The 69,608-nt window shown below is 40.5% G+C and overlaps 1 protein-coding gene across 4 annotated transcripts; it reads left to right on the top strand.

The window, feature by feature from the left end:
- Positions 1 to 10,387: 10,387 nt before the first annotated feature.
- On the top strand, positions 10,388 to 68,486 carry LOC106483688 (amine oxidase [flavin-containing] B). 4 transcript variants are annotated; one of them, XM_067297903.1, is made up of 15 exons: positions 10,388 to 10,487; positions 30,426 to 30,520; positions 31,456 to 31,593; positions 46,362 to 46,466; positions 47,518 to 47,609; positions 50,557 to 50,698; positions 52,028 to 52,177; positions 52,851 to 53,010; positions 54,463 to 54,559; positions 55,364 to 55,417; positions 59,363 to 59,420; positions 60,398 to 60,495; positions 61,644 to 61,755; positions 63,397 to 63,459; positions 63,869 to 64,157. In XM_067297903.1, exons 1-15 carry the CDS (start codon positions 10,442 to 10,444, stop codon positions 64,022 to 64,024), a joined length of 1,566 nt encoding a protein of 521 aa, XP_067154004.1. In that variant the 5' UTR covers positions 10,388 to 10,441; the 3' UTR covers positions 64,025 to 64,157. The 4 variants fall into 4 exon arrangements, with proteins under 4 accessions (XP_067154004.1, XP_067153998.1, XP_013797140.1 ...); XM_067297897.1 differs by lacking the exon at positions 10,388 to 10,487 and having other exon boundaries at positions 30,259 to 30,520; positions 64,073 to 68,486; XM_013941686.2 differs by lacking the exon at positions 10,388 to 10,487 and having other exon boundaries at positions 30,259 to 30,520.
- Positions 68,487 to 69,608: the final 1,122 nt, after the last annotated feature.

Genomic DNA, 69,608 nt, shown 5'->3' with positions numbered 1-69,608 from the left:
TTTTATGACTGTGAAATTATAAGCCCTGACTGATATAATTGCTTCTTGCAGTTATACCAAGGATATAACATAAAAGTCACATCTGTTTGCTAAAAGAACTCTCAGATGAGGTACTTCTTGTATCTCTGTCCTGTTCCAGAAACCTGTGTGTTTCAGATAAAAGTCTGTCTAATCTCAGTGGACTGCTTGCACCCACTAATGCCCTTTTCATCTAAAATCACAAATGAAGAACAAATCTGTTTTTCAAAACCAGGAGTTTTAGAATGGCAATAAAAATCCTAGCACATGCTCTCATAAAAGAGTCCCTGATGCCAAGATGAATCTTCCTACTGGCTCAAACAGTCCCTGGAACAAGACCACAGAATGTGTTGGTGATTAGCAAATGCTACAAACAGAACATGTGGCAAATATTGCAGATGGTCAGAAACTAGCCCCTCACACCACAATCTGTTTGCAATGTTAAAAAATCCAGACAAACAAACTTAGTTTGTGATCCATGTAGAAAATGGCATAGACATAGCAGATGAACCAATCCACTGCTGAACTAGCTATATGCACAATATAAACAAGAACAGTAAGCAGTACTACTGTATTCAGAAAGAAGAAATGATAGCAGCTTCCTTGACCACTATGCTTTCACTGCATATACATGCAAAAATCAGAAATAAAGACTGAGAAAATTGAAGCTCACTCAAATATAGTAAAGAATACCAACAATGGGGAATCAGAAGAAAATATAAGGCAAAACAAGACAGATCAAAAGGATCTGTTAGGGAAGCAGACAACTCTTCAAAAAGAATAAAAACTCAAATCATAGTCTGACCCCAAGGCATCATTTAGAGTTCCAGTACTACATTTAAAATAAGAATGTCTGTCTGAACAGACAAAGCAGACAGAAGTAGCCTTGCTGAGGTATCCTACAACATCACAGGAGCTGGCTTCAAGCACTTGCATATGAGTGGAGCCTGGCACATCACCATCAGATACCAACCTTTCCCTAGAAGGGTGTGAGAAAGCAATGACCCCTGCATACAGAAGCAATCACTGAAAGGCACATGATAGTTCAGGACCAAGATTAAATTGCAGCAGAAGACATAGCTTGTTTTTTTTCTGTCATCAGCTGTGGAATTGCCAGAGGATGAAGCATCACCACATATCTGCTCCCAAGCAAGCAGATGGTAAGGTCAGGTATTTGAACATGACAAGCTTCACCCCCCACAAAATGAAAACATACTGTGACAAATCTAGATGGCATCTATTCTATAAGATATTTCAATTCAAGGCTCTAGTTCTTAACAATAGAACTGGGATCAGGTGAGGTCTTTTGGGAAAATAGTTAAAATTGCTCTCCATCCCTGTAACTCCCTTCACTGCAGTCAGCAGCAACAAGAAACTAGATCTCCTTGGGCTGAGGAATGGGACTGAGGCAAAGTACCCTGGTGATGTTCAGCTGGTTGTTTATCTCTGTAAAGTACCAGCATTTGAAATTATCCCACCTAGTTCTGACTTCCTGCAAAATCTAACCACTGTGAAATGCAGCCCACAATAACAGTAATGACAGGCTGGTTACCTCACAAAACCAAAATACTGACCATGAGAAATGTGAGACCAAAAAATACTAATATTTCAACATTATTGTTCAGTGTTTGTATTCCACAGTAGTTAGCATTCAGAAATACCTTAGTTCAAAATATTTTGATTTTATTGAAACTACGAAAGAAGATTTGCTTTGGAGATCTGATTATAAACACAAAATAAGTGCAGCAGGCTCATTTTGAAGAAAACAAGGAGATTTATGCCTAATTGTGGCTGCACTGTAGAGAAATGTTAATAAAATGAAACTCCTTTGCAAGTTAGGGTTATTAAAATAACAAAGTGTTTCAGAAAAAGCAGGCTATAAAATGGATGACAACAGTGTAAAGACAAGCCTAAAGTTAGATAGACACAAGATAACAGGAAGGTAACAGTCAAAAGCCCTGAATAATTTTAAATTCTGATTGTGCTGATTTTAAATTACTGTACAGCTAGTAAGTGGATGCATAACTATTTTTTTATTTTCTAGAGGAGGTTTATCTTTTATGAAAATGTGTTAAAGGAAGCATACGAGGTAAAGTTCATGAGGAATCAGACCTGGAAATTTTAGAATAATTAAAGACTTTGGACAAAGCTTAGCCCTGAAAAGAATGAAAATTGTGTATGCAGCAGAAAGAAAAATAAGTAACATCAGTGGGGAAAATCTGCCAAAAGTCTCACAGAACAGGATCAAGTGCTGACCCTGAGGGATTTAGCACAGAAGATTTAGATTAAACTCAGCGCTTTGCAATGTTGGGATTTTGAATGTTTGGAAAATACAAAATGCAAAGGGCAATTATAGGATAAAAATTTGATTCTGGTCCAGGATACAGCTAATGCTGACTGTCTGTGGCTATGGGTGCTTAAAACCCTTGCTACAATATTAATAATTAGCAAGGCTTTCACTGAATTGACCAGCATGTAGCTAGTGGGTCTTCATGTACTTCCACTACCCTCACTGAAGAACTCTCTTAGTAGCTCTTTGCTTCCCACATGGATCCTTGAAGTGGGACTTACTTCACTAGTTTTAATCATTTGAAAGTTTATCTAGTCTAAGCCAATCAGCTAGGCGTCCTTGGTGGTCAATGGAGACAGACAGATATCTCGGGAGGAAGACTTGTCCCATCTCTCTTGATTAATTACCTTAGTATAGTATAAATCAGTCTCTAGGCCTACCGCTCTCTTCCACCGTCCATAAAAGGTGCTTGTCAGACAGTGCAGATGGCCAACATAAGACAAAAAGAATCCCACCTGTAAAAACTGTAACCCCTTTACCTTCTCCTTCTTAAATTTAGGTTTTTCACTAGCAAGCATATGTCCCAATCCATTAATTATTTTCAGGGCTCTTCACTGAACCCACTCCAAATTACACAGGGTCTTTTGGGACTTAGAAGTGTACACAGAAGTGCAGACAACATTCCCCTGCTTGTCACAGCAGCATTACCATACAGAGGTAACATAATAACCTTCTCAGTCATAATAAAATCCTCATTGATACATGATAGCCTCTTGTTCATTATTTCAACTTTTTCCATAAGTTGGCACTGTAGGAGCTTCCAGAATATCTTCCTGTATGTTTTTTTTTTTTTTTTTCCAGCAGAAGAGGGTCATGAGTTTTGTTATTGATGCTGAACTATTTCACCACTGCTAGCAGTAAGGGAATGAGACACTAGAGTAAACACTGGGGAGAAGCCATATTAGAGAATGAGGAACAGAAGAATGCAAATGTAGGAACTACTTCTGACTCTAGTTCTAGTGAAATATATTAGCAACAAATTAACGATGGTTGGCAGTGACCAGGCTGAAAGGGAGCTATCCTTCAAGTGGTGGATGGAAATGGTATGCTGTGACTTTGATAGTTGCTAAGCAGCAGGACCAGCATGATATAAAAATCAAAGGTCATCTGCCACTATTCACTAAAAAAACATTTGACATGAGTGAGAGCCATAAACTGTCTCTTCAGGAATTTTTCAGGCTAGGTTATCAGAAAAGTACAGGGGATTCATTTCTGTTAAAAGGAGAAAAGTGGTTTAATTCCTCATGTGCTCTGAGTTACGCCAATGCATATTACACAGAGCAGTGTCTGTGCAGAGGTATGAGAAGGAATTTCATTTCACTGCTGCCATCTGTTTTGAATCTTTAGCCTTTGCTCATCAAGTTCAAGAAAAAAAATGAGCTCAGCCACTGTAAACAGGGGTCAGAAAAAAGATAGGCCTTAAATAGCAAAGACTGTTGGTTTTCAGTTCAGGACATATGTCTTCTGGCTACTGCTTACAACACATTGATTGTTTTGGAACAGTATCCTTCAAGCACAAAATTAAGTCTGGCTCCGTCTGAAGTAGGAAGATAATCGTTTGGACTGCTCTCTACCATTCTAGCTCCTGCACTGCCTAGTGGTCTCTTCTGTGGCTCTTTTGTGGCTACTGATAAACTAGAGGAGTATGGAACACCTCATGCAGATTCGTTCTCCAGCCTGGGCAATGGGGAAACCAGCACTCCATCTTGCCAGTTTAGCTGCTGCTGTTGAGATTTTTTTTTTCATTTTTGTTACTTTCTAAAAGACTTTAACTTGTCCTTTATGTCTATTTCATGCACTGCTTTTCCTTCTTCTGTCATTATTCTTTTCTGGGTGGGTCGCATGTGAACATGCCTGTTAGGGCTTATGCATGATGGGAATTGGCATTGCCTGAGAATGAACGCAGAATGTCTTTCGAAAGCGATAGGAGTCCATGTCATAGACTTCATGCCAGTAGCAGGCACCTCTGCAAGATGTGCCTGCTGGTACCAATAGCAGACGTCACCACAAACCTTACAGTGTATTTCTCTTAAAGGACAGTTTTGCAAAAGATAAAAGCGATAGGAAATTGTAGCAGCTTGGACTGTAACTAACAATCAGACAGTAATTAGCATAGTGCTGGGATGAGCTTGATGTTGGGAGAATAATTTATGCTAAAGTTTAAGGATTTCTCTTTTTTTTTTTTTTTGTTGGAGATACTAGTATATATACATATATATGTATAAATACCATTATTGCTATTAAACCTTGCATCAGAACAATGCTTACATCAGTCATAGATTTGTAAAAACAGACTCATTAGGCCAAAGAGAAGGAAAGAAATCTAGTGGTTATGAAGTAGAACTATTTGGAATCATATAAGATACCATATTTACTTTTCTTCACTCCTTCTCAGGCTTTCATTATACAAGCACTCTTGATGAATGGGTTCTCAGTGAGGCTGAATGACGAGGAATGGGTTTAACTGCTTATTGTGTTAGAATCTATAGGATCCCCCTACACTGAATGGGAGGCTGTGCTTATACACAGTTACAAACACCTCCTGCCAGGAGGCTTAAGTCTGAATAGAGAAAGAGATAACAAGAAGGAAATCAAAAATGTTTTGCATTATGACACTATGATCTAGAAACTTGTGCACTCATATTGAATGACTATGATACCTATCGGAACCTAATTTTGTTGGCCTTTCTACTGACTAACCTGAAAATAGGCAAAGAAGTTCTGAGTCAGTGTCACAGCCCTTGCAGCCCTCACAGCCCTGGCCTCTCCTCCCCAGCCAGTCCTAGTCCCCATTTCAGGCCAGCATGGGGCCGTCAGTCCCTGCCCCCTGATGCTGCAGCAGTGCCAGGCTCCACCCCTGCCCCTGCCTGGCCATAGCACCCAAATCCTTTTTCTGTTCTTGTACTAAGCCTCTATGCTCTATAGAGTAGTATATTTACATTCACTCATTGCTTTTACTAATGGGCTTAATCTCATAGGCTTTATATTTAATGATCAGTTTTCCATTGAATGGAATCTGCCTGATAAAATTTTCAATTTTTGCTTATTAGCTCTAGATTCATGTCAAACTGTTGTATGTTGGATTAAAAATCTTGGCTATTAACATTTAGCCTCTCCCGTTAACATTTTCTGTTAATCAAGATACATTTTGGTCATGGTTGACGCCACCTTAGGGCAAAGGGACAGACTAGACGTCCTCCTGAGACTTCTTGAAGCAGCTTTTATTTATTGGAAAGCCTGGCATGGAGCTTATGCTCATTTAATTGTACAGTACTTCAAAAGCACTGATATGTGCTTACATAATTGCTTCTTTGATTGTTTTAGTGACATTTGAAATCATATAAATTGTATGTTTAAAAATGTATTTAAACATGCATATTTTCTGTAACATCACTACTCAACAGAAACAAAGATGCTGCTGGGGGAACTGTATTACCTGCTTTCAGACTATAGAAAGCTAGCAAGCACTGTTCACTGCACCTCTGAAGGGAAATGTCTCTGCCTCTATGTCTGAGACATTCTCTGCCTCAAACTGATAATAAAGTAAAAGCACCACATTCACTAAGTGCCTGAAAGCACCCAGTCACAGTGTATGCTCGTGACTGATGGAAGACGCAATCTCAGTCTTTACATGCAGTCTGTTTGTTAGTGTCTCTTCACAGAGCTTTCCTGTATGTGACTGGGGTTTCCTAAGGCTATGTCTAGACTTGCCTGTGCTCCTGAGCCTGATCCTCTGACCTTCAAAGAGCCTAAAACCTGTCAGGCATCTGTGCCTTGGTCCCAGTTATGATGATCTGGGACCTGCTGTGGTGTGCCTGGGTGTCCATCTAGCCTGTGTGCCTGAGCATCTTTCCACTATGGTATGGCTGGGTGGCAGTGGTGGGGAAGAGTGGGAGGCATGATGAACGCCCAAGGCTTGCTGACATATAGCTGACACGGCGAGGGTTTGCATCCAGAGCCAGGAATTTAGAGGAATTCTTGCCTCTGATCATATCACTGTAGCTGAGGCATCCTAGCAATGCAGGTGCTAATATAGCTTGCTGACAAAGGAGGAATCCATTCTGCTGCTTTGATTAAAGGCTATGTCAGTATCTATTACATGCCAGTGAGAAATTTCAGCAGTGAAAACTGGCTCTTCCTAAAGCTGATACTTTCCAGCTGAATATGAGGATGAGAGACTAACACATAACAAAAAACAGAAAGCTGACTTTTTAAAAACACTGCTATACAAGGAGCAGAAGCTGAGAGGATGTGCAATTTAAAATGCTGCACTGTGTTTTTACCACCCATTGACTAGACAGTCATGAATTACATGCCTAAATTCCTTAGTCTTTATAAATTTGGAGAGCTTTGGCTTTGACCCCTACTTCAGCAACTTTCCATTAATTTCTCAGTATTTACTCCAGCGATATCTATACATTTTCTGTCAGACAATACAGCTATTTATGCCATCTCATTACCAGAGTGTCCAAGTGACCAACAAGATTTGTGAAAACCATGTACTTTGTCTAGGTCTCAGATGAATTCCCTTCCATGCTGGGAAAATGTGGAGGCACAAAATTGCTCTGTTTTCTCAGAAAGTTTGCCTTACCCATAACATCGTGCATTCAAAGGTTAATGCACCAAAATCCAGGCAGAAGACTCCTTTGTCTATTTAATTAGTTAGAACCACAGTGGATGAGAGAAGCAATGGGAGCATAAAAACCAGAAGTAGAATCCTAATATGATCTTTTTGAAAATCTTTATGCCATGAAAGAGGCTTTATCAGGATTATGCATACCATTCTGGTCATACTTGTTGAAAACAAATACATTTGGACTAAGATGAAAAGAGCTATTAGGATCAGTGAATGGGACTCCCGGAATGTGAGGAAACTAGAGGGCTTGATTATTATCAACCTAGGTAGGAAACCAGAAGGGAGTTTAAATCATAATGGTGTAAACATATTGGAAGCAGAAGAGATTGAAGCAGAAATGAAAAAATGAAGTTTTGAAATGGACTTACTGTGGGAGAGAGGAGGAAAAAAGCATTGACCTGGCTTTAGAAATGATTGGCTGGTGCTAAAATAGAGAGAGATTCATTCATTAGAAGGCTTATATAATATGTCCTTGACAGCAGAAAACCCAACTTAACGACCCAGATGTTTGCTTTGGTGTACTTCAAAATTCGTATTCTTCCAGAATGTAGCACATCTAGCTGATTCATGGAGATATAACTTCACAATTAAGAATTTGCTTGCTATAACTAGTGGATGTTTTTAAATGCTTGCTACTGCCCAATGTTTGTTCACACTGGTGAAAGGTAAAAGGTGATGAACAGCGAAAGGGAAAAGGGCAATGCAGGGAAAAACTGGCTCCTAAATTAGTTAGGAATCTCCTGAATGGCCAGTACATAGGGATAAACATAGAGGAAGGATGATGTAACAGAACTTCCAGTCTGCATGTAGAAGATGACACTTAGGTCCTCCAACATGCTCAGGCTTTGCTTCTACATCATCCCATTTTTTTAAAGTCTACACTGGTAAAAAGTGTACCTGAGATGATAGCTCAACCCCTAGCACTCTGAAATTGCTTGACCCTCTGGCATGCCTTCTCCCAATCCAAAAAAACCCAACAACCCAAAACCACATGATCATGGAAAAATTACATTCCCATGAAAGTTAAGTGTGCATGATTTCTGGCTATCACTGCTGTAATTGTTAATCTGACAGTTAAAAAGTAATAAAGAGAACACGTAAATCAAAGGAAAATTTCCTGCTTCAGACCCTGAGAACTCTGTTGAGCTAGATATTGGTCTTTCTCTAGTTTTCTGAAAATGTAACCTTTCCTTTATCCCACACTTGCCCTTATCCTGGAATCATGGGTTTTAACTGTCTAGTTCTTCAGTTTTCTGAGGCTTTCATCCTGAAGGAACCATATGGCTGGAATTCATCTGTTAATTTACACACAGTTTGGAGAAAGAACAGGTAGGATACAAGGAGAGGAGCTAGCTAGGTGTAAAGGATCGGAGAAGCAGTAAAAAATAAGGACAGGAGATGTATAGAGAGAACATCTCTGGGGAAAGAGAGAAGAAGCAGAGATGAAGAGGGAAGTGAGGTGGGAGCATATGAAAAATATATAAGGGAACATGGAATGCTTATTAGACAGTATTCTTGTAAGAGGATGGATATTTCATTCTGAGGTGTCATAAAGGCACTGTAGCCTTGACATTGGACATTACACTTACTGCCCTTGATCAATCTGTTTTTAGGGGGAAAAGATCTTAGCCATATGGACACATCCCTTTTACCTCAATGGGTTTCCTCAACTCATTCAGGCCAAGCATAAATTGAAAGCTTTTAATTTGGAAACCTCTATTCCAGATCACTGTTGAGCACATTTACTGCCTTCCACATTTACACGTAAAATCTCACAGACAACTAATCAAAGAGAATGGAACAGAAAACTCTCAATGCACCACATAGATTAGGTCTAGGTAATAGAGCTCTGCAGAGCTGGAAATCAAGGGGAATCATCTCACAGCACCTTTCTGAATTAGGTACATGCCTGTCTTCCCACTGCCTGTAACACTTGTCAGTTACTCCCCAGTTCTCCTAAAACACCACATCAAGGCTTCATCGATAAATACCGGGACAACTGGGACAGAGAAGTTGGGTCCACATGTGATTATTAGCTTTGCAGCTAGCTGATCTAGACCTATCTTTTTTTTTCTCCTTCCTGACCCCTACATTTTCCTCCCTCACTTTCTTCTTAAAAAGGCAGGGACTGCACCTGCTACAGTCAATATTTGTGCCTCCTGTCACAGGTGCCTCTGCCTCAGTACACCACCAGCTGTCACATGAGTTGTTATGCAAGAGGAAGAAAGACTCCTGCCCAGACTCCTATGGCTTGTTTCTTCCAATGTATGGCTCCAGGAAATGGGGAACAACATGAACTGAAAAAGTGCCTTTGGTTTAAAGGAGTCTTGCAGCTGGGTCCCTTCTGCCTCCAGCTGAGGGTGGAAGATCAGGGTATGACTGACATGGCTGCTGTTTTCCATACAGATATATGGCTGAAGAATGATGTGTGCAGATGGGGACCATCTCCAAAGCCTCTTCTTCCAGAGTTTCACTCCTACGGCAAACTAGAAACCTGAGTGATGGAAAACCCTGGTGGGTCTGTAGGGGACCAGCCTAAAGGCTCAAAGTGAATTCAATGACTCTGTTGTTTCTGGATGAGCAAGTCTTTTCCCCTCCAGGTGAGTTTCCTGAGGGTCTGGGCAGACAACCCTACACGTGGAGGCCAGTCTGGAGGAGCAGAGTGGATGTGTAGGGCTTTGGCGAGGTTCTGGGTTACACAGGACAAACCGAGTTTGGCACAAGGCAAAGTTTATTTTGAGAAGCCTTCTTAGAAGGCCCTAACTGGAAGGAGATCTTTTAATATTGCAGATCTTTTAGAGTCTGTTAACTCCGGCCTAGGCAGCCGCAGCTCCCACCTGGCGCCCTCGGTGTAGTCCTCAGTGGGTGAGGAGGCAGCCTCCAACATTTCCACAGCTTTCGGAGGATGGAGGACAGCAAGCCTTTGAGTGCTCTGCTTTGGGGCCTATGCTCCTCTAAGCCAGGGGCTTGTTCTTTGCCCAAAGCCTGCAACAGGCAGAGGAGAAAAAAAGTGGGCTTTTTTTCCTTAATAATGGCATATGTGGGTAGAAAGGCAGAACACGAGTGCCATGTCTCCTGAGGAAAGTGTTAGCTCCACAAGTCATCCTTGGCAGTCCGCAGGGCCCCCCCGGGCACAAGGGCTCTCTACCCGGGGCAGGGGGCAGCCGGGCAGTGCCGCCGATCGCCCCACCCCCGCCTCCAAAATGGCGCCACCACCCCCGCGGCTCCCGGCCCGCCACCACCTGCCGCCATGCCCCGCCACCACCTGCCGCCATGCCCCGCCCCCCAGCGGCGCCCATTGGCGGCGGCAGCGCGGGGCCCGCCCAGGGGCGGGGCCTGCCGGCGCGGCGCTGTCCGCCCGCCAGAGCGGCGCTGGGGCCGGAGCCGCCGCCAGAGCCGCGGGAGGGAGGCAGCGGCCGCGCGGGGGGGGCAGCGCCATGGCCGAGAGATACGACGTGGTCGTGGTCGGCGGCGGCATCTCAGGTAGGTCCGGGCAGCGGGAGGGGGGCGGCAGCGGTGCCGGGCTCCCCGTCGGGGGCGGCTCTGGGCGCAGACAGCGCGCGTCGCGGTGGCGGCGCCGGCGCCGGTGTCTCCCGTCACCCGCAGGTAGCTCGGCTCGGCGCGGCGCGGTCTCGGTCTGACCCGAGCCCCCGCCGGGTCAGCAGAGCTGCCGGAGCCGCGTTTCCATAGCTAGGCCGAGTGTCACAGCGAGCAGCACCTTTGTTCTTTTTTTTTTTTCTCTCCCCCTTTTGGTTCTTCCACTCTTCAGCCCCTGCATCCTTTGAACGTGTATAATTCCCACGGGGGCCGTGGGAAGTTTCAGGCGGACAAGGGCTATAGGCCTTATTTCTATGCTGAGTCCGGCAGGGTTATGCCAAGGCCATGGGTTGCAAATGGGTATTTTAAATCTCTGGACGTGTTCTGTTTAGGGTGAGTAGAAGCATAAAGGGAAAAATGCCAGAAGTGAGCTAGATAATTTAATAAGTTCCTAGTTCCTTATCCAACACATATGCATAGAAGAACATGACTTGTTTTGCTGAAATCAACTGCAGGCCTGAAAGCTTTGTTGCACTCCATGGCAAACTACTGTTTTTCATCTAATCCTGTCTAAAAGCCCACAGTGGATTGCCCCGAAGGAATCTGTCCCTCATATGTTTTGTTTGAGGCACATGTGCCCAAATAAACTTTTTTTTCTCTGTGTGTGTGTGTGTGTGTGTGTGTGTGTGTGTGTGTGTGAGACTTTGACATGCCAAATAGTTGAGTTTTGGCCTCTGTTGGAAGTTATGCAGTATGATAGCTCTTGTGATAAAGGTTATTCTCAGAAGTGCGTAATGAGTATGCATATGTCCACAGAGGCACATAGTGTCTCTTGCCAAACTGCAAACAAATTACTCAAAATGTATTACAAAACATGTGATGGTATTGTATTCATCCATTGTTATGTGGCTTTTAGTTTCCACTACTTATTCATATATAATCCTAGATTTCTGTTTAAACGCTCTGTTAGTGTGCAGCATGCAAGTTGGATGATATGCGATATGCCGTGAACAGAGTAATATGTTAGTTTCAGTGGCCTTTCCCACATACTTCTTAGGTGATTTAGAGTGTATTATTTCCATAGACAACTCATGCCTTTAGACTCATTGGCAACATTTTCTAAGGATGGTTTCCTGATGGCAGATTGCAGAGTACATATTATAAATTATGAAATGTTTCGAGTATTTTATGCTTTTAGTAAAAATTAATCATTACCATTTTGTAAAGCACAGTTGATTCTGAGCACAGTATTGTGGCTAATTTTTAACTTGTACCTTGTTTCACGATGAAAGTCAATTACAGAAAATTAATCAACAATAATTTTCTACTCCTGCTTTCTAAATGAAAATGTCGTGTTTTTGTACAGCAGCAGTGCTACAAGTTCCATCTGTTTAATTAGTTGGGAGTCAAAGAGGTCAGCATAACAGCTTTTAATATAGCCTTGTTTTTCATTGTTGCCATGGGAGTATTTTCATGTCATGTCTGCACAGCGTCCATATGTTTTTCTGAAAGAGCACTCACAACAGAAGCAGAGAAGCAGCACTATATAGTATTCAGCTGTGGGCTTCGCTCTTTGCTACCTGCAGACAGAAGTAAGTGGTAAGGGGTTGTAAGGAACCAATTTCCTATTTATTTTCTTTTACATCAAATCTTCTCCAAAGCACTCTGTGTTTTCATGGCCTAGCAACTTTACTCCTGCCCTCACATAGAGGTTAGAAAAATAATGCACAAAAAAATTCCTGATGTCTTAACTCCTCTCTCCAGTCACTTCCCTTTAGCTAATGTATACCACCCATGGTTCACCTTTGTCTTCTATCCTTACACTTATTTGTAAATCATTCGCCTTGAAGTCAAGTGATAAAACTATGTTTTTGTGTCTCCTTGCTCTTACTGAAAGCTCTGTCAGGCATGCCAAACTGTTCTCCTGTGAGATCTGTTCTCCTGTTCACTGGAAAATGAAATGACTGTGATATTTAAAATGGGTCACTCCTTGGAAACCAGCTTTGTTTTTGCTCCAGATTTGATGTTCATTCCTTAAGAAAGTCACTGTTCCTGAGCTGCCCCAGGAGCAGCCAACTAGGTTTTTAATGTTACTGCCTTGAGGTAAGGAAGGCATCAGTAGGCACACTGATGTAAAACAGCAGAATGCTCTCATAATCTTCAAAGTATACTTGAGTTAGCACTCATAGGCATCGGCAAAGAAGCTGAACATGGAAGAAACAAAGAGTTGCTGTGCTGAAGTAGAGACGTGAATAAGCATCTTGCAGAGATGAGATTTAGCTCTCTTTTTGCTACTTATTTATTTAGGTTAATAGAAACTGTCCATTTGCAGTACTCTAAACACCTTTGGCAGCGGTTCTGTCCATCTTTTATCATTTTATTTAATTAATAGGATCTAAAATTTAGAGAGTAAAAAGCCTGATAAAGAAGTCATAGTATGGAGGGGTTCAGAACCATGGTAGTCCCTGTTGCTCTTTGAAGGTGAAGACAATTTTATCCTAAGACATCACTTCTTTTGTTGAATCATTTTCAGAGTCCTTTATTGCAGGTTTGCTGAAAAGCAAAGAATAAGACTAAAGAACTGTGTCTATGTGTTGTGTAATGAAAAATCTGCTCTAAGTTAGTCTTCAGTAATTTCTTCCAAGTCTAAAAAATGGTCTGTGGCTTCTCATCTGAGGATTTTGGGTCATCTCTAAATACAGATAATAAGACAGTGAAGATATTCGTGAAACAGGAGGATTTATTAAGAAGTAGATTCTCTTCTATGGGTAGAACTTCTGCTGAAGTCCTTGAAGTTATTGTGAATGGTATAGATTAAAAAAAAATTTTTAGAAGAAAATTTCCCGACTTAAAAATGCATATTTGAAAACACTTAGCAACAGCCTATATGTATAGTATGCCTGGTACTAAAGAGGATTTAGATCAGAATGCAAAATAGTTTCTCACAGAGTTGAAACTGCATAGGGACGGGTTCTTCTGTTTGTTCAGAATCATTTGTTTTTCCTTGAAGGGCTCCTTTTGCTCGGAGATGGAAAAAATTGTGAGAAAGGTATGGAGTGGGTCATCAGACTTGCTTATCATCTTTATTTATGAGATGCTGGTGACAAGAATTTTCTTAAAATAAAATCTTGGAATCTGTTCAGAAGTTTCTTTTAAAAACTTCCTGTGTATGTTTTCAAAACTGCTTTCCTATCCCTACTTTTGCCATGGAGACCTCTTTCCCTTATTTGTTTTAAAAGAAGTTATCAGATTTTAAGCTAATGTTGTGGTTGTCCTATTTAAGAAAATTTGCTTAAATTACTGGTGCACAGATTTTGTCATCAAATTCAGATTAACTGATTTTTTTCCTGAAAGGCTAAGTCTTTTTTAAATTATGTTAAATATTATTTCAAGTACACTTAGTGTTTTTCTGCTCACAAGTAACCTGACATGTTCCTGTAAGTTTAGAACCAAAACTCACTCTAAGGCAAAATTTTTCTGCTGAAATGTTAGGTTTATAAAATATTCACATACCTGTCCTAGCCTTAGCTCTCACTGTATCTGTGAATCAGTTACAATTTATTTTGAAAAACAGGTTAGGTGTTTTGGAGGTTATTATCTGAAGATGTTCAGTCCATTTTAAAAGACTGAAGCAGAGGGCAAAATTGTTTTCAAAACAGAACTAGTTCATGTTACAAGAGAAGTAAACATGAGTTGAATAACCCTCACTATTTACTTATCAGTCTCTTCTGTTTGCTGCTTAGTAATAATTACAGTGTTGTAATACTCCTCCTTTAAAAAGACAGTTTGCCAAATGAGACACTGTTTTTGGAGAACAGTCCCAATCCAGCAGTCCTATATGAGATGCCATTTGAAGAAACCACCAGCAAGGATGGAATAGCTATGGATGAACCGAACCCATCTGCAGGAGTATTGTGATCCTCTCAGAGTGTGACTGATGATCTCTGGTCTGGTATCCACTCATGCAAAGAGAATCCAGGACGTTTCCAACACCATTTGATGTAATGAATCTCTGTGTTCACATTTTCTTTGTCCTCTCTGTCTCTACCATCAGAATGTATTTTTCAACTTCTGTATTCAACTGTTTTCATGGCAATTGCAAAGGCATATGAAGTGGTTAGGTGAAGCCTGCCATTTGACTCCTAAATTTTTCACAAAAATGTTGGCAATAGGCAGCAAACAGGACAGAAGGCAGCTGAATAATGCTGTAGGATAGTTTTGTAGTCTAGGCAGCAGAGGAAGTAGTTATAGGTCACTGACCTGTTCCTTCTAGTTGATGTGATAAGAAGCTTTTCACTCTACCTGCAGGAGACATCCCACCTCAAGGCTCAGAGAGATGCATTGTTAAAGAAAGGAAAGGAACTTCCGTTAACTTGTTTAACCATTAGGAAGGCGTGGTATCAGGGGAAGTTCTTTGTGTCTGTTCAGAAAAATGTGAAAAGTACCTTGGAAGGGGAAAAAGGGTAAGTTGGGATAGCAAATCTTTGTACAAGGGATTCCTAGGTAGCTATTATGGCAATAGCTTCTGGAAGACCCAAATCTATGTGTAGTAGTTGTTAGTGTTATGAACTGCAAAGTACATAGGTGTTTCTTATCTCTGCTGTTGAATTACATGCTTGGGACAAACAAGATTAGACACAAAAGAGGATGAAAGTTCTTTGTAAGAAAGTTCAGTGCATTGCTTACATGGGCCACCATCTGCAACAGTACTTTTAATTCAGTAGATTTGTCAGAGTCTATTTTAGCACTAGACTAGAATCTAATTGCACCAGAGATGGCAGGATGTCTTCATCTGCATTAGTTTATTATTTCAGATCAGGTGTGCACCTTGAGCAAATCTCCTGACTGAGCCTACTTATTGCTCTGTGATCCCAGTCACTAATGAGATGCTCAGCCTATAGGATCAGGCAAGACCTAGTCTAAAGTAAAGCCCCTTTCATGCATATAGTATGGATGCTGGGTATTCAGACTCCAGCTGTTCTGCTCTGCAGATCTTCCCCTCTTGTTCTGCACTATTTGCTAACATAGACGCTGCAGATTTACTTTCCTGGGATACTTTTAGTTTTGTAGAGTGCAGACAGTAACATGGAAGAGTAAGCATTTGAATTTTGTGCTTGTCTTCTACTACAGTGCTGTCAAAAATAATTTACTTTACCATCCTGACCACACATGCACTTCCATCTCTAGCCTCTATGCTCTTTGCCCTCTTCTTGCCTAGTTTCCTTCTTTCTTTTTTTCTTTTTCTTGTAATGTCAATAGATTGCCAAAAGATCAAGTTCTGTGTACTTCTGAATTCTGATTTGCCCATTTTTACTTCTTGGCTTCATCAAGGACAGAAGTAATTATAGACACACAATCCAGCATGTTTTCCCCCTAGTGAGTGACCATAGCATCAGCCTTCAGTAACTATCAAAAGTTAATCATCACAGTGATAGGAGCCCGGGTCAAATTGTGGTCCCCACCATTCTCGAGGCTGTGAGAAGCAACCCATTGCTCGGGCTCCATATGGGGCTTGTTCAGGCCATCTAACATGATTTCAGCAATATGCAAGGTCTGAAGGGCAGCTGGTGAGTGGAGATGGTCTTACCAAATGGTGGAGAACTGTGACAAAAAGCCAAGTAGGCATGTTTGCAATGCCTAGGTAGAGAGAGGGCCTGAGCAATACAGGTTTACATAGCCCTGGTAGTCCCAGAAGTAAACTTCTAGTGCTGCTTATAGTATCATAAACCAGCAGAGTTTACTTTATATTTACATATCTTACCCAGCAGCTAATGACAATGAATTAGATTTTATGCATAATTTAGTCAAATGAGAAGGTTTTTCTACTTCAGAAGATACTATTCTGTATATAAACAATCTGGGTGATTTTGGTGTGCACTTCCTACTGGCACAGTTTGCTTCTCTATAGTGAATGTGACAGCAGTAGTTAAATAGTTTTTTTTTTTTACTTACAGATAAGAAGCAATATTGTTTCATTGCCCGTTCACACAAGAGTAGTTTGCCTTTGTGCTGTGCCTCCATTCCGTAGCAGTTACTTCAGAGTGCATTGATACAGTGGTGAAGTTTATATTGGCTATAAAAGTTTACTAAGCAATGGCATGTTGAGTTACAAACCGTTCTTTAGTTTTACTTAACAGAGAATATATCCTGATGCACTTGCAAAGCACTCAGTTATACTGTTTCTGAAATCATTCATAATTCAGTTGGGCTTTAATTTCTAAAGGAAATTGCATTCATCTCATTATAGTTTCAACCATTTAATTTTTATATGGTGATTTTTGAAGGTAACATGATTTTCTTCTGAGCTGATAACCTATTTCATCCTTGTAAACTTATGTCAGATATTAAGGTTATTGCTGCTGCATGAGATGGTTTGTCAGAATGTGATCATTCATCTAGTTAACTAGACTGATTTCCCTTTCAGACTGATTTATGTCTAAGGATTATAATTTTGTAATCTTACATAATCCTTGTTTAGAGATATTTTTCACTAATTTCAGTGATCAGCTGGAGTGTACTATTGTACCTTGGGGTTTAAACCATGAATGTCTAGCTTTATTTTAAATAAATCCATGCCCTTGTATTCTTATTGGTCACAGAAATTATTCTGTCAAAACTTATAAACATTCTGTAGGGATTCTGCTCAGCAAAGTGGAGCAGATTTAGTCAAGTCACATATGAAGATGTTTCAACAGTTCTACACTTACAAAGCTGGCCAAACACCCAAATCTCATTCCTCTAACAATATTTGGCAAAAAGTTTGTGGTCAGTCCACAAAGACAGGACAGCCCTTTCTGTCCTGTCAGTTGTCTGTTCAAACAGCTTCCTTGATAGTAATGTCACAACGAAGTCCCTTAAAAACTGTGTTTGCTCCACAAACCATTATTGTGACCAGTTTGTGGGGTTAGAGTGCTGTAAGGGAACAGAAAATGAAGAGCAGGCACCAGTATCTCAGTTGTCCATATCCTGAGTTCTAGATAAATTATCCCAAAAGGAGAAGCTGGAATGTGCCTGCCAAGCCACAGATGAGTCGCAATGACTTAGACTCAAGAAACACGGATAACGTCATTTATGGAGGGATCAGGCTTCCAAGGAGGAGAGTGAAATATATTTAGGGACAAAGAAGCCCAAGAAAATTTGTTCTGTCTTTTGTCCTTTTCCTGTCTACCATCTCTTCTTCTCTCCCCTGTTTCCCCCTGTGCTGCCCCCACTGCCAGCAGAATGTTCCCACCTCTCTAGCAGAGATATGAGGCTGCTGCCCCCACTCCACCCCACCTGCACTCCCCAAACCCACAGAACTCAGCTGCATGCATGCAGCGTGAGGAGGGACGGGGTCCTGAGAACCTGGAGTGTCAGAGCTCTGCATGGAGAGCAGGGAACTGCTCAAGGAAATGATGGGCAGCAGGATTTTTGTAGGGGTCTGTGTGTGTTTGCATAGGAAGGGCCAGTGACAGAGTGGGGGAACAGAGAATGCAAACCATCCCAGGAAGAAAGAGTAGCCCAATCTAGAAAGTTTGAGACCTCCTGAGCTACTTTTTGTAACTGGGGGATATGGCAAAAGGCATCATAGAAGTGCTGACCTTTAACACTGGCTTTTCTAATGATGTTATGCTATAGAGATTACAATAGTGAAGTGGTTGATTTTAGGATTTTTACTATTTATTGGTATTGTTGTATTGTAAGAACCAAGAATGCACGGTGTAACACCTAGCCTAAATGTGAGACAAAAGCATATTCTCTGCCTCAAGAAATTTGCCATTTAACTATGAGATAGGCAATGAAACATATATGTAGCAGGAACATATAGATAGTCTGCCTATTAACCAGGCCAGTATCACTTTACAATGGGCTTGCTGAACTGAAGAGTCTCTGGGAGAAGGCTAGTAGCATGATTAATTTCCATCTGCATCTGCCTCAGTTACCCTTATTTTAAAGTGGAATTCATTTCAGTGAATAATTTTGAAGCTAACAATATGCTGTCTTTCATCTTGTGTAATGATTTATACCTAGACAAAGTAAGTGCATAGTTTTACCACTCCCTTACCACCTCGCCTCTGCTTTGCACAGTACGTGTGCACAGCAGTGAACTGAAGAGTCTGGCTGTGGGTCATTAGAGTCTCTGGCACCTTGCTGTTACAATGATTAGGTTATAATGGTGACCGCTGTTTGACATTTCATGTTTCAAGTGGTTAAAAAGTTCCATGAAGTTTTAATTAATTTGAAACCTGCCTATCTTACAGACATTACTTTCTGACTATGCTATTCAATTTCATCCATCATGTCGTTCAGTTTCTAACATATAATTCAGCTGGGAGTGAGACAAAAAAGATGCCTTTGTAACCTCTTGCCTCCCAGCCAGCTGGTCTTTATATATGAATTAGACCATCAAGATAAAACACTGAATGTGGTCTATTTGGTTGACTACATACAGCAACAGCTGATCAAACAGCCAGTTCACACTGTACATCCTAATTACCGTGAAAGCTTGCATATAACTTGTATCTTGTTTTCTGGAGTGATAGATCCATGTTTGGAATGCATTAAATATTAAAGCAAGGTACCTCTTTTGTCCCAGTATGGGTTCATTTTTATAAGGCTAACTTACCCAAAGGCTGAGTCAGTGCTGTTTATCAATGCTAAATAATGAGCACAAATGAGGAAAGGAAAGGGTATAAATTCATTTATTTTGCACCTTGGGTGATTCTTTTTACCCTATGCTTCCTCCACCTTGTTTTTCACACGTTGTATCATACCACAGATGTAAACTAGGCTGTTTGGCTCATACACCTTTTCGTGCCTGCACTAGGAGATGGAGAGAAGAAAGTTATTTGAAAATCTTTTAATTCAGTGGTTCTCTTCTGTGCTTCTCTGGATGACCTCTATGTCCTTAACCTTTGGTAGCCCAGCTCACTTGGTTACTTATCTCAGCTAGGGAATAGTTCATCCTGAGTCGGCCATTAAGAAAGGAACTGTTTGTTCCCTTGGGATATCAGCAAAGAGCTGCCTGTCATGTACAGTGATTATGCAGGGAAGTAAGGGGGTTCATCTTCACTATTTCAGGTTTTCAAACAGATAAAACACAAATCCTTGCAAGCTTTACCAACTAGTATCTGTCTTGTGTGTGTGCAGTTATCTACTTCTGTACATGTGGTGTTTAATTACATAGATGGCATCAGTTTCCAGAGAGTCCCTGGGCACTGCTTGGTGGATATTGGAAAGTGACACCAATACATGCTCTGCCAACATACATAGCTCCATGATTATTAGATGGCAACTAGATGAAAATAGTTAGCTGAAGGTGAAGCAAAACATTAACTGAAATGAATAGCCAGGGAATGGGAACATGGTTGCTCAGCTGGGGTTTTTGCTAACTTCCCCAAGAAGTGAGTCTCTAGATACATGCCTGTGAGTCGCCAGTTACTGAGAAATCTGAGATACTATTCTTTAATGTCAAGATCCAAGAGTGACAGTTTGTGTTTTATAATTTCAAATCTTCCCTTTGATTATCTATTTTGAGCATTTACCTTTGTCTTTAGGGGATTGAAAACAAACAAACAAAAAGAATTCTTTGCTTGAAAACATGCAAGAGTTAGCAGAACAGGCCAGCATTTCTCTTCTGGGGCAACTGCTGCATAATTGTGTGAAATTCTCCCAGTTTAGCTTAGTCTTTTTTCCCCACATTGCTCTGTATGAAAGCAAAACTTCTCTTTCAGGGTTAATTTGTCTGGCATTTTATATGGTTTTAAATATCTTCATAACAGTAATGCCTAAAAGGATGCTTTTAGTAAACTACCCTCCTAGCACCTCAGCAAGGCAGTGGCTGAGTCAGGCCTCTATACACAGTGCTAAGATATATGTGTTCTAATGCTAGGATATGTTTATTCTAGGGATACCTCATCTCTCAGTTCTCTTTGTCTGTTTCTTTTATCTGCCTGTTGTGTTTGGAGGAAGCCTGGGCTGTTAAATAGCAGGGTAAGGCCAAAGGGGGTTTGAAACTGTGAGGGAAAACTGCAATACAGGTAGTAATAGTAATGCAATTTACTTTACCTGTTCAGTATGTCCTGAGGCCATAACAAAGGATATGCAGATTTTATTTTATTTTTTATTTTTTTTAACCTGACTGGAGCCTACAAACAGACTTCTGACCCTTCCTTTCTGAGTGTGAGACACCCCAAAATCAAGTCAAATGTCAGGGTGTGTCTGGCTTGTGACTCTGTTTGGAGTACATCTAGGGGAAGAGGAGCCCTGGCAGTGGGCTGCCTTGGTGTGTGTGCTGTGCAACAGGCATGGGGCTCTGCTTAAGTACAGGGCTCCACAGGGACATGTTTGCCCCCGTTGCGGGCCAGCACTGCAGCCTCTCTTCCCTCCTGCAGGCCACCTGTGGCTGGTCAGTGACCCTCCCTTTGGGCTGAGCAGCAATGGTTGGTGCATGCATCTCTGGAAGAGGAGAAGGCATCATGTTGTGCAGAAAATGCTGGAGCCACTGGAGCAGTGACAGGGAAGGCTTGTGAAGTGGGGGGTTGAATGGAGTCATCTCTTGCTCTGTATGTAGGATGCGGCAAGTCCATAAAATGAACGAAGTACTGAATAAATGATACTAAAAATGCTCTTCAGTTGAAATGCTGGAGTGGCCAGTTTTGTCAATCTGAAGTTTCATTGGAGACTTCTGAATGTAAAAATGCATTAGAAACTAAAAGAAACAAAAAAGAAACATCTCTATCCCCCTTGGGCAATGGCAAAACAGCTGTGGTTTGACGGGTATCGCTCTGAGGCCTGGATATACAGGGTGCTGCATATGGGTGGCTGCTTGAGCCTAGGTAGAGCTGCACTGAAGGCAGTGGGTTTCCACATAAATGCAAAAAAACCCCTGTCTTTGGGCATGGTTTGGGCTTAAGAGCGACCCCTTTGCTCTTCTCACTCAAAAATGGCCAGGCTGTATGTCACTTAGCAGGTGCTATGCCTGGAACAAATTTAGAATGAATGATTTTAATGTTAGTTTTAAGAACTCTGTTTAATAAATACTGTTCTCTGCATTACAGATGAATCATCTAGAAATACCATCAGAGAAAAAAATCACAGGAAGTTGAGGACCAGAACTAGAATTTATGCTCATGTAAAGCCACATTAACTCACAGAGACCTTCTTACTGACCTCTTTGGCCAGATTACACAACCAGCTCTCAGACAGAAAAACTCATTGCTTCAACTAGACAATGAAATGCTAACAGAAATAAATTATATTTGCTCATAGAGTCCCCTATCCTAGGCAGAAATGTTATGTCCTTTGTACAAATATTTTAAGTAAATGTACATTTTACACAGACAGGAGGACTGATAATGTCTTTCTCTGTTCCTTGGGATTTCTGCCACTGTTACTTTTTTTCTTTTAAATTCTCTCATGTTGTAGATGAGTATTATTCATTCTAATAGCATTCATCACTGCACAGTGGTGCAGCTTCGGAAAAAGAGTATTTACCCCCTGCTCAAAACTACTTGCAGCAGAAAAGAGTTGCTTGGACACTTTTCATTGTAATGTTTGAACATGTGGAGCTAAGGTATCTAGAATAACCCAGAATCGTATTTTACATATTTTAAGTTATCTAGAATAAACCAAATCACATTTACAGATACTCAGCTCTAACATATGTTTAGGTTCTTAACTGTGATTTAGTCCCTTCTTTCCATGGGCTAGAGTCAGATATCTAAAATACCTTTGTGGATGTGGCCCAACTGGAGTGTGAAGAAGTTACCTTTACCTTAAAAGCATATGGATTTAAGTGAAGGGGTGAGTTAATAAAAGGCATAGTGCAGAGATTGTATTGCAGGATCCGGTTGTCCTTGTAGCCCATTGCTCTTCAGAAGTGTTGTGCTCTAGAAGTCCTGGAGCAGCCTGGATGCTGCAGATCTTTTTTTGGAGGGAACTAGGAAAGCACTGAAGCAAGATAACTCACTGTTAGTTCTTTTCTCCATGTTCACCATTTTTGACACTCTATGCCAATCTGATGTGAACTGAGTTTCAGGCAGTGTACTCTGTTATCTCTGTTGCAGTGCTCCCATTATAATTCTGAGCATGTCCCTTGAAGATATAAAGGGATAGTATGCTTTGCAAGAGCAAAATCCCTTGACCTTTGCATAATGCCAGGAAAACTGTGTTTTAAAAAAAAAAAAAAATGCCTGTATCACATGAACTTATTGAGACCCTGGGTCAATGTTGTTTTGCCTTTTTTTTTTGTTTACAGTCCTTACCTGTAATGCCTTGCAGGCATTATTGTTTCAAACCATTATTTCAATTAAAAAATTTTAGCTGACTAATGGTGAGTGACAGAGGTAAAGGTGACCAGTGCCAGGTTCAATCTCTCAAAGACAGAGCAGTAATCAGATTGTGTTCATTAAAGCAGTCTGCACAATCAAAAACAATGTTATTAAGTACCAGTTTCTAGCACAGTAATGCAATAAAGAAACTGTGGAAGGTTTCAAAGAGAAAACCCAGTGGTGCAAAATAGCTGCTTAGCTGCAGACAAGAACATGTCTTTTCTTTTTCTGCCCTCCATCTCTTGTTTTACTTCAGGATCACAGTGTTTTGCAAACTATGTTATAGTAATGGCACTCAGCTTACAGGGTGTTTTTTGTTACAACTCTTAAAAGGAGGTCAGAGAACCATGAATGTAGGCAAGCAGGCTTTTTATTTGACTTTTTGAGTATCTAGGTCTAAGCAAGAGCAAACAGATTTTTTTTCCATTAACTGATCTAATTTTTAGAGGTTAGGAACTTACACAAAGGGGTTTCCTTATTGAAGAAATGTTTTTCTTCTGCCCCCCCAATTTACCTCAACTCCTTGGGGCATATTCCTTTTTATTTCTTACCGTTACCTTAAGTCAAATACTGTAAATCTCAAGGAGAACCCATTTGTTAGTGGTCAGGAAAGTTCTTCTGTAGTGTTAAAAGAGATGTATTTTGTTTTACTGTGTACGGTACAGCAATTTTGGTCAAACGCATTCATTTGCCTTGTGCATTTTGTATGTATTTCCGAGGACTGCAATGTCAGATATGATAGGTAAGGATTACTGTATGAAGACATCTAATAGCGAGAGAAGTTGTGTTTCTCATGTGATCCCATAGCAGTGGTGCCAACTTCTATAACTTTGTGTAGGTTTTGAGTTTTGTTGTTTTTTCTTAACATTTCAGCTGCTTCAATTTTGTGATTTTGTGAGGCTCTTATTGGGAAAAGAAATAAAATTTCTGGCCCCTCTGGTCAAAGTGAGACTTAGTCTCAAAACCAAGAAGACAAATAGAAATCTTGAGGTTTCTAAAGTAACAGATTGCCTGACTAATGATTTTTGGGTACTTAACGTTTGGAAATACTTGAGGTCATTTACTTTAGTGCCCTTGAACTCAACTAATATTTGATTATAAGAGACCTAACCAAGTATAGTATTTTTTCTTTTTTGGCCATTAGTCTTGTAAAACATTCTGTTATATCCCAAAGTTTCTTCATTAGTCCCAGCGCAGAGAACTGTGCTTGTTCAGCAGACTGAGTTACTATGCCATTTCCAAAGTGTATTTTAAGACAGATCCTCATATTGAGCCTCGTAGAAAGTTTGTTTACTGCCCTGGACCTCATTAAAAATTCTCAGGCTCAAACTCCCTGTCTTTATCGCTTCTGGTTACTTTGCCAACAGATTCTGGTAAAGGAGAAGCTGTTATCTGACATCTTTGCAGATAGTGACTTAGACTTGGCTGAACAGGTTGAGAGCAAGGAAGGAATCCTCAAGAAACATAGCAGATTTTTCTTATTTAACATGTATTTTACAGCAGCCCTGCCTGCTCAGACATGCTTGAACTTTAAACTAGCTACCTGGAGGACTGATTGCAATGCAGCTGCTGCACCTGTGAAAACACAGTGGAAAAAGCAAGTGATTAGCCCATGCTAAAACACGTGTTGCCATGGGGTACACTGTTAGCAATGACCAAGCTAGTGCAAGGCTTGTTCACATATGACTGTCCATGTTGAGGAGGCTCAAGATAAAAATCAGCTGTATGTTCTTCAGCAGTTGGTAAGGATCATGGTATAAAATAACATGTATTTGCTTTTTTGGATTTTTGATATTAGCATTATGTGACTGAGTAAAAGAAATTGAGATGAAACCAGTGTGGTTTAACACAGTAAGAAAATATTACCAGTAGATTGAGAGAGGTAGGTTAACCATAAATGGGTTGTTTGGGAGCATAACAACAATCCACCAATTTTTATAGTTTTTTATTTTTTTCTTAAGGTTTTGTGTTCAGTTTGTTCTGCTACATGAGTGCATCTCAGTGCAAAGCTTCTCCAAGGTTCCATTCAACTGATCCTGCTTTGTTTTGGAAAATGACCTGGAGGGGAGAGACAGAGAGATTGCCTGACCTGCTCAATTTTTCTTTCAGGTGGTATGGAGCAGAGTTGTGTGGGGTTTTTTTGTTTTTTATTTTTATTTTAGGTGCACTGCTAAAGGCAGGAAAGGTTTACTGTTGGCTGAGAGAAGGCAAAGGAAGAATAGAGCCCCAGCAGTACTAATTTAGTTTTATTTGGACTATCATGGAAGAATATTTAAGCAGTGATTCTCTAAAGAGGCTTGCCTCTTTTAAAACATGGTTGGATGTTTCTGATCCATGTGTACAGTTAGCGTTTGTATACAGGCCCTGTGTCTGACACCCGTTATGAGTGTTAAAACTCCCCTGAACTCTCCTGGCCAGTACTTTGTAAACATAGTTGTATTGCTAAAGAAAGAAAAGGAAAAGGAAAAATAAAGAGGGAGAGAGCGAGAAAGCAACACAGAGAGAAAGGGGGAGAAAAGGGAAAGAAAGAGAGGAGAAATATCACTGAATTTCAGGGAGCTGAGGAGATCCAGATGAGACCTGTAGGTGAGCATGCGAAATAAAACTTTTCAAATTTTCCATGTAAATACAGCACAAATATGATTTCAGCCTTTTTTCCTGCTCAATATACCATTTTATTTTGGAGAGAGGAACTATTAAGATTATAAAATCAACAAATTTTTACAGCCATCTTGGAAACTAGTACATGGATTGTAGTGGCTTAGATGCTCTCACCCCCCTCCCCTGAAGAAATTAAAATTTAAAGAATTTGTAGATTATTTTTATAATTGCATATATGAGCAAAAAGAGATTTTCTGTCTGAGAAGTGAGGTAATAAATGTGAGGGGAGATGGTAAAATAGTGAATGATACAGAGAAGGTAGATCAGGAATGCCTTCAAAAAAAATGCGAGAACTATCCCTTCATGATCTATCCCCTCCGTGTTACCCACCCTGCCTTTTGTATACTGCAAGGGGATTGGGTTTAGCTAGAGGAAGAAATAAAGTCCCGATAGACTTGCTGACTGCTGTTGCACATTGATTGTCAAGCCATCCAGAGTATGACAGAGATATGCTATGAATAGTAATAACTAGTTGGGAGGAGACTTGAGTATCATTTAGAAAAGCATCAGAGACCCAACTTCCAATCATGTCTTTCCCAGTGAAATTTTTGTGGAAATGCTAAGGTTAAAAGGGTGAATTTCAGTGAATTTTCTGACTGAAAATAGAATCAGACTGGTGTTACAAAATTTGGATCTGTTTTTAAAAATATCCTTAAAAATGCTTTTAAAAAAGTCAGATGTGTTTGAGCCTAGGGCTTCCCATAACACACTGGGGTCATATGAAAAATGTGACTCTAGTTCTGAGTTTGGATTCTGCCCTAAGACAGAAATTCAAGATTATCTCAATTAAAAAAATCCACATTAATTCTTCTCTTAAGAGAGAGAAAGCTGGGAAGGTTGTGAATATGATATAATGGTTATGTGTATATATACATATATTCACACATACACACATATACACACATACATATATATATAGAGAGAGAGATGTAATGGTTATAATGAAGAAATATCAAACAAGAAAGAACTAAGTTTGAATTAAAGATGAAATAATTATTATGATTATTACATTTGAGTAAGAACTGTGTGAATGCAAAGTGCTGCATGATGGAGAAATAATTTTCATGGTTTGAACTTACATTATAAAATTCTCTGGGAGGCAGTCTCTTCCCAGTATCTTCAAGTGGTTGCATTTAGATACCAGGTTGCTACAGTAACTTATGAAGGCTTGCCTGGTTTAATATAGTCTAAGCACAATAGTGTTCTCAGTCTGAAGCTTCAAATAAGACCTGTCATCTTTTCTTCTTTGTTGTTTGCATTAATTGTCTATGTATTGATCCTCTGAAAGAAACTGCAGGTAAGACCTCTTAACTGTATGTTTTCCACTATATGTGTGGTTCTCTGTTGCCCCTTGAAGTAAGCTGTTCTGCTGTGGAAACTAGACCAAATCATTGTCCTCTGAATGGTGGCAAAAATAGTTCAGCCTTATCTTTCAATTCAAATCTGATTCTGTTTACATGTTTCAGAGTGTGTGGGGGGAAGGTGTCACTTTGACAAAACTGTAAAAATGGGAATAACAACAGCACTAGTAACCTTTTTGGATTAACTTTATGTTTGAGTGTGGTTGTTTGCCTTGCCTTTCTGCAATGGAGACGATTTAAAGGTTGGCCTTTTGTTAGTGATCTGTGAAAGAATGACAGGTAAGCCAGAGGCAGCACTCAAACATAAAACTTCTAAAGAGTTCTCAGCTCCTCAAGATGAGATTTCACGTCAAGCATGACGGATTTTTCTTGACTTTGCTTTACAGGCTTTGTGCATTCTCAGTTTATAGGAATTTGAATTCACACAGAGAAGACACTCTGGCTTTTGCTCAGGAAAAAAAAAAGTTTGTATGAGTTTCCTGCAGCAATTCTTACTTAATTTCTTAAGAGCAAACCTAAATCACGCCCCAAAGTGTTCTGGTATTCATCTCCTTTTTAATGTTTTTGTTGCTGTTCCTGACAGCTTATCTGTCCTTGTATCACTTTGGCTCAATGCTTCCCTCTACAGTGTGCAGTCCTCTCAGTATTATTATAGTAGCACTCCATGAGCCCAGCTGGGGTTCAGAACCCCTCTCCAGGAAATACAGGTAAGGGACATAACAGTATTGTGGCAGTGCCTTGATTCCAAATGTGTGAAATACCAAAGATACCAAAACTCCTGGGTGTTATTATTGCATTGTAATGTGGTACCTGTGCTAACAGTCTTGCCTTATCCTGTGTTGTGCATGCTACAAGGTCTGATATGGTCCTTCTCTGTGCCATCTGTCCCTCCTGAGCCACTGCCTCCACTTCTTCCCCCTCTTTCTCCAGTGTTATATGTTTGGCATCTTCTGTGGTGATGAGGGAGAGGAGCTAAAGGTTGGCAGCGTTCCCCATCTTTGTCAGCAGTTACCTGCAGAATTTCTCCAGCAAAACTTTGGAGCAGAACAGAGTTGTTGCCTGTAGGTGGCAGAAGGGAGTGGACTATGAGCCTTTGAAAAGGAGTAATTTGTGAGATGGTTCTTGGTTTGGGAACCGTGTAGACCCTGCCTTTACAGAGATATGATCTGCTGGCCTAACGGCATAGGACACAGAAATATTAGTGACTAGGGGAGAAGAGGGGCTCTGCCTCCATCCCTGATGCTGATTTTTTTGGTCTGCATCAGGAAAGGCTGAACTGTTACGCATCTCTAACAGGCATATCTGAACATATGGAAAAAGATGGTGCCTGTCCACCAAATATTATTAATAAGGAAATAGTAGGGAGTTGAGAGGTAGGTGAAATAGAATGATGAAAGATGCGTAAGGAAACAACAAGGCAGTATCTGTGCTGATCACTGTGCAAATTAGCTGTTTCCCTTAAATCTAAAGAACTACCCTTTCACAAGCTCCTCTGTTCAGCTTGTAGGAATACCCCTTCTTTGTTCCTATCTGTACTGTAGTTGAAATGTTTATTCATTAGATTTTCATAAAGCAAGTCAAATCTCATATTCCTTAATCAGCATTGGTAACTGAATATTATTAATTGATTAGTCAATACCTGTTAGCATGATAAGCCAAAAGAAACCTGCCCTGACAGGAACCTTCAGGTTGTGTATCCATTGTGTAAATTATTAAGAAATGCTATTGATCTTGTCCTGACTGCTTAAATATTGGTCTTTTGTTAAGAGCAACACTACTTTTGGGAGGGGGGGAGGGGGGGCAGGGTTGCCTATATTTCCTTCTGGAACCAATCTCTTAACAAAAGTTGTTTGAAGTTCTGGCCCATGTCTGCTCACCACTACTGTTTTCTGTGCTCTTTTCTTCCTTGGCATTCTGAACTGTGTGTGAGAGTAGTCAAGGCAACTGATCCGACCAGATCTTCTTGCAAAATAATTTCCTTTATAAGGAAGTATGGAAAGACCATGATATCGGTGTCATTACTGGTTTTCTGTACTCATGGATACTTATGTGAAAAAATAAGATAAACACATGAAGCTAGAAGGAAAAGCATAATACTATGATATTTTAATAGAAATATCTAGTGCTTTTCTTCAGAAAAATGTCAATGTCCTTTAGGTCTATAGCATTGTCTTTTTACAGATAGGGAAACATGGAGCTGAAGTGATATAACCAGTACAACCAAGAAGGCTCACTACAGTGCTGGAAACAGGACCTGGTTCTCCTTCCCAAGCCACTAGTTAACCTACTGGGATGTTCTGTAGTGCCTTTGATAGTTCTGATTAGCATTTTCTACCTATCTGGGGTTGCTATATAAAGGCTATGTTTTCTTATTTAATATTTTATTCAGTCCTGCCATGATAGCTTTGGCCATCTGTTTTCCTGCCAGCACATTTGCTGTTTCTTCTGTGGCTGCCTTCTGCTTGGAACAATCTCCTTTGACTTCTCCTTTCCCTCCTCGTCTTCAAAATCTACATGTACTAGGCTATTGAGAGGATGCTGACTGCCTTCTGATGGTTATAAGGCAGAGAGCCAGAAAGGATAACTAAATTATGATGTGTGAGTGTGGCTTATAGCTTGACCTACGTTCAATTTTACTCAACACTTCCTATCAATGCAAGTGGATGATACTCTATTCACAATATATGTTTTGTCGTCCCACTGGAAATTTGCCCACATGTGGCCAAAATAAGAACCTCAGTTTATACAAATCTCAGTTTATATGTGCTGAAGGGAAAGGCAGAGGTGATCTTAAGATGTTGAAAGTTTGCAGGCTATATTTCCTGAATGTTTTCGTAGTTCCCTCCATTCCCAGACATGTGGCAGCTCAACACAGTTGCTACAGGGCCTGACTCTGATATTTTCTCTCAAGTTGTGAGGATTTATGATATCAGAACTAAAATGAGATGTATATGAAGAAAATGGATGGGGAATTAAACTTTTTTTTTGGTATATTTACCCATATTTTTACTTTTTGTTGCCACATACGTGCTCACAATCTGTCTTGTCTGAGTCAAGCCATGTGTCCTTCAGGAGAGGAAACCTGCCACCTGAGTTTGTAAGAGCTTTGCTAATGCACTTTAAAATGTTCAAAGTTGGAAAATAGCTACTTAGAGCAAGTTTCAGGAAAACTTCCAAAATTTAGGACAGGCCTAATAAAACTTCACCATCTCCTTTTTCTCTTGGTGTTATAAAAGATGACATGCTGAATTTAGAGAATGGAGAGCTGTCCTCCCCAGATTCTCTGCATGGCCAGATGGCTATCAACAGATGCCAGCTTATGCATCAGAAGAGCTGATGCAAAATGTTCTCTGCACATGTATTAAAACAGTTAGTGGTCAAATTTTACATGGTTTTATTTCCATTTGGTAAGGTTTTTTATCTCTCCTCAACAAATTCTTTGTATGAAAAATTCAGGGTTTGGTTAGATATCTGGCTGAGCTTACACATCAAGTCACAAAGGCTATCAGGTGCATGTACAGAAGTAAATTGGGTTTCTTTTTATTGTTTAGGTCTCTCGGCAGCCAAACTGCTGACTGAATCAGGCTTGAATGTGGTGCTACTGGAAGCCAGTGACAGGGTTGGAGGAAGAACTTTCACTCTAAGGGTAATTACTTCCAAATCTGTTCTTTATATATATATATATATATATACACACACACACACACATGCACACATATATACATATATATACACACACATATATATACATGTGTGCGTGTGTGTATGTATATATCTTTCCTGCTAGAGTACCTTCTTGAAGGAAAATTTCCAGAGCACTAGCAAGTGGGGAGTTTCCTGTTACTGTACAAGCAAGAGTAGGGAAAGTCAAGCATGATAATGGGGAAAGAAAATTTCCATGTCATCTGCAGGTTCTGGAGTCGTTGGTCCTTTCCTCTGGGAAGGAGAACATGATTAACTAAGTTTCAGAATCATGTCCTAGGGAGAAATACTGGAGAAGTCTCTGTTTGAAAAAACACCCATAAGGTGACTGGGCTGTTAAGCCCCTCGGGCTGCATTGTTACAAGCCCTGGAAGGAATGACATAGTATAGAGGTAGGGGAGAGGTGGTTGGGGACTAGAACCAGCCTTTCTCCCCTGACACCTCTGCCTTGTGCATTACTGTAACCCAGGAGACCCTCTTCCACCCTGCCCATTAGAAAATCTCACCTATGCCACTTCCTAGAATATTTCGTTTTGAACCAGTCGTTGGCAAGGTGCCTCACTGAGCAAGATCTCTCTGGCTCTGTGTTTCTTTCTGTGCCTCTCAAGCTTTCCTCTAATGTTTGTTAGTTGGGCTGTTGTTGAGTCACAGCCTCAAGCTGGCGATGAGCTCTGTCAGAAATTCTTAGTAACGGCCACTTCAGAACTCCGCCAGAACAATGTGGGGTAGCAAGGGAGAGAGGAATTGGGACCAAAATACTCTGGGAGGATTTCACTTGAAGAATTCCTCTGGACTGCTTGTTTAATTTGTGTACTATTTGCAAAGGTCTAATATTTTTTATCTTTTTTTCTTTTGTGTATGTTGTGTGTGATAAACTAGAATAAGCAAGTTAAATATGTGGACCTAGGAGGAGCATACGTGGGACCAACGCAAAATCGTCTCCTGCGGTTATCTAAAGAGTTAGGAATAGAGACGTATAAAGTGAATGAAGTTGAACACCTGATACACCATGTCAAGGTAAGATGCTGTCTCTCAAGCATGCTGCTGTAGACATAGGCAGGTTGTAGTGATCTCCTTCCTCGTTGTTTTGCAACAGTGTTACAGTGAAGCATGCCTGTTTAAGTATGTATCATCTGAATTTCTTGGAGAAAAATAAATGTATTGGTAATGAAAAACTCATACAAATTATTATATGCATGCACATCTCTCTATTTCCTGCAAACACATCCTGGTAACTGATGCTTTCGTTCAGGTTGGAGCTCATAGTTAAAAACTCTCAAAAAGCTTCAGTGTGTCTGAACAGTACAGTCTTCACTGTTCTGTACAGGTCAGCTCTCATATAGCCTGCCTGAGGTGTCTGAAACCCCCTTTTAGGAGTCATGGAAGCTGGGGTGTCTGGAACCAGGCTGAAGGTTTCTCAGTCTGGGCTTCCTAAATCAGTGACAGTTATTAGCCTGACTGAAATAAACATGACAAGTTAAATCCATTTTGCAGATGGGCAAACTTTATGGAAAAATCTGGCCTGGTGATGCTTGGAGGGTTCTAGTCCAAACCAGGCTTAGAGCAGGGTGGACCTCACAGTTAGGTCATGTTGCTCAGGGCCAAGTCCAGTCAAGTGTTGAAAATCTCCAGAGACACTGATAATTTCCAGGGAGAGCCAAAACAGGCTGAGGTGCTCCCAGGGCATCCTAAGAGCCTGCAGGTTACATTCAGGCAGAGAGCTGCAGGCTCAGGCTCCCAGTGTGGCTGCCTGTAAGCGTGCTCCTGAAGAGAGGCATCCTTGTCTGCCAGGACTCCCTGGCAGCTAAGCAAGAGTTAGAGAGGAGATATTCCACAGTCAGTATCTTCCAATTTGAATCTCCTGATTTCATTACATTTATTTCTTATCTTTTATTTTCTTTTTTGCTTCTGTGTTTATACAATTGTAGAAGAGTATTGTCATAGTTAAAGTGTTACTTAGAGTAGTTAAGGAATTAGAAGATGAGCATTATACATCATATAGTAAACACACGCGTTGTTGTGTGGCCAAATCAGTGTAATAATCTCTGGCCTTTTGCATTCCATGTAACTGTAAGACATTCCTTATAGGTCTCTCTCTTTCAGCCAGATGACTTGCCCATGCTTTCCCTACCATGCTCCACAAGCATTATAAGCCCCTCAGGCATGACAAGCCATGCTTGTGTGCTCCCTGAAATTTAAGCAGTACTCTCAAAATGTAAGTCACAGCTTGTAAGCCAGATTCCAAAATATACAAAGGTCTGTCTGCTCTGAGTGAATTTGAATTCACATGCTGACCCAACCTTTGTGACTCCAGCCAAATCTAATTAAATTCTGGACCACAAAGTTCTCTGTAAACCCAGAGAGACAATGAAACCTAACGGTTTTAATTCTTCTCTCACTATGCTATCAGGCATCACAGTGCATCCTGTAAAATCAGCTGCTGTTTTTACATATACCCAAAGGCAAAATCAAGCCTTTCATAGTTAATTAAGTTCATTTTAGAGGCTTTTTAATACAAGTAATATATGCAGCTTCTTTGTACTACACAATGAAAAGAATGCATTTTGTTGCTCTCTGGGTGGGTCTCTGCTAATTAGGCTTTACCAATTTGATTGAGTTCTGTATTTTTTCCTCTTTAATCTTCTTTAATGCCAGGTTCTATTGTGAGAATATTTTTGGTCTTGCTTATGTAGGGAGTGATATCTTCACAGAAACTTGAAATTATATTTCTTGTGCTACAATTTTGCTTTTCCTCCACTTGTTAAACAGCCTTTTTCATGGTCTTTGAAAGGAGATTAGTATGTTCCTTTCATTTGTGTAAATGCTCGTTCATCAGCCTCAGGGAGAAAATTAGTATAGCTCTGCAAATAGTAATTGGTAGGCTAATTGCTGCCTGAACAACACTGCTTTTGAATAGTGTAACTAAAGTTAGGTTCATAAATCCAGATTTAAGAAACAAAAACAGAAGCATCTGAGATTTCAAAGTCTCCTTCCAGTGCTCCCATTGAACTAGTGAGCAGATGTTAAACGCTTCTTAAAATCAGATAACTTTTCTTTAGCTGCCCAAGAGAGGATTCAAGACCCTAATTTAGATAGGTAGATTTGCAGCTTTTGACTTTTGGCTTTCATTTCCCTCACCAAAATGACAGCTTTTGTCTTAGAAAAAACAAATAAGAGTATGTATAGTCCAGGCAATTCTTATTGCCATTTAACTGTCCCTTGAAGAGCGCAGCTAACAGAGGCAGTGAACAGACGCAGCAGTTTGCGCAACAGAGGCAGCGAACGGAGGCAGCAGTTTGCGCAGCAGTTTGCGCAGCAGGGCGCATGAAGGAACCTTTGTTTCTGTTCCCTGTGGTGTACGTTTCCTCAAGTATGGTTGTGACACACCGCACAGCACGTTCCCCAGTGGCTGTTGGAGTCGCTGTGTCAGAGGCTGGGACCCAGACCGACCCTCTGACAGTAGCTGCAGCTCTGCAGGTCTCAGGCTGCAGGGAGTGCTTGGGGCCTCTCCGGGAGGCCTGGGCTGGCTGTCACCTCTCCTGCAGGAGGTGTGCTGCTGTTGGCGAGTTGTGTCGTCAGGTAAGGGAGTTACAGGAGGAGGTCAGTAGGCTGCGCAGCATCCGAGAAGATGAGCAAGAGATAGACAGGGTATTCTCGGAGACTGTGCAGCTCCAGGAGTCCCAACCCCCTGCAGCAGTGGAGTTGCCAGAGGGCTCTGTGCCGTATGAAACGGTACATCATAACATCGTAGAAGAAGGCTGGAAACTGGTCACTGCTCGTGGGAGGAGAAAGGCTCCTACTCCTCCCGAAGACTTGCGGCTGAAGAACAGGTTTAGTGCCCTCCAGGATGAGGAGGAGATGGGCATGGCTGCAAGGGAAGTACCTGGGACAACAGACCCTGTGCCCTGCCGGAACACCCGGAAGAAGGGGCGGGTGATTGTTGTGGGGGACTCCCTGCTGCAGGGGACGGAGGTATCTATCTGCCGACCTGACCTCATGTCTAGAGAGGTTTGTGGCCTGCCGGGGGCTCGCGTGAGAGATGTCATGCAAAGACTGCCATTCTTCGGACTATTACCCACTGCTGCTCTTCCATGTGGGCGCCAATGACACCAAGGGCAAACTGGAGACCATCAAGCAGGATTTCAGAGCTCTGGGGATGGTGGTCAAGGGTCTGGGAGCCCAGGTCATCTTCTCCTCAATCCTGCCAGTGAGGGGGATGGATGAGAGGAGGAGGAGACGGACTTTCCAGGTTAACTACTGGCTGCGCCGCTGGTGTTGGCAACAGGGTTTTGGTTTCTACGACCATGGGACCCTGTTTGAAGATAGACAACTGATGGCGAGAGATGGGATCCACCTCACGAGGCGGGGCACGCGGGTCTTTGCCAACAGGTTGGCCAACCTGGTAAGGAGGGCTTTAAACTAGGAAAGATGGGGGAAGGGGAGAGTTATAGTGACAGGGTAGTTGGCAAAAGACTGCTCAAGTCAGGATGCCTCCAGCAGGTGAATGCAGCCAGGGAAGTGCGCATGGGATGTGGCTATGGAGGATCCTCTTTTACCCCTCCTGGGAAACCTGCATGCTCGATCACCTCTCTGAAATGCCTGTACACCAATGCACGCAGCATGGGGAACAAACAGGAAGAACTAGAGATGTGTGTGCGGTCGCAGGGCCATGATCTCATTGCCATTACAGAGACATGGTGGGATAGCTCGCATGACTGGAATGCTGTCATGGATGGCTATGTGCTTTTTAGGAAAGACAGGCCAGGAAAGCGAGGTGGCGGAGTTGCTCTTTATGTGAGAGAGCAACTGGAATGTATTGAGCTGTGCCTAGGGGTGGATGAAGAGCGAGTCGAGAGCTGATGGGTAAGGATTAAAGGGCAGGCTAGCATGGGTGACACTGTTGTGGGTGTTTACTACAGGCCACCTGATCAGGATGAGGAAGTCGATGAGGCCTTCTACAGACAGCTGGAAGTAGCCTCATGATCCCAGGCCCTGGTTCTCATGGGGGACTTCAACCACCCCGATACCTGCTGGAAAGACAACACAGCTAGGCACAAACAGTCCTGGAGGTTCCTGCAGAGCATTGGTGACAACTTCTTGACACAGGTGGTGGAGGAGCCAACAAGGAGAGGTGTGCTGCTGGACCTCGTACTAACAAACAAAGAAGGACTGGTGGAAGATGTGAAGGTCGGGGGCAGCCTTGGCTGCAGTGACCATGAGGTGGTGGAGTTCAGGATCCTGCGAGGAGGCAGCAGGGCACCAAGTAGGATCGCAACCCTGGACTTCAGGAGAGCAAACTTTGGCCTCTTCAGGGACCTACTTGGAGGAATCCCATGGGTGAGGGCCCTAGAAGCAAGGGGGGTTCAAGAGAGCTGGTTAATATTCAAACATCACTTCCTCCAGGCTCAAGAGCGGTGCATCCCTATGAGTAGGAAGTCAAGCAAAGGAGGCAGGAGACCTGCATGGATGAGCAAGGAGCTCCTGGCAAAACTCAACCAGAAGAAGGAAGTATACAGAAAGTGGAAAGGGGGACAGGCCACTTGGGAGGAATATAGGAACGTTGTCAGAGTATGCAGGGATGCGATGAGGAAGGCTAAGGCCCGTTTGGAATTAAATCTGGCGAGAGATGTCAAGGACAGCAAGAAGGGCTTCTTCAAATACAGCAGTAGCAAGAGGAAGACTAGGGAAAATGTGGGCCCTTTGCTGAATGGGGTGGGTGCCCTGGTGACGAAGGATGCAGAGAAGGCAGAGTTACTGAATGCCTTCTTTGCTTCAGTCTTTCCTGCTCAGGCTAGCCCTCAGGAACCCCAGACCTTGGAGGCAAGAGAGAAAGTCTGGAGAAAGGAAGACTTTCCCTTGGTTGAGGAGGATCGGATTAGAGATCATTTAAGCAAACTTGACACCCACAAATCCATGGGCCCCAATGGGATGCACCCACGAGTGCTGAGGGAGCTGGCGGATGTCATTGCTAAGCCACTCTCCATCATCTTTGAAAGGTCATGGAGGACAGGAGAGGTGCCTGAGGACTGGAAGAAAGCCAATGTCACCCCAGTCTTCAAAAAGGGCAAGAAGGAGGACCCAGGGAACTACAGGCCAGTCAGCCTCACCTGCATCCCTGGAAAGGTGATGGAGCAGCTCATCCTGGAGGCCATCTCCAAGCATGTGGAGGAAAAGAAGGTGATCAGGAGTGGTCAGCATGGCTTCACCAAGGGGAAATCATGCTTAACCAATCTGATAGCCTTCTCTGATGGAATGACTGGCTGGGTAGATGAGGGGAGAGCAGCGGATGTTGTCTACCTTGACTTCAGCCAGGCTTTCGACACTGTCTCCCATAACATCCTCATAGGCAAGCTCAGGAAGTGTGGGTTAGATGAGTGGACAGTGAGGTGGATTGAGAACTGGTTGAATGGCAGACCTCAGAGAGTTGTGATCAGTGGCACAGAGTCTAGTTGGAGGCCTGTAGCTAGCGGTGTCCCCCAGGGGTCAGTACTGGGTCCAGTCTTGTTCAACTTCTTCATCAGTGACCTGGATGAAGGGACAGAGTGCACCCTCAGCAAGTTTGCTGACGATACCAAACTGGGAGGAGTGGTGGATACGCCAGAGGGCTGTGCTGCCATTCAGAGAGACCTGGACAGGCTGGAGAGGTGGGCGGAGAGGAACCTCATGAAGTTCAACAAAGGCAAGTGCAGGGTCCTGCACTATTCCTGGGGAGGAATAACCCCATGCACCAGTACAGGTTGGGGGTTGACCTGCTGGAAGGCAGCTCTGCGGAGAAGGACCTGGGAGTGCCGCTGGACACCAAGTTAAGCATGAGGCAGCAATGTGCCCTTGTGGCCAAGAAGGCCAATGGTATCCTGGGCTGCATCAGGAAGAGTGTTGCCAGCAGGTGGAGGGAGGTGATTCTCCCCCTCTACTCAGCCCTGGTGAGGCCACATCTGGAGTACTGCGTCCAGTTCTGGGCTCCCCAGTACAAGAGGGATGTGGCACTACTGGGGCAAGTCCAGCGAAGGGCCACAAAGATGATTAGGGGACTGGAGCATCTCTCTTATGAGGAAAGGCTGAGAGAGCTGGGCCTGTTCAGTCTGGAGAAGAGAAGGCTGAGAGGAGATCTTATCAACGTGTACAAGTATCTTAAAGGGAGGGTGTCGAGAGGATGGGACCAGACTCTTTTCAGTGGTGCCCAGCGACAGAACGCGAGGCAACGGGCACAAACTGAAACACAAACGCTTCCATCTGAACATGAGGAACAACTTTTTCACTGTGAGGGTGACAGAGCACTGGAACAGGTTGCCCAGAGAGGTTGTTGAGTCTCCTTCTCTGGAGATATTCAAAATGTGCCTGGATGCAATCCTGTGCAATGTGCTCTAGGTGACCCTGCTTGAGCAGGGGGGTTGGAGTAGATGATCTCCAGAGGTCCCTTCCAGCCTCAGCGATTCTGTGATTCTGTGAAAGAAAAGTGCTGAAATATGAAAACACATCAAACTATTGTGATGGTCTAATTATTAGTTGGTTTGCTAGGTTAATTCAAATTGAACTTCACTTTCGTGCAATTCCAGGCAAACTTTTTTGCACCTTTAAAAACAGATCTTGTGTTATCAAGTGTAACACAGAGGTTCCTTTGCTAAGTAAAATAACTGTGGAATTGGTTTACTTTGCTATTGCAAATCCCTATGCAAAACACTTATTTGGATGACTGGTCTGCCAGATCAATTTTTGCAGAACTTGATTTCTTCATATACAGTAGGGAGTATCTACCTTTTTCCTGACTATGAGGCCAGCTGAGTTCTTTCTGATCCCATTTTCACTGATAGAGAGCTTGCAAAGAAAACCTGGCAGCACCACAAGGCTCCACTTACAGGCTGCATTAGACTGATGGAGCTTGTTTCCCAAAATCCAGTCACTAGTCTTCGGTAGGTTCCCCACTGCCACTGATGATGTGTTTGTCACTCTTCCACATCTTTTTTCCACCAGAACTTTCTATGGGCTAATACCATGATCCTTTCTGGAATTTCCCCAGATTATAGCATCATTGCTATAAAGTTGTAATAACACTTATTTCTTTTAAATCCTGTGTTGTCTTACTGCAGACTGCTATTAGTGCTAACAGCGAGCCAGGTAACTAGCTTTTGACAAAGTGAACTGCACCTGAAGCATTCCTTGTGTGGTGATAATCAACAAAAGTCCTGCTGGCGGCTTCCTTAGCACCAAAAGGCAGATTGTGAAACACTGCATACATCCATGGGGTCTTTCAAGTCAATATGCTGGGTGAAACATGAAGCATCCCCTCCCCAATCACTTTTTTTGACAGCAAATAGAGTTGCCTATTGCCCATTCCCACAACTGGGTTCCCTGTAAGAGGCTGGAGTTTCCTTGTACCCAGCTATCTGCCTGCAGCACTGGCCAGATGTGTCTGAATGTGTATGTCATGCCTTCTTAATTTTGGCAAGTGTACACAGCCTGGCAACTCTTGGCACAGTTCTAACATGAACACAGTCTGCTGCATGTCACTGAAGATATTCTGCTGACAGATGGTGTATATTTAGTCTTATACACACAATTTTAACTAGAACCACAGATCTGCACCAAGATTAACAGGCCGCTTGCTGATCTACAAGAGATCTGCAGAAAAAAAAATTACAACCCTCCTGGATGTCATTCATTTTCAGGACTATTGTGTTTATTAAAATGCAGTTTGCTGTGGTCTTGTTCATGTATAAAAAATGTGATTGTGCTGTTATATTGGGATTAATTAGAAGTGGGATAAGTGATTGCTGTATCTAAAAGTACAGAATGTAGTTGTGCATATTCTGTGGTATCAATGCACCAAGGCTAAGCAATATGATTTATTTAAGTCTTTGCCCTGCTTTGCAAATCTAAGGGCAATATCTCTTGGCACAGTGTATAGCATAACAGCTTAAATGGATTTTGAATGACTAGATAGAATTGCTTTCATTTTTCTTTGTATATCTTAATTAAAGTGCACTCAGAGAAAGAAAAGTATATGAGACTTAGTTGCCATCAATGTTAAGTGAGGTGAAATGGCATCATATCTTTTGTTTTTCCCCTGCTCTGTTAACAATCGGTAAGAAAGAAATTAGAGAACCAAGAAGAGCCTGTCTGAATCTTTAAAAAGCTTGTTGTTATCCAGTGTCATGAAAAGGAAGCCAAGTAAATTTAAAGGCACTTAAATTACAACAGGGACTTGGTAGCTTCATGTGTTATTACTGGAATGCAGATCTGTGTTGCTTCAACTCTTTCCTGGATATAAGGTGCAGGCATTCCTGTCAAAAAACACAATGTCATTAATCACCCTCACTGATACCCTCAAAAGAGATTCTGAGGATTGAATAGGCAGAGATAGATGAAAATATCTTCTAGACTCCCACAAGAGATGTTTTCCATGCTGTGAATGAATAGTAGTCATTGGCAGGAACATAGGGAATGCTGGTCTCATTCTCTCATTGGACCTGCCCTGTAAAAAAAGAGACATCTTTCCTTTTCTGTGCCAGCTGCCTGGCAGTAGTTGCAACAGGTGAGTTTGTGATTAGGCTCTTTTAATTAAAAAGGGGATAATATTTGTATTACATCAGTCTAAAAGGGGAAAGATTATGTACAGCAAATCTGCAAAGTGATATCTGTCAAAAAAAAAAAAAAATCTCACAAGAGATGTTTACTGATTCAGTAAAATTCACGGGAAGTCTGGCAGCTGTGACCTGATGGCAGCATGAAGATGAAAGAAATAAGAAAAAGGAACTGAAAAAAGTATGAATTTCTTAATTAAAATTGAACAGAAAGAAACTTCTCCAGTCTTAGCCCTTCCAGACCACAAGGTCTGTTTTCTAGGAGATAAGGAAAAGGAGCTATGTTTCCACATAGCTTATTTAATTCAGTCTGCTGGGAGAAAAGCTTCAATTGCGTTTGACTGTAAGAACTGATTTTTTTTTTTTTTCTCCCTTGAGTAGTTGATTGAGGTCTACAGAAAAACAGAGTTAGACAAATGTGTATTTCAAACAGGAACAGCTGGCTGAACTACAGGGTTTCACAGATGGCTGTAAAATTCTATATCAGGTATCATTTTTGGGCAGCAAATCTAGGAATGTGGGATATCCAAGAAACAGAACTAGTGATCCCAATGTTATCTTCTGCTTTAAATACAGTTTTCTAGTGTGCGTGCCTGGTTACGTGATCTGTGGGCAGGGAGCTCATTTTGATAGTTTCCTCCAAACTGAAACTCTTCTTTCCTCTGGTTTCCCCTTCCCGCCCCACCCCCCCATCCCATTTATTTGCTTTTGGGAGGGAAGGAGTGTTTTTTTAAGGTGAACCCTAGAAATACTCAAAAGGTTTTTATTGATCTTTATCCACTTTGGCAAGTTGTATTCAGATGTTAAAAGCTACATACAGGCCCAGATTCAAAGAGTATTTAGGACAATGGTCCCTTGAAATCTGTGCTTCTTAGACATCTGAATACTTTTTGTAGAGCTATCTCTTAGTGTCAGAAAACAATGAAAAAAATCAGTTGTGGTAGGAAGGAGACTCCAAGTGCTAATCAACTCTTTTCCCAGCTGATTGGTACTAATAATTATACTCATTTTTAAATACAGAGCAGAATCTCATGTTCCCTTCCTAGAATTTCCTTCAGTATTACTTTCTCTCATTCTGCCTTTTTTTCAGATAAGACAACAATCTGAGAGATTGTGTGACTGATGTGGTGGCAGAGTGAAGATGGACTGTTATGTGGCAGAAACAGATTGTCTCCACTTAGCTGCTTTCCATTTCAGGATACTTGTTTCAAGCCACTGTGCCTGGCTATGCTTCACTTAAAATGGAATTACTTTTGCTGACCAAATTTCACAAAACTCTGTGGCAACCAGAGCTGACTATCACCCTTTAAATATTTTTCAATATTTAATTTGGATTTTGGCATGTCTTAATGTTGGAAGTTTGCACTGTTAGTTATCCGTATTTTCTTATACTAAATATATATTTTCTAATCAATCTATCTATTTATAGGATATCCATCAGTATAGGGACTAGCTAAACATATGAGTTCCTGAGCAGTTTCTAAAAGAGGGGAACTTCTAGCTTAAGATGTCCTATCTTCTCTTCTCCCAAAGGAAATAAAATAATGCAAAATACCCTGACAACACTGTTACAATTTTCTAAGTAAGTCTCCTTCTCTGTCTCAGCTGCTATAGGTATCATTTGGTACAGCTAGTTGCCATGTCTTACTGAGAATTATGATTACATAAGAGGCTGAGTCCCAAAGACGCACATTTTTAGATCTTATTGGTAAGAAACCCAAAAGCAGGGCAGTCTTCTATAGTGCAGCAGATGAAAAACTGAGTATTTGAGGTAGGTGCTGAATTACAGCCTGATGTGGCTCTTTGCTATTTCTCTTTTTCCTCCTAACTCACTTTGTATCTTACTGTTTTTGTGCTTTTATGAGTGGCATTATTAGGATTTTAAGTTGAGAGAACAAGGGGTGTGATGTACCTGTGCTGTGATTCAGCAGAGGGCACTACATACCTATAAACCCACATAATTATGCTCTAACATGTAGCAAGACATCTTGGTGAAATTAGAATCTGTTACTCGAAGTTTTAGACAGTTTAGCTAAGGGAATATCTGAGCTCATTCAGTGATGCAGAAAATTCATTACACTGTTCAGTTCTTAGAATGAAAGCTGATTATATGTATAAGATGTTTATACCATGCTATAAAAAATACAGAGATCATTGGCAGAGGGGGCTTCAATTTGCATGTTTAGGGGAGCATGAAGTTGTCTTATGTCTTTAAAAACAGACTTTCTTGTGAGGTCCTCACATGAAGTGAGATACTGATGACTTTTCCTGAAGGACCCAAACTCTACATCTTCCCAAGCTCTGGGGCTGATATGCAGTTGGTTGCTATTCAATTGCCATGCTGTATATTTTTCTCCCCTGTAATAACATCTTTCTTGTTCTGTCATCTACTTGACCTGAAACAGAGCTGATGTATGTGGAAAATTTATTTCTATACCACTTATGTTATACGGGTCCAGTGTAACTAAGCAAAACATTTGTTGACATGACATCTTCAAAGCAGATGAATGATAAAAACTGTTGGGAGTTATAATATTCCTGACATTTTACACTGTATTCCTCGTTTCCCTGTTTGTTTATTTCTGACTCTTTCGGGTTACATGAATTTTCTTCCTGTAGTTCCAGCTGCTTCACCATGCTTTGTCCCCTACTGCAGCAACAATCTCTGTAAGCAGCCAGAGACCTGTGCAGCAGCAGGTTGACCTCTAGCTGTTGACACTGGTGTTATGGTTTTGGAAGCATTGAAAGTGGCATTGTGAATCAGTTTCCAAAATCTGCATATGCCCAGTATTAAATACCACTGAGCCCTGAAAAAACAGCAATGGTAATAAATACTTCTAACTACTTTAGTACTGGTGTTAAAATATTATATCAAATGATAAGAAGGGCTCATTATTATTGCAGCTTATGTACTGCTGATTTAGATGTAAAATTTTGGAAAAGTAAATGCTTTGTGCATCTTAGTGCACATTTTTTCATCTGCAAGTCTTATTTTTCTTTAGAGATCATACAGCACCGATAAGTATGCAGAGTGCTGTTGCCAGCAGTATGATAGAAATAGGCAAATTTTACCTAAACATCAAAAAGGTTGTATTTGCAAAAGCATAAATTCATCAGATGTAGGTAGAGCTGAAATGTTTCAGTTTGTTGGAAGCCACTCAGTGCTATGTGTAGTCTTTCTTTGGTGATGCTATTTTTGTTTCTGTGTAGAAGTCTTGCAGTCTTTTTTCAAACAAAATTCTGATGACATTTCCTGAAGTGTTGTCTGTGTAAGAAATAAGGATCAGGCCTTAGGTAATGTCTTAGAAGCTCTTGAATGTAGCTCACACAGGAGACTCTCTCACTCTTATGATTGTTTTTATTTTTTCAGGTTGAGATTTGTTCTTGTGCTTTATGAGACTTATCACCCTAGAATTCGGCACAAGAGACATACCCAAGTTTCGTCTTTCAGCAGTTCAAATGCAGTGAAATAGAAGAATAAACAAAAATATGGTTTATGTGTCTCTTAGCTGTGCGTTCATAAAGAAGCACCACAGGGAATTCATAAGACTTGAATTAACTCAGAGGGAATAACTCAGTTGGGGTTGCCTCTGGCAGAGCAGGAAGCTCAGAACAAAATCAGTAGTTGGAATAACCCATTCTGATGTCATCCTGGTTTTCCTGAGCAGAGCAGTATACGCGTCTAAATCTGGGAAGTTAGGTGTCTAAAAACAAACTGATTTGCTTTTTCTTTGGCATATCTACACAGCTTTTACACTAGTGAAGGGTAGCTCCAACATTTAGAATAAGGCTGACTTGCTGCCACAGAAGTTACTTATGGAGTGTTTATGTGCTCCAAAAGGCTAAGAAGTAATTACTGAAATGGTTCAGATGTTAGTTGTTGGGACAGGACGTTATTCAGTCTGTGAATATTAGGCTGCTCTTAGCTCTTTGGCAGTAGAGCATCAAGGTCTGTCCCAGTTCAAATGAATTTCATATTAAGAGATTCCCTAGTAGCACCAAAATGTTTATTCCAGAATTTTGTATCTGATATTGGTGATATCGAGAAATGTAAAATCACTGCAGTTTATCATCTGTATCTACAGGGATATGTTTCTCCCAACTCCAGTTTAATGTCTTTTTATACAGTGAAGCACAAGAGCATCAAGAATGCACCTTTTTTGCATGTTTAATGAAAACAAACCTTTCTTGACATTTTCTGAAGTATTTCTGAGCATGTGCTGAGATGTCCATTCTTAGATTGGAAATACAAGGTTATCAACTTGGGTACCTCTGGTTCATGAAGTCACTGGAGATCTACTCTGACTATGATTTAAAAAAAAAAAAAAAAAAAGTGATTGAAAACTTTCTAAAATTGACATATTGGCACATTACTAATAATAAGCTCTCCTCAAAAGCACTGCAGAGTGAAACTGTTGTTTTGCAGCTACCTTGTGTTCGTGTACCAAAGAACTAATTCCTTTCCTCCTGCACTTAGTTTTCTTCCTAACTTCAGTTACAAGAATGTTGCTTACAAGAATTCCATTAGACTCCCATGCCCTTACAAAGACTAGGGGGAAAAAGTTTCTTCTTCACTTTCTCTAGCCTGTTGTTGTTTTTTTGTAAACTGATTTCTAATTTGCTGTTGCTCTTGCCATTAGGTTTGATTTTTGGCATTACTGCTTTATAAGTATCCTTTTCTCTTTGAATTAGATTTCCTCAAATGTTATTAGCTGGCATTTTTCAAGGTTGTATCTCATTTTGTTATTTCCGGGCCATGTTTCTAATCTCTGAAGATCCCTTTGTACTGTTTTACTTTCTCTTCTGGTGTTTGCAACACCTGCAGATTTGAATGATGTGCTCTCTGTCCCTTCTTTCACATTATTAATAAAGAAGCTAAATCAAACCAAGAATGACACTTTTTCGTGTAAGTGGTCTTTAGATACTTCTCAACAAGACACAGTGTTGTTTTTTGTTACCTGATTCTTAATATTTAATCATGTTGTTGTGCTTCCATTGGAGCCAATGGGAGTAAATATTTTATAGTGATTGGTCTGTGGGGCACTATCAAATATCTATTCAAAGCGAGTACTTCTGCCAGCTGACATTCATGCTGATGCAGTGCCCACTTAAATGCATGATTCAATATAAGTTTTGAAAAATCAGCTTTGGCACACAATATGCCCTTTGTTGTTCTTCTATTTTATGGAGTCCAGAAGGCATTATGGGGCATATAATGCTAATGATCATTTGCTTGTTATTTCTTAAAGCTATTATGCCAACTGACATCCATATAGGCAGGCAGGGAAATCCCCTGTAAATAAAATAGTATTTACACATTACCTGTCTTCTTCCACGCTTAATTAAGCTAGGCTTTCTGAACTCATAGTAATGTGTGTGTGTGTGTGTATGTGTGTGTATGTATATATATACATACATATATACACACACACTATATATATGTATTTTATATTTATTTTAATATATATGCATATATTTATATATAAATAAAATCTAACTATTAAATACATAATGATGTAATTTGGACATTCATACCGGCCTTACTATCACTTTCTGTAATGTATGACCAAAAGGTATGATTGCTGAATGGGAGGAAAGAGTAATTATCTGTAAATGCTACATTTTATGTAGGGCTGTGGATTTTAGGTTAGCTGAAAGCAGTCTGTCTGTTCCAGGAAGGTCTCCAAGCTATGAGTTTGTGTATAAGAAACCTCATCACAGCTCTTTGCTCTGATTTGGAGAGAAAAAGTGTATCACTAAATGCAGTAACAGTTTAATTTTTTCATGAACATTTAGGAAAAAATAAGTAACGTTTCTCTTTTTCAATAACAAAGAACCAATTTTTCGTCTCGGCTGAATATGTGCTGTTCTGTCTTATTTCTTGGTCTGATCTTAGTGACTCCACTGTTGGATATTAATTTTCTTGCCCAGAAGTGTCCGATCTAAAACTTTTATTGTCTTGCTTTAAAGATACAAAGCAGTAGTACTTTTGCACACAACTGATTTAATTCAACAGTGTATTACACCTGAGTCATGCACGTGCACACAGTCTGTCAGAACCTGTTAGGTGTATTGATTAAAATTTTTGTTTTCTTCTAGTGAGCACTTAACCATTTGGTGCAGTTTCTTGCACACAGAAGCCATGATTATGATTGTATTCTAATTTGCATGAGTTTTTTTGTTTGTTTGTTTTTCAACTTGTAGGGTAAATCTTACCCCTTTAAAGGTCCGTTCCCGCGTATGTGGAATCCTTTGGCCTACCTGGACTACAACAACCTGTGGAGGACCATGGATGAAATGGGAAAGGAGGTATGGCATGAAGACCTGCAACCGAGCGTCTCTGCTCAGCTTCATCTGCAGGAGGGGCTGATCGATGTGGCAGAGTGCGAATGAGATGAGAATGCAGACAGGAAAACCTGCTCCAGCTTGTATGTGGCTGGTGCATGTAAGAGCAGTGTTATGGCGTAGGTTTTGGTGTAAGCTGATGATCAGAGCACATGCAAAAGAGGTGTCCTGGCTGGCTCACTCCAGAGGCCACGTCACTGAGTCTGCAATCATGCCTTTGTTTTTTCGGCTAGATGAACATTAGGGTTCACGTGTGTGATTTTAGCACTTTGCTTGGCACATGCTAAGTAACAGTTCAGGGTTACTGGGTAGAATAACATTTTAGGGGTTTTGTAGACCTGTAACATATGCCTAGCTCCACCCTCAAATTTAACTCAGTCATTTTAGTTTATGTTACCAGTGTTGTATGTGTTACATTGATTGAGCCACAAGATTTTGAAAAGAGGTTGCTGGTGCTTATACAGACAAACAGGAGAAGTACAGAATAACCTGTAGCTGCTCCCCAGCACTGCACATTGCCTTTCTAGGCAAAGTTCTTAATTCTAAAAACATTCTCTATTCTTAAATCTAAAATCATTCTCCTTTAAATTCACTCTATTTCTTGTCAGGAATTTACAGGCTGAATTACTTCATAAAGATGAGATTACATCTGTGATGAAGCAAGTATTGTGGATAAAGCAGAAGTTTTGTCTACTCCCTCCATTTTATGTATTTGCATTATGTATTCCTCTTTTATTCAGCTTCTAATGTTGACTCTCCCCTTTTTTGGCTATGCTTTTACTTCCAACCCAAAGGGGTAACTGTATTTCTTAAAATAAACATACCCCTCCCCCCCCCAAACCAGAACAAATTATTGAAAAATGAATATTAGAAGACTACACAAGTATTATTTTGAAAAATAACCTGAGTAACAGTCCAGATTTCCTCATTTTAAGCTGAAATCAGTCAGTTAACTGTTGTCTCTTTTTATGCCACTCATACATTTCCTGATGAATGCTATTTTATGTCTCCTTAGATTCCCAATGAAGCTCCATGGAAGGCTCCACATGCAGAAGAATGGGACAAAATGACTATGCAAGATTTCATAGATAAAGTTTGCTGGACAAAGTAAGAAGCTCTTCAAAAGTATATAATAGGTTATATTTGTATACCTTGGAGCTCTGGATAGCTGCAACTGCTTGGAAACAGATATAACTACCACTAGAGTAGATTTTCTTTTTTTTAAAAGGAATGAGAAAATCATTTAATAATGAACCACAAGATTTATTAGCACAAATGAGGAAACACAAAGTGGATTCCACTCTATTTCTATAACTTTTTAGATTAAAATAAAGATAAGAGGTAAATGTATAATTAGGATGGGAGAACGTTAATTCTGAAGCCACAGGTAGTACCTTCATCTGTTAAATACACTCTCCCTTTGTTTGTTAACCATTAAAAGAAACATGCTTTGATTGCAGTAGGTTTTTGAATCAAACTTCAGATGAAACAGCATACATGTATCCTGTGCTGGGCCAGCTGATTTTGCCAAAGTACTATAAGAATAACATCTATCTTAGAATGGTACTAAAATCACCATAATTTCCTACTGTTTAGCTGCTGCAATACATACCACCCAGACAAACTGAAAATACTTCCTCTTTTTATGTATACAACAAGGCAATTTTTCTTTACTTGCCATTCAAGAACAATTTGATTGGTTTTCTTACACTGAAGCAAAAAAAATTAATTCTGTAAAGCAGGTTGATTTCTGTAGCAACAGCTTCAGAATTTCTAAACATCCAACACCCTACTGCAGAGAGCCTGTGCCAACTTAGTGCACAAGCTTGCTAGCACCCACTTGAGCTGACATTGTCATTGACAGGGAAATTTTTACAGTTTCAACCAGGCGCTGGAGAGCAACACGATTGTTGTTAATGGACAGTAGGCTCTTATCCAAAATTTTTCATCTGCATGTCATTTTGCTCTTATTTGTAACAAAAGTTGAATGGAGCCATACAGAAAGCCTTTCTTATTTGTATCCATCCATATTGAGTAAAACCAAATAGAAATGCATTCTGGCCGTTCTGCTGGTCATCTTAATCTCTGATTTGGTAAGAAACTATACAAGTTAGAAAATGGCCACACGCTGGTGGTCATTTAATATCCAATAGCAAACATGACTACAGTCATATTTTTTCAAACTCTGTGATGGAATAAGGCTTGACGTTTTACCTGAATGTTAACATAACTGTCAGCCTCCCTTAATTCTAAGATGTTTTTTGGATTTTATATGTGCATCTCGGTTTGATCTGCCCAGTTTGCTTGAGATTTGGGTAACATGCTGTAAAAACTTCCCACCCTGGAAGGTAGTGATCCAGAAGGGTAGTCTTCTGCTGTTTCCTTCCATCAAAAGACTGGACAGATTTGCTTTTGGCTAGAGTTGCATGCTAGAACAGCCCATGTGCTCTTGATTGAAATCAAACTGCCATTTCTAGGTAAAGCAGCAGGTGAAACTGGGAAACTGAAATGCTGAAAAGCACTGGGGGGGAAATGGCAAAAATGATGAGAATTTAACCATTCTCTGATAGCTTATGCCTGAGAAATATTAATAAACACACATACTAGTTCTCCCATTAGACAAAACATCTTTCAGAGTTGATCAAATTTTACAGTATGTGTTCATACAGACAAAAATTGATAAATGTTTTCTGCATTATTTTTGGCTGTCAAGAATGAAGCCAAAGTCCACTTGTATTTCAGAAAGCAGGTCAAAAGTCAAGATTCCCAGGGGGAAGCTTGAGTCTTAGTTTTTTACTTCAGCTGGACTTCGTATTTTCATCAAGAACAGAAGATGTTATTTTCTATGTAGAGCTACAGCTCAGAAGGTTCAAAATAATATAGCCTGAAGACAATATGTAGGAAGAAATAACTGAAAGGGGTGTCTGTACTGGCTTTGGGGGTTATTGATTGCCTGGTGCCTGATATGAAATACCTGTAAAGACTCAGTCCCTGTCAATCACAATGCAGTTAAGCTGACCATCTTCTGCTCCTGTCCTCCTTATCACTTTAAAATCCTCCTCAGAGTGAAGACAGAGGAAGTGTTTACTTTAATAGGAAGAATGTTTGCCTCAGTTTTTATTAACCCTTTTTTAGTGCACCCCCAAAAATCTTGGTCAGGTTTATACAATAATTTCCAGTAGAACTGCCATTTTGCTTATTCCTGAAATGAAAGCACCAACTGCAGAACACAGAAAGCAAGAATCCTTCTTCAGACACAGGCCATTTTTCCACTTCTGTGTTCCTCACTGCTGGGTCTCAGACCACCATTTAAATGTTCAGCAACTGAAAGTAGCCTTTCCCTTTTTTGGCAGACTTATGTGTGAATTTGTATATACTGCCTCGTATCTTGAGGCCTTCCTTCTTTTCTCTTTTCCTCCTTTATTGCTTCCCGCTTACATTTTTTTCCCTTGGTGTGTTCCTGCTACCTACTTACCTACCTTGGTGTGTGCCCTCCCCTAATGCACCAGAGGAGATGGCTGTGAGGGGGTGCTGATTTTGGATCATTAGTTTAGACTAGATGCCTAATTTATAGATGACTAATGTTGGATAATCCCTATGCTGTGTGCTTGGCTGAGGGACAGACATTCGGTAAGTGCAGAAAGAACAGCAGATCTAGGGTGAAACCTGGGGGCCCTGTGAGGAGATGGTAGTTTTGGAGTCCAAGGAAGATGTGAGAGCCTGTTGCTCTTAATCCTGAGTCTAGCATGACAGAAAACTGTCATTTTGTATTAGTAGCAGAAAGTGCAATAAACTTTTGTTGGCTCATATGTCTTCTGGAGCGCTGATTTTGCTGGAATACAGCACTATTTGATTAATATTTTTTGTGGGATTCCTTAAAAAAAGTTACGTGAAAACAATTGGTATTGTTCCCTGTTTCAACTGAAATCAGAGAAGCCTTTGCCCTCAACTTCAACAGAAGAGGTTGCCAAAGATGATCTCTCCCCTGCTAATGCACAAGATTGGCATCCTCTTCTAGCTTTTATGTTAGCTCATTTTCTCATCTTTGGTGCAGGGCTGCCAAGAATTTTGCAACTCTGTTCGTGAATGTAGACGTCACTTCTGAACCCCACGAGGTCTCTGCCCTTTGGTTTTTGTGGTATGTGAAGCAATGTGGGGGGACAGCCAGGATATTCTCAACAACCAATGGAGGGCAGGTACTGTTGACCATCACCTTCTGCTGCTTTTGACAGGCCATGTTTGCACTTGATTCTTTTGCTTGTTTATTTTAATTGAGAGCACAAACCGAGACTTCCATGATTTTGACCCAATAACATACTGATAACTAGTTCTATAGACTTACACTCTAATCTGGATCTTACAACACCGAGGTGGAAGTCTGCTTCTGTGTTGAAGACATTGGCCCAGGGACCAGTAGATTTGTATTAGTTCCTGACTGTGACTTTCTCTTGAACTCTGGTTAGAATACCTACTTTGCTTATCCACTTTAAAAAAAATAAAGTATTAGTTATGCTTCTTTCTGTCATGAGGCTGATGCAAGGCTTACTACTTCAGAGGCAGTTAATGGGGATGGTTATGCTAGCTGCAGGAGTGTACAGAAAGCTCCAAACTAATACTGGAAATACAGCCCAGAGCTGGATTACTAAAGACACAAGTTTCCAAGGATCAAACCTGTTAAGATTTTCAAATCGGTCTGAAGAAAAGGGACACCCCTACTTATGTATGATATTGCTCTAAAATGTTTGAAAAATGGTACACTTGTCCTGATTCCGCATTTCAATAAAGTAAAGAATCAGCTAATGGTCTTCTACTGTAGAAATGTAAATTATACATAACTGATTATATTAGGAATAATTATGTATTTAGAAATGTAACTTAATTATAAATACATAAATGCATAAAAACAAAAATACACAAAATACATTAGAATATATTAGAATACATTAAATACATAAATATATAACTAATTATGAATAATTTAATTATAAATACATTGTATAAAAATTTCATTGAATCCTGCTGTATGTTAGAGGTGATTTGAGTTTAATTTAAGTTAGATTAGATATCACTGGATAATTTTTTGGTGTAAGCTACTTGACTTCTTATACCTACCCTGTTATTTATCACGAGAGTCAGGGTTCCTATTTCTGATGCACAAGCCTCTACAAGGATAAAAGCGAACTCAAACAAAGGTTTAAAATTTTAAGTTCTTCTAAGAAGTGTTGCTGATTCACACAGGTTTGCAGAATCCATTTGGAGGTCACATGAGAATGGGTTTTCTCATGAGGTTACTGAGACTTTAAATTTTGGCTGGTGGTCAGACAAAGGAAGTGCAGAAGTTCACTGAAGGAGAAAGTAATGCACATACATTTTCCAAGTGAAACTGCCAAACTTCCCAAAAAAGGTTTCATAACAGAAGAATGGGATTGTTTTGAATCCTGAGAAAAACGTTTGTCATGATACAAACTTTACATGCACAGCTCTGCTGATTCTACTTAGCTGAGTTGTCCTTTTCTGTGTTTCAGGAAAGGAAGTTTGTTGGAGGCTCTGGCCAAATTAGTGAGAAAATGATGGAGCAACTGGGAGGTCGAGTAAAGCTAAGAAAGCCAGTCGTCCGCATTGACCAGTCAGGAGAAAATGTCATAGTGGAAACCTTAGATCATGACTTATATGAGGTAATTAAACCTTTTACATTAAAGCGAATACTCATGCTGCAATACTTAGAAAACCTTTAATTTTTTCTTTTTGACTTCTCCAAAATCTTGTACCAAAATGTAAAGGAGATTAAAGCAACTATGACAAAGGGTCACACTTTCTTGTTGTCCCTGAGTAATACTGATAACAGAGCTTTATTATTCCATGCTTTTCAGGCACCATTTTAAAGTACATGTCCAAATTTTTCCGTCAATAGCATCTCTTTGTGTTCAGTTAGCTTCAGAATGGAAGACGAGTTGTAAGGTGAAAATAAAAATATAGCTTAATAATAACTTTTCTGTGAAAAGCATTTCAGGCTCTGTTTTCCAAGTTGTAACAGAGGAGTCCAGATGGAAAGGAGACTAATGGACTCTTGTAACACAGAAAATCTTTCCACTGGATTTTTTTCAAGTGCTGGGGAAAGAGCAGCTGCCCGTCATTGGAACAGATGGTTGTTTATATAATGCTTGTTTGTTGTTTTAGCAGCCAGGATTTTGTGAGGGTTTGGTTGTGCAATTCTAGTGCTAAGGGCCAAAATTGCTTCAGGCGATATACCGTGCAACATTTGCAGATGTCTGCCAAGATCCTTAGAGCAATATAGTTATGATGAAGCAGTTGAGAGTGTATTTGGCTTATTTATGATTTCTTTTCCAGGGCAAATATGTGATCAGTGCCATTCCCCCAGCTCTTGGTTTGAAGATTCATTTCAATCCACCTTTGCCCTCAATGAGAAATCAGTTGATCAACCGAATCCCCATGGGCTCAGTCATCAAGTGCATCGTGTACTATAAGGAAACTTTTTGGAGGAAGAAGGGTATTAAGTTTTAACTGAAGGGGATAGTAGGGGTAGAGAGAGGGCGAGGGTGTATGGTAACAGAGCATGCTTTGTTTTTAAGGGATGGCAGACCTTAAAAGGAGATTTCATACACTTTTATGCCATTCTTGCCTTTCTTTGATTGAGAAACCTGAAAGTCTGGGTAGAAAGAGAGGGTGGGTGGGTGGAGAAAAAAAAAAAGGGGGCGGGCATGAAGGGAGAGGACAAGGTGGGCTCATGCCTGCTCCTTGTTGTCTTGGTTGTTTTTTGTTGTCGTCTCCTGTTCCTTCAGTGGCAGCTGGGTTTGAGATGAGGCTCTCCCGCTCGTACAGTAATGTAAAGGTACAAATGAGGTGTAATGAGCTGCTGTCAACTACCAGTCTGCAACAACTCTGCCTTTTGGAAGCTTTGGGCAGGATTCATTTAAGGTGTTTTCACATAGACATCTCCATCTGGGTCATGTCATCCCGGGCTCCATTTATATGCTGAATACTTCCACCTTCCTCTAATCTTGTTTAGAACTTACTTGAATCTAAAAGGAACTTCCCTGTAGAATTACCCATTTCTCTTCACTGGTTATAATGAGAGTCCACAGCCCTATTGTTGATATCTGCATTTGTCTACAAACATCACTTGCTCTTTGTCTCTATGATATTATAGCATCTTCTTTAATCAGTGAATGATTCTTAGAGTTCTGAATCTTGGCATGTTCTGGCCTTTAGGTTTTGGAATGGATTGGCGAAGGGTGACTCCCATTCCCTGGTAAAACTCATAGTTTGCACACTGTGCTTTTAAGAACGATTGTTCTTCTTTGAAGAACATATTTTCAGAGCAATGTATAAATATCTCCTTGTACGTCTGTCATAAATGTCATATATAGGAACAATTGTGCTAGAGATGTTTGAACCTCTTCTGTATCTGAGAGCAATCTGCTTCTGTGCAATTGATAATTATCTTGCTAACTGGGCTGCAGAATGATTTATTTTTATATCATGAATTCAACAACAGATAATTCCTTCATTGACTTGCAGCTTTAAAGATACTTGGAGAGGACTGGTAATTGTAATGACATCTCAGATCTAAACTGTCTCTTCTAGATAGGACCTAGCACTTCTCAGAGCCCAGGTAACACTACACTGCCTTGCAGATCAGCAAGGGAGCTGCACAGTAATCCTTGTCACTTGATGGGGATGGCATTATTTCTTTTTTATTTCTCTTTTCCTTCATTTTCATATTCCTCCATATTAGAATCACAAAATCAGAGAATGATATAGGTTGGGAGGGGCCTCTGGATGTCATCTGGACCAACACCCTGCTCTCAATGCAGGGTTAATTTAGATCAAGTTGTTTAGGGCTTTTTCCAGTCGAGTTCTGAATATTTCAGACTCTCCAGAGCCTGTTCCTGTGTTTGAATACCTGGTTCCTTACTTCTTTCCTCCGTATGATCACCAGATTATTGTGGTACCATGATCATTGAAGATGAGGATGCTGCAATTGGTCTGACACTTGATGATACTAAGCCTGATGGCAGCTTTCCTGCCATAATAGGGTAAGAGACAAAGAAGGTGTCTAGATAATGTCTATTCATTTTGTCTTAGAGGCAACAATTTAAATGGAAAACCTGCTCCTTTGAAGGGGAAAACTTTAGTAAAATACACAGTTAAAAGGTTGAGTTGCTCAATGTATGGTGAATATGCTCTATGGCTTTTTTCCTTCGATAAAGTTCTCCCTACAATTTATCTGCGAATTTCAAAAAATGAAATTCTGTTTTTTCTTTTCCTTTTCTCCCCATCTTCTCCTTTTCATTTGGCAAAATAGAAAGTGGAGTAGAGAGAAGAAAGGAGAATAAAGAAGGGGGAGAATGCAGAAATTTAAAGTTTTCTCCAAATATTTTGCCTTCCCCCAAACTTCAGATTCTTTAAATGAAAATTTGTTTTCTAGAATTATATTTTATTTGTTTTTTTCTAAAGAGTCAGGGAATATGTTCAATCTTAAAAAGTTATTGAACAATAATTGCCAGTTTCATCCCAGGCTTCACTTTTCATTGTTATATGCCCACATGTACTTCTGTATAAAATTTAGGGCATCAGAAAACACCTTATACAAATTTTCTAAATCAGACCACAGAGTGGTTTCCTGTACAGTGAGTTCTGCAAGCAGGGACCAGTATGAGAGCTTGCATAGCACATACCATTACACACAGAGGTGAAATGAATATTTTTGGATAGGGACCCAAAAGCTAGTAATAATGCTAGATAATTGGAATCATAAGATATTGCCATTTTAAATAATGCAGGACAGGTAATAATGTAATGAAAGTTAATTGTTTGTTTGTGGTCTTCCTTTTTTGTAGCTTCATTCTCGCTCGAAAGTGTAGAAGATTGACCAACCTCACAAAAGAAGAAAGGTAAGGGCAAACACTGAAGGTTTGCACAGAATCTGAGCTCGTATTTTAAATGACCAGAGCAGGAAAAAAAATGCCCTGTTTCCAAGGAAGTTTTCTGTAACTTTGTGACAGTGCACAGGAATGCCACTTTGAGAAAGAAGATCTCTTGTTTGTTTTTGTAGGAATTACATGGAGCCATCATCCACACTGGCAGGAAACATGGCACCTAGTTCCTGCCCTTTGGAAACTCTCTGGACCAGGTTCTCAATTTCCAGCAGGGCTGCTCTGCTAACATGCGCTCAGTCCAAAAAACTGCCCTAAGCTGGTGCTCTAGGCTGATTGCTAAGGTCGCTTTTTATGGAAAGGGTCTGGTGCCAGGCTCATTCCCCCACTGCTACCCTTCTGGCCTCCTGCAGGTGCACTGAGCACTTTGAAAGCTTGCCAGGAGGGACAGGCTTGGCCACTGGGCTTGATTTTGCTAATCATCCTAAGTCAGGCCCTTGGAGGGTCTTTTCAGCCTTTGTAACTCAGTGCAGCCTTGATGTAGCTGCCATGCAGCAGTGCAAACATGAGAGCCTTATTTTGACATGGAGAAAATATATTTATATTTAAAGCATGTCACAAGGAGTACTGAGTGTCCAAATAAACATTTTTACAGTGATAGCTAGCCTAACTAGAAAAGTTGTTGTCATCTCAGGATTAGCTTTGCAGGTAGCCTTGCAGTCTGTGGATAATGGGCCTAAATGGGGCTGTTAATATCCCAGTCTCTTGAAATGACAGCCTGGTCCACAGAGCTCCTTCAATGTTGGCAGAAATGGACAAGGCAGCCTTTTCTTCAGTGTTTAGGCTTTGAAATAGTCACCTCCTGGGGGCTCTCTAAAAACAGTGTAGGTATTCTGAAATCCAGTGCATCCAGCATCTCAAGCCATCTTAAATACCAAATGGCATCTCCCACTGTGTGCCAACATACAAGATGCATCTGAGCATCTGCAGGATTTAAGAACAGCTTCTGTTTCTGTGAAATGAAGAGATGCCGTAACTATTTATAAGGCACCGTGAAAGACAAGCTGCTTTCACGTGAGTGTTGAAAGCATTAGCATGGTTATCTGACTGCTACCGCCTATAGTTAAGTTTTAAACAGAAGAATTTTGAACACTTGTCTTTTTGAGGCATAAACCTTAGACTGGGAAAGACTTTTTTTTTGGTAAGGAAAGGTTATACATTATGCTTGGGTTGATACCCAATAGATGTACCCCAGCCTGGGGGCCGGAGGTGCTTCTCTGAATCCTGCATTCCTTGTCCCAGCCTGCCAAGGCAGTATTTTGCTGGATTAAACTACAGCTCCTCCCCTGTACACAGGTATGAGTGTCCTTCCAGGGGAAACCGGAGCACAGGAAAAGGTAAACGTCAATCTGGATGTTATCCCAGTGTACACCCAGGATGCATCCAGTCTGCGTGGTTTAGATGAGGGCTATGGTGTTTGTAGGAAGGAATCTCTTCTGACTGCAACTTCTCTTGTGGCAATCTGCAGAGGAGCAGGGTGGGCCAGCTGTCTGGTGAGATTGCTGTGCCCTCCAGTCAACGAGAGGTGGGCTCCCCCTTTATCACATTGTCAACAATGAGTACGGTTTTCAATAGTCCTTGTATATGAGGGGTGGGATGTAGGGTTTGTGGCAGCTATTTCAAATCATGGCCTGGAACAGCAGTTACGAGAGGAGATGGAAACTGTTTTGCAACCCGAGACAGACTTAAGGGAGTGAAACCCACTGCTGCCTTCTATTTGGTGTTCCCAGGTCAGGTGCCAATGAGTAATTGGAGTGGTTAGATTAGGCCCTACCTTTCATAGCTGTGCAGTGAAGGTGGCGGCATTATGGAATAAAAGACCAGGGAGAAGACCTGAGTGTCTGCACATGCATTTCTGCATCACAGCGGGGAATCACCGGGCACACTAATTCTCAACAGAACCGTCTCTGGCCAGCTCTAGACATAGCACTCCCCTTATTCAGTGCTGGTGACAATTTCACAGTTGAGTCCAAGGCCAAGAAATGAGGGTTTTACTCATTGCATATGTTGTATTCAGTATATTCCGTGCTAGCATTAGCCATAAATAAGTATCTGTTTAAACTGTTCTAGGACAAAAGACACAGATGTTGCAAAAGGCCAACACATCTCCAAGGATTATTTTTGTTAGGGGAAATGTCCTCACTGACAGATTATTATTGGTACAATTCAACCCTTTGGAAACTGAACTTTTTTTTTTTTTTTATAACATCTTGTTATCAATTAAATAACTCCTTACCAGGTCAAAATTTCTTAATGATCTAAAGAGGTCGTTGACCTGAAATTTAATATTTACTTTTGCACAGCTATCTTAAAGTAACTTTATCTGTATTTGCGATATAGCTAGCAAACAGCATTGAACTTGCATCTTCTTGAAGCCCTGCAGCTGGCCTGACAGCCTCTGTTATGCCATTTCCAGGCTCTTTGGAGGGTCTGCAACTCACATCTGCAGAAAGGGCAGGGTGCAGGCAGATCTTGAAGGGTTCTCCCCTCCTCTGTCACAGGGCTAAGAGGAGCAGAAATAGATGGATCCCAAGGTGATGCTCATTCTCCTGTGAGCCCTACGGTGTGACCAACCTCCCAGAAAGCAGAAGGTGGTGGGCATTTGTGAGGGGTGGCAGGCAGTTCCTAGCAGGGCGTTTTGCTGGAAAGCGCTGTTGAAATGGCTGCATTTGGTTCAGACAGTGTGGAGGTGCTGGCAGTCTGCAGGGCATGGAACCACTGCTTAGAGGGAGAGGGAGAACATGGTCCCTTTGGGTATGGGTGTTGTGGGGTCTCCCTCACCCCCTGACTGCTGAGGGATGTCAATATTTGCCTCTGGCAGCTCTAGGAGCCCCCCTGGCTAGGCACTGTCTCACCATGCATTTCTGCTGCTGGAGCAGGGAAAGGGCTGCTTTCCTCCTGCCCCACAGGGCTGCTGCCAGGCTTGTCGCCTGTGAGCAGTGAAATCACCCCAGGGCCACAGCTCTCTTGAATGTTTGCAGCCTCCACACTTTCTGCTCAAGCACCAGCCTGCACAGAAGAACACCTTGTCCAAGGCCCTTCAATTCTTCCTGTTTTTTTTTTTTTTCTCATCCTCCTTCTATGCCCTTCTTTGAGTTCAGCTGCTCATACCTGAGCTCCTGCAGAGCTGGACTCCTTCATACTGGAGCATATTTATGGATTCCTGGTATATTTATATAGCTGTAAGTGTAGCCCATACACCTACAAAGTTGGGACTGATGTATTTCTGCTGTGCCTTGTGCCAGCATAGCCTTCTATGGAGCACAGGATATGCTTCCAAAAATAAAACAAATAAATGTCTTTCTGGTGTTTTGTTTACATCTTCATTTTTCATAATTGTTAATTGCTGTTTCTTCTTCATCTTGGTCTGTTTGGAAAGTGGTGCAGTTCAGCTAACAGTAAACAGAAAGACCCAACAGCTTATAGGAACAAACTTCATTGCATTTAGGGTTTGATATAGAGTGAAGTATGTTCATGGATCTGTAGACTCATACACTAAAGCAGGAGGAGATTTTATAGATATATAAATAAAGTACCTGTGTCTTTGTAGGAACAAATCATAACTTAGGCCATCTGTCAAGAGAAAAAGTACAAAGCTTCACTTCTTTCTTTTCCTGACAGCCTAAAGGACCTTTGGGTAATATATGACTGTGGGCTGCTAGAGGTGTGTTGAGGGGACAGCTTGCATAACTAGCACTTCTACAACACATGAGTTTATTGAATGATAGAGTTATTTCTAAAGTGATCTGGTCCAGAGTCTGAGCAATTAGGATAGACTCTGAAGGGCTGAAACCTCAAGCTTAAGCAGACATTAATACTTGTTCTCTCAAAACTGGAGCATATTAGCAGCAGTTTATTTTCTCTTTCCTTACAGCGAAGTCTTTGTTGCTTTTCTTTTTTTAGGAAGAAGAAGCTGTGCGAGCTCTATGCAAGGGTTCTGGGATCAGAGGATGCTTTACATGTAAGAACAAAATGTAAACCACAGTGTCTCTTGCCAGACTTGTTGAAATGGGGAATGGCAGGGTGACGCTGGAAAGCAGCTATGTTCTGGCACAGTGCTCCCTAGCATTTTGGAAAGGTACCTGCTGCAGGGGTGCTTGTTGCTTTCTGTAGAGGTGCAGAGAGGATATTGTGGCAAATCTCACATTGTATTTGACAGTGAGAACAAGAATGATCTTATGAAACAGTTAAAAACCCAGACATGGTATTCCAGCTTCAGTGCTGAGGATGACATTCACAGTGGTTACTATAACGCCATAAATCTCAATTGTCTTCAGATGCAACAGGCTTGCCATTCCCTCTCAGTCTGTGTCCAGCATAAAGTTTTTTCTCTTGCTAGTTGCTGCCATTGCTGCATACATTTTTCTTTTTGCCTTTCCCTTGCCTTCCCTGTAATGGTAAATAACTGACAGGATTTGTAGGTTCTCACACTTGATTTATGTCATCAATGTCCATTATCCTTTAAGGGCAATTTTAGGTGAGTTAAATGCTGTAGATATGAGTCTCAAGATCATGTCATTTTAAACATAGCAATAGAACTATGCAAGTACCATACTATGCGTTTTTAAACAATATGTGTTTATATTCAATGTACATGTTATGAGTGTTACACCTGTTTACACTAGAGGTTAACTTCATTTTACATGGCTCAAAGCATAAATTTATGCTCAAAGCATAAATTTATGTTGACAGATTAAGAGGATTTTGTTCTACAATGTCTGTATTAGCTTGTTTACAAAAAATAGCTAGCTGTGCCTAAAATTAAGATTTATTATGTCAATCCATGCTGCATTAAGAAACTTGTTAAATGTGCTCATCTTGTCAGGCATTGTCATGCAACAAATCATAAGTTACTCTTCATTGCTGTCTACTCAGTTATTTTATTAGTTTCCTCAGCACTTTGTCCTTCCTTTGAGTGAATTAATCTCTGTTTTACAGCCAGTGCATTATGAAGAGAAGAACTGGTGTGAAGAGCAGTATTCTGGAGGGTGCTACACAGCATACTTCCCACCAGGCATAATGACTCAGTATGGAAGGTACAATGTCTATTAATGGTGGACTTCAGCATAGTAAGATAAGACAGAGTTGATAAACAACCTCAGAAAGGGTCATAAATTCTCTGTCGCTCTACTGACTTTATACTTTTAAAATCACTGGGGAATGTTTTAAACAGATATAATAGCCTGCCACTTGTCTCCATTGGGCTTTATGATGGATGAGTACAGTAACATTAGAGGTTTTTTTTCCACTTCTGTTATTCAGTGAATGCAACTGACTAGATTCTTGGAAGGGAGTGTGGCAGTTTTCACAATCTGTTTACAAAACAGGCTTTTGGTATTTGAGATCACTGTTACCATTTCCAGCATATCTTTACCTGGCATTTTATAAATATTGGTAGAGAACTAAGTCCTGCCAGCACTGACAGTTATGAGTGATTTCTATGGACCGTTCATCTTAGCAGATAAAGCTTACTGCATTAATCAGTGTGCCATTGTCTATAGGCCTCTCAGACGTATGTTTTTTCATGAAAATAAGTTTTACCAAAAAGAAAAAGAGCTTACTGATCAGATCAGTGATTGCCTTTCAAATACCTAGTTTTTAATGTAGTGCCATAGACCTCCTTGAAGTTTAAGCCTTCACAATTTAGAAAGAACTGAGAGCAATAAAGCAGCTGTAATGAAGAACATACAGAAGCCTTAGTTTTTAAAGTAATTTTTATGATACTAATTATTGCAAATTCTGGCAAAAAAAGACAATAAAGGGTAACACCCCCCCCCTTTTTTTTTTCTTGTTACTTAGATATCATGGGACTGTACTTTAGAATGCTTCACTGTGAAGTCTGGAAAGCCAGTGACTACTATCATTGGTTTTTGGAATGCTAGCTAAACTCATAAGATAGAATAAGTCTCATCTCAGACCAATTGTCCTTCACACTTACATGAGTGCTAGATCAACATCTAGAAATAGCATTACAAGGATCACAGTCTAAATATACAGAAAATATGAACACTGGAGTCTCTATTGTAAGAAGTGAAATGCAATGCGGACTCCAACTCAAGCCCCCAAAGTTACTATCTTTAAGTGCTCACTGTTATTTAAAACACTCTTATTCTAATCTTTGCCCAAAGATTTTAGTCATCTTTCTTGATGTGGATGATGTTGCTTATTGCTTGTCCCTCTCAAGGCTTCTTCGGCAGCCCATTGACAGGATCTATTTTGCTGGCACGGAGACAGCCACCGAGTGGAGCGGATACATGGAGGGGGCTGTACAGGCTGGAGAAAGAGCAGCCAGAGAGGTACAGACACAAACCCAAAGCAAAAGGCACTGTCAAGTATCCTATGTGAACTGGTTATAAGCCAAATGGGGACTGAGCATTGCCAGCTTCTGGCATTCCAAAATCTTGATGCAAATCCCTGAAAAGGGGATAGGCTTCAAAAAGAATTAAGGTTTTGCATTTAGATTTGAAGTATTTAGGATGTACTCTGGCTCTTTTATCAAATTCTTCTCTGTTTCCAGGAATGACATCTTTTTTTTATTCTTTAACGGGAAAATTCTCACCTAGTCATTTTTTTCCCAAAAATGGGTGCATTATGTTAGTCATCATACTGAGAGATCATGGCAATCAGCCTCATTTGTAACAGCTCAGTTCTGATGGCCTGCAGACCAAGCAAGCCCCTTCCTCAACTGTTTCTGAGCATTACCATCAGTTTAGTGCCTTATATATAGTCCTTACACAAAGACTTAAATATCTTGCTTGGTAAGAAGATGCAAGTTCCTCAGATATTTTTCATAAATGTTGCAGTTTCTGGAGCAGCAAGAGAAATTTCATCTTTTTTTTTTATGAGGTGAAGGGAACCTTATGTATACAACCTATAGTCATAGAACAGAAATTGGTCTGTAAGGGATCTGGATAGTTCATATAGTTCATATTGATGGCACAAGACGAGGATCAGCTGTACCTAAACTGTCCCGCATATGAAGGTTATACCCAACGTGTTCTTGAAAACCTCCAGACATAGCACTTCATGACCTCTCTAAGGTAAGGAGATAAATATATTACAGCAAAACCTCCACAGGCCTCAGCAGAGAAGTTGGCAAGTGAGCTTGACTGGTAAAAATGTGTTGTTTTCCTTTTCCTCATTTATTTGTGAGGGTTAAAAATCTAATGCAGGGATGTTTCTCACCGTTTTAGATAGAAGACTTGACAATATTCCTGAATCTTGTCTAAAATAAGAGCCCATCTTAAAAGAATGCAAGTCTAGTTAAATCTACAAGAGACTGGAATAGGAAAAAACATTAACAGCATCATCTTCCTTTTATTTTACTTAAAAAAAAATCATCTTGCTGTCTTTCATTATTATCATTTCAGATAATCTTTGCTTTCCTCATCATCTCTGGTATCTTTGATACTATGAATGGTTACTTTTCCATTGTGAAAGTTTTCTTTTTAATCTTGCTTTTCTCTGGCTGAAAATGAGGTTCTGTCATCACTCACAGGATTCTGTTCCTCTTCCTACACCATGGTAAAATTTGCCAAACAAATGACTCCTAGCTTCCTATATAGGTTGCCGATTCGGTAGCTGATTGATACACGCATCACTGCCGTGAGTGTGTACTTAACTCTTAGGCACGCTCATATTACCTTATTCCTGTAAGACTAGTCAAGTTCTGATATCTCACATGGAATAATTAAGCATGGAGAGGTTATTCTGTTGTTTTTACTTTCCCCTAGGAGGAGTATCTTACTAAATATCAGGCCTCCCCAGAAATGACTTGTGCAAAGATCAGGTTTTCCCTAAAATTTGAACACACAGAAATTTATTTGCTAAGTTATCTTAATCAAGCCAGTAATATTTTAAAACAAAAATTGAAACCCAAACCTTTTGCCCTTTAGAGGAATGAATGTTACTTACTATGAAATGTTATTTATTTTCAGATACTGTTTGCTATGAGGAAAATCCCAGACAGTGAAATTTGGAAGCCAGAACCTGAATCAACTGTAAGTCTTTCTGTAGATTAAGTGGATTATTTTTTCTTTGATACTGCTGATGAGATAAAATTCCATTGGTTTGTTTTTAGTTAAGTTCTCTAAACCAAAACCACCATAATCTTTCCTTTACTCACCACAACTACCCTTTCCTAAACAGAAACATGGTAGAAGCCCAGAGAGGGCACCCGTCTACTGATCCAGTGACATGGAATCAAAAAGAATTGCACTTTTTAATCAGCCTATGAATCCTTTTCATGTGTCTCTTCCTTCTAAATGAGAAGAAAATTTTGAAGCCCTGTACTTTTTGATAACATGAACTGTCTCAATCCACTTTTGCTTCTGCTGCAAGATGCTTTAGATTTACGTCCTGCCCCTCACAGTGGTTATGTTATGTTAATAATGGATGCTCTCCCCACAGGATGTGCCAGCTCTGCCCATCACTAGAACTTTTTGGGAGAGGAACTTGCCATCTATACCAGGACTGCTAAAGCTGATTGGATTTTCCACTTTCTTCACCTCTGTGGCAGCTGCAGGGCTATTTGCCTACAAAAAAGGACTTCTGGTTCGAAACTGAAAAAGGTGCCAAAAAAAAGCCTCACACTTGCTGTTTTCTTTTTTTCAGAGCTTTTTTTTGGCATGTACTTCCTATCTCCAGAATCAGATCATGACTGGAGAAGAGGAGAAAACAGTAGAGAGAAGATGCTAGAAGGAAGGTATAAATAAAGGGGATCCAGACCAAAAAAGAACCCCTTGAATCCAGGCCTACTTCTAGCAGTAATTTTTTGTTGGATTTCTAGGAAACCCTGCCAAGCATTATCCCCTTGAGGTTTTTAATCCAGATCTCAGAACAGAAGTGACAAAATACCTCAATAAAGCCTGTTCTGATGTGATTTCCAGTCATTTTTATGTTGCATCAGAACCAGACCCTGGACTCCAAGTCTTCATAGGCCCATCCATCTCTAGCTATAAACAAAAAAATTTCTGCCCATTGTCTCTGACTGAGAAAAGAAATCATAGCTTAAAGAATAGTGGATTCGTTTATGCAAGTTGCTAGTGGGGATCTTTCAGTTAATTTCCTTCCCAAATGTCTGAAGCCCAGGCAGCACTTAAAGAACAGGTCAGGATGCCTTTTGAAATGGTGGTCTAAATTTATCCATCCAAACTATGCAAGTATGCCCATAGTTTATTAGCATCTCCAATGGCATAGTTGTCCCACAGTGAATTAAAGACAATGTCTTTGCTGCCTTTGGCAATGGAGTTGAATTTCAGGATCCCCAGCTCTTCTCACACTGCCTGCAAGGGCAGAGCTCATGTGTCCCTCTGTGGAATCAGATCTTCCCTGCCTAGAAAACTGGCAGGCTCCAGACCACAGCCAATGTGTAAAGCAATACGGCTGATCAGGGTATTGGGCTTGAGTGTGAACTGGGAGCCTTGTGTTAATACGAGGGTACAGACATAGCCTTTGGAACATTTTTCACCATGTCTAGTGCCTCTGTGGCTCCACAGTTTTACCTCCCTACGTTGTTGCAAGATATCAAGGGAACAAATTAACCTCTGTCTATCCCGGGAAGCTATAAAGTAGGCCGTAAAAGCTCTTTTACATCATTTTCTTATCTCCTTCCTTTCTTTCATCTACTTAGGTTTAGACTTTGAACACCTTGAGGCAGGGGCTGTCTTGACTGGTAGGGTACAATGGGCTTGAAAATGTAGCTTTAGTGTAATAAATGGGAACTTTATCTGTGTCTCAACACTTGCTTCATGCTGAACACAGCTTAATTCAGAACTTGATTTAATTCAACTTGATTCAGAACTTCATTCTTTCCTAACAAGAAGATCAGTGTGATTAGCGCTTCCAGTTCAGCCTGCTGTGCAGTGTTGTACTGACTGTGCACTTTTGGTAGCCAATCAAGGGTATAAATGATAGGGAGATCAAACAGAACCATGGATAGGATAGTCATCTACAGGTGCTTCTGCCCTCCCTGGTTTGGTACCTTTCAAACAGTGTAAGCCAGCAAAAAAAAATCCCCCAAAACCTTAGGTGCCTGCCTGCAAGCATCACAGTACCTTTTTCTAGATTATTCTGCTGTTTTATATCTGTGCAAGACACAACAGGAAGTCAAAGGCATAACTGAGGGCAGGATTTGGTCCAGTGCACGTGGAATTTGAGAAAACTTACAAAGCTGGAATTTTCCTGAGCCCATCTGCTGCAATTCTCCCTTCAGCCAGTGATGATTTATATGTAAAGAAATTACATTGCATTAAAAAAAAAAATGGAGGGAAGTATAATAACAATATATTCAGCAACTGGGGTGAGCAGACGGTAGAGGAATTGTATCATCACTATCATGCAGACTTTTTGGGCTAGCATCTGATCTCCTTGTTCATGCTGAGTAGTACTTTACTTTCCAAATGGTCCAATGGGAATCCACTAAACTGCTTATAAAGCTGTAATATTTGTGAGTAGTGCATCAGGTTCTGGCCCTTAAACTTCATTCTTTTAAACTTGATGTGCCAGTTAAAAATCTTTTTGTAGCAGCCGTTTGGATTTTATCACAAAAAAGTATCCTCATAACATCCTTTTAAAATGCATCAGGGAACTTTTCAAACATAAAAATCCTTAAGTCAAAAGAACGGTGCAGTACCGTACGTATGGCCTTTCTCATTATATCACACAGAGCAGTATTTGGCTAGGACATTTTTCTACCCCAAAGTACGTCTAAAGTACTTCTACATGGGCTTTCTCTCTGTGTGATTTATTTACTAAAAGAATTAAGAACCCAAAGCTGAATGGGAACTGTACAAGCTCAGAGCTTTTGCAGCTTAGGTAATTCTCAGGCCAAAAAGTAGACATAAGAACTTAAATTTGGGAAGATGTTTTTAAAGTCTTTGTCTAATATTTGTAAGTTTTAGACGGCGAATACATATTTATATAATACATACATACATATAAAGAACTGCTGCATTTGCAGAATGACTTCTCTGCCAAAACTACTTGAAATTCAAGTCCCACTTCTGCCCTAGAAATACTCTGCAGGTCTGGAAAGGGGAGCAAACCCTTGAGACTGTTAAAGACAGGTTGCTTTTATTCATGTCCAAAATGTATCTGTCTTTGTCCTTTTTGCTCATGAATCTGGAAGAGTTTTTTCCTAGTCTAACAAGAAAATTCTCTGTGCCACAGGAGCAGAAAACCCAAGGAAAAACAGAATTTAGGCACAGGCAGCACTGATCTGAATCATAACCAGAGCTTTTTGCGAGGTTGGTCAATTTTTAAAAAGATGTGTGTGTAGACACAAACCTTTCTTAGTTTCAAAGTGAAACAAAATGGGGGGGGGGAAAAAAAAGCCCATGACGAAAGCATTTCTTATGCTACCTGCCACAAACAAAAGTAGGGAGTGCCTGAAATCCCAAATTAAATTTGGATCCCCTGAGATTTCTAGCCAAGTCCTATGGAACTGAGAGGTCTGAATGCAACGTTTGTAATAACACTCAAAAGTGTTTGACTCTTTTTCCAGACTCCCTAAGCATTAGGAATTTTCTCTTTGACTCTACAGCAGTTTCTTGCTGGGATTATACTGTGGAGTCTATGACCACTATGTGATTAAAAGCAAGTGTTTGCTCTTGTTTTCTCAACATCTTCCAAATAAAAGGAAAATATGACACTTTGTGTATGTGTATGCCAGTGTGCTGAGAAAACTGATAAATGTAGTTGGAGAATTGAAAATACTTTCACATGGGTGGAGGGAATTGTTAGCACTGGCTTACATTTTAAAATTACTTCACACTAAACTTTCAAAGAGAGAAATTGGGTCTGGTTTAACTGGTATTCAGTAGTGCCCTATTCATAATTTATTAACGTGTTTCATGAGAAATCCATCATCATGAAAAAATCCAGCAGTTTTCCAACTTCGTAAAATGCATTATAAAAACAAGCATGGAAATAATCATGTGTTTCTGTTATGAACTGATTTGTGCAAACATGTATATTTTTTAAGGATCTTAGTTTGCTATAAAAGGTGGTTCACTTGCTTGTACACTGTTCTAATAGCAATTATATATTGCAGAAAATGTCAGGTCATAGTGTGAAAATCTCTGTTAACCAAAGTACTTGAAAGCTACTTATAAACTACTCAACATTAACAAGGGAGAGAACAGTCTGAGGCAGCCCCATGTTTTCCTTAAATGGTACATTTTTTTCTCAATGCAGATCTTGATTCCAAATAGCACATCCACTGTCAATAAGACAAAGACATTAATGACACTTAAATGTATGTCCAAGCCTTGTCCATAATTGGAACCCAGCGCCTGGATGAGAAGCAAGAGGCTTTTATTGAAATAATCTTGCTGCTTCTTCAGTGGGACTATGATTTCACTTAGGTAAGCTTTATAAAAGCGCAAAACTCTAAGATCTCTTTTTTTTTTCTTTGAGATATGAAAGAAAAATATTTTTGAGGAAGAAGGAATTCTATGTCCTATCAGACTGCTTTGGTGCAAAAGGGAGCCAGAATTAAATGGCAGCAGAACTGCCAGTACTCTCAGACAAGAAACAAACTCACTTAAAATGAAGATTACAAGTGCCCACAAATACACTTTTAAACAGACTAACATTCCCTCTTACATCTCCACCTTAAGACTACCTTGATCTCACAGTTTGTTCTTCAATAGAGATAAAAATGAGATGGTCAAAGTGGTCTTGCTTTCAAAGTATCTCTACAGTTGAATCATTTATGCGTTGTCATAGATTGCAGCTTATAGTGTGTCTCCTGTGAACAAGTACAGGTCAGTGTTAAGTGGTGCCTGCCTCTGTGTTTTGGGAAAAAAAAAGTGACTTCACTTTGCAGGAGTATATATACTGTGTGCGTGATGAATTTGTGCCTTTTATAACTGTAGCATTTTCTCAAGTGCCTCTGTGGTGACCGTCTCCCTTGGTTTTCTTCTTAAGTTCCCTTTTCAATAGGCTCTGCAGATATTTTTATCTGACAGCTGTGAACCTTTTTTTAACCTTAATTAGAATCAATAAATATCGTCATGTCACATTACTGTTTGAGGCTTTTCTTTTGTGAAGCTAAAACCTCCCTTCTGATTTCGTTGCGATAGTGAGCATTATTTAGTAACACAACATTTGACATTTCCTACTGACACCTGTGGGAAATCTTTGCATTTTCTCAGTAAACAAAGCTCTATAAAGAAAAAAAAAGTACATTCACCAATAATTCTTCCCAACATATAGATGGCCAACTGTCTTACATGTAGGAAGTTGTTCTTATTATTATAGGTAGGCTTGGAGTATCCCCATCTGAACATAAGAAGAAACAGACCTTGCATCAAAGAGTATATAGTGTAAACATATGACACCTGGAAGGAAAGAGACAAAATCATCTACCCAATTTCATCCAGCAGCTCAATGTCAGTACTAGAAATATAATCCACCTCTCCCTAGTCCCAGCACAGCACCTCATTTATCAGAACATGTATGGGGAAGGACACCTGTTTTTTATCTAGTTACCAGAATCAAGGGTGGTACATGGTTGTAACTGGAAAACATATACGAACTTGGGAAGGGACGTGTGTACGATCTACGAATACTGGAAAAACCTTAACCATCCATGTAAAAAATGCATCAAAAGCATGCAGTGCTCTTTGTATAGGCTTAACTTTCAGTATTACTTACAAGTTATAAAGGAACACAAAATGCCATGAAAGTGAATATCCTCAGCTAATCCTTTGTGTGCTCTATATGTCCTCTAAGAAACGTGTTAGAGCCAGCGATGCATTTCAGAGGTCCTCAGAACGGCTAACAAATGGTTATGCCTCTTAAATGTTACTGCCCTGGATCAAATTTAAACTAGTCTTTAACCCTTTGCTCGGACATATTCTGTGTCATCCCAGAGGAGATGCTGAATTTTTTCTTTTTACAAAGCTTCAGAATACATGTCAAAGAGACTATGTCAGTTGGGGTAACACGTCATTATTTCCAGCAGTCTAGTTCAGATTTGGACATTTTAATGCAATAGAAATATATTTTGTATGATATCTACACTAATGATATGATTCTAAATACTAATGATGTGATTTCCTGAGAAGCCCATTAAAAATCCCACTCAGTGTTTAGGATAGGATAGAACAGGTCTATGTTTGTAAATTGTTTTACTAAATCATCC

The sequence above is a fragment of the Apteryx mantelli genome, chromosome 1, assembly GCF_036417845.1.
Source record: "Apteryx mantelli isolate bAptMan1 chromosome 1, bAptMan1.hap1, whole genome shotgun sequence".
In the NCBI taxonomy this organism is placed as follows: domain Eukaryota; kingdom Metazoa; phylum Chordata; class Aves; order Apterygiformes; family Apterygidae; genus Apteryx; species Apteryx mantelli.
This window is presented reverse-complemented; position numbering and strand designations above follow the sequence as displayed.

What these genes read in the sequence shown, in the direction of transcription:
- LOC106483688 (XM_013941686.2), top strand. Translation starts at nt 30,263, where the DNA reads ATGGTTTTATTTCCATTTGGTAAGGTTTTTTATCTCTCCTCAACAAAT. An exon ending in TAGATCATGACTTATATGAG is followed by an intron (nt 52,178 to 52,850) that starts GTAATTAAACCT and finishes TTTCTTTTCCAG; the next exon opens with GGCAAATATGTGATCAGTGC. An exon ending in GAGAAAGAGCAGCCAGAGAG is followed by an intron (nt 61,756 to 63,396) that starts GTACAGACACAA and finishes ATTTATTTTCAG; the next exon opens with ATACTGTTTGCTATGAGGAA.